This window comes from Rhinoderma darwinii, unplaced genomic scaffold, assembly GCF_050947455.1.
Source record: "Rhinoderma darwinii isolate aRhiDar2 unplaced genomic scaffold, aRhiDar2.hap1 Scaffold_4474, whole genome shotgun sequence".
Taxonomy (NCBI): Eukaryota; Metazoa; Chordata; class Amphibia; order Anura; family Rhinodermatidae; genus Rhinoderma; species Rhinoderma darwinii.
Window position 1 is genome coordinate 1 of NW_027463917.1, and position 72089 is coordinate 72089.

The window sequence follows — 72089 nt, forward strand, 5'->3', positions numbered from 1 at the left end:
GATACAAGGAATCGTGTTTTTCCGATAACAGCAGCACAGTATACAGCAGTCTGCTCCGGCCAATAGACGTTCAATGTTTTTGATCTTATTGTAATTTTTTCTCTGATATATTTTCAGCCTGTCCGTTCCTCTCTTTCCTGTGATCATATATTCACTGTTCTGCTTATATCCGCTCGGTATGAATATATATAATTATAGTTACATTGACATGACATTCTTAAACATCGCTGTTGTCTTAATGCAGCAACACATGCCCTGGTTTATAATCCAGCACCATTAGGCTATGTTCACACGGGGTATTTTGCCGAGTTTTTTGACGCGGAAACCGCATCGCAAATCTCGGCAGAAACGGCCCGAGAACGCCTCCCATTGATTTCAATGGGAGGCGTCGGCGTCTTTTTCCCGCGAGTAGTAAAACTGCCTCGCGGGAAAAAGAAGCGACATGCCCTATCTTCGGGCGCTTCCGCCTCCGACCTCCCATTGACTTCAATGGGAGGCAGGAGAAAGCGTATATCTCGCTGTTTTATGCCCGCGGCGCTCAATGGCCGCGGGCGAAAAACGGCGCGATAATTGCCGCGAAAATCGGCGTGCAGGGAGAAGAATATCTGCCTCAAAGTTCCAAACGGAATTTTGAGGCAGATATTCCTCCCCCAAAATACTCCGTGTGAACATAGCCTTATACTCCACTTACCCGATACTGCGATACATGTCCTCCGGGATCTCCGGTATTACTCGAGTGCTATAGAGTTCATTTGCGTTCAGTACGTTGCTGCTGTGTTGCACTGTGTTCCACCTGTATGGACCGGATACAAACCTCGGAATGGCACTTCTCTCGTTTATGATAAGCCATGAATAAGGACACAAGCGATGACCGAAACGCGTTGGCATAATCCATTATTGCTAACCACCCTGCATTTGGAATTTTTAAGAAGTCTTGAAATAAAATTGGAACTTTGTTTCCTTTTAAATTACCTGGCGCTGGATCAGTTTCTCCTCCGTTCTTCGCTATTGCTACCGGTGCTGTCACGAGGATCCGAGCGCAGCTTGTACTGAAGACCTGCTGTTGGTGAGCTGGAGGATTTCTTCCACATTTTCTGATAGTGATCCTGTTCTACTTCTCATAGTTTGGAGTGATATAGTGACTCTCTGTTGGGTCTCAGTGACTAATATCCCTGGAGGTCTATAGTAAAGAAGGGTTAATATTAACCCCTCCACGACTGCCATACGGCTATATAAGTTCTAACTGCCAATGCCCCGTGCAGCTGCCACGTATATAAACATTGACAGCCTTGAACAGGGTGCAATGAGTGAACTACTGCACTCTCATGTCTGCCGGCCCACCCCCCCCCCCCTCAGTCTAAATAGTGCTCCACCCAAACCTCCTGTAGATTGCATAAAACTCCCTGCAGATAATAGCGCTACCCGTCCAGCTGTGTGGCCGGGGATTCCCCTCCTAGAGGGAGCCCCCGACGTCTCTCCATCCCCGCTGTAAATAGTGCCCCCTTCGTAGCCCCCTTCGTAGTTAGCAACTGTACATCGCTCTGTGCCGGGGATTCTGCATCTAGAGATTGCCCCTGACGTCTCTATCCATATATGGATAGTGACATCAGGGGCCCTCTCTAGAAGCGGAATCCCGGGCGTACACTCTGGCCGGGGATTCCGCTACTGGAGTAGCCCCTGGCGTCACTATCCATATATGGACAGTGACGTCAGAGGCTAAGCCTGGAGTGAAATCTCTGGCCACAGCATTGCCGACGTTGAGGCAGGGGATTCCGCTTTAGAGTGAGCCCCTAACGTCACTATCCATATATGGACAGACAAATTGGAAGCCCCCTCTAGAAGCGGGATCCCCGGCCAGATGGATTCCGCTCCTACAGGGAGCTACAGTGGGGCTATTTACAGGAAGGGCGTGCTGATACATACTGGGGAAGTGGCGCTATCTGCAGGGGGTGACGCTATTTGCAGCGGGTGGCACTGTCTACAGAGGGGATGTTGCCATCTACAGGGGGTTGGTGCTATCTACGGGGAGTGGCGCTATCTACAGGGGGGATGGTACAATCTCAGGGGGGTGAGCGCTATCTTGATGGGGTGCCGCTATCTTGAGGGGGATGGTGCTATCTACAGGGGGTGGCGTTATCTGCAGGGGGTAACACGATCTACAGCGGGTGTGGTGCTGTATACAGTGGGGTGCTATATACAGGGGCTTTGGCACTATTTACATGGGCACTGTGGCATTATATGGGCAATACCTGTAGGGGACACAGTGGCGCTATCTACATGGGCACTGTGTGGCACTATGTGGGCACTATCTCAGTGGGCACTGGCACAATCTACAGTGGGCAATGTGGCACTATCTACATGGGCACTATAGTGTTTTCAGGTGGCTGCGACAAAAAACCCCTGACGAATAAAATTCATCCATTTTTTGAACGACCATGAAAAACGGTCAGACGGCCGGGAATTGGATTCAAATTTTGAGACACATCGATGCAAAACAGCCATGAAAAACTGACCGCTGATCCGTAGTCTTATAGCCCTCTTATCCGCTCACAGCGATCCAGTGTGTGTGCGTGTGTGTGTGTGTGTGTGTGTGTGTGTGTGTGTGTGTTATATATATTAAAAAAATTACAAAAAAAGTGGGTTTTTTTCAAATTTTTTGTGATTTATCTGCTCATAATAAAAATTAGAAACATGGATTTAATGAAACAATCTAGAAGATGAAAGCCTCATAAGTCTTGTAAAATGCAAAGCACAAATAGTTGTGATAATCTAAGCGCTTGCAAAGAGCTTATCGGTTAATGTCGTGAAAACCGGAAATGGAAAATGTGACCTGGACACAAGGGTATAAATGACCCCCTGGTCATGAAAGGGTCAATATCATTATTATAGAAAAGTAAAAGCTTTAATTCCATCTAAATAGATCCAAAATTCTCTATAGCAGTGAGAGGCTGTTTATCTGTTACAGAGCTCCGAATCCCCTGCACTGACAAAGACAATGCATGATAAAACTCTGCTGTCTGCAGTCACCACTAGAGGGAGCTCACTATATACAGATATATACAGCTCCCATAGAGTTACATGATAATATTCTGCTGCCTGCAGCCACCACTAGGGGGAGCTCACTACATACAGATATATACAGCTCCCATAGAGTTACATGATAACATTCTGCTGCCTGCAGCCACCACTAGAGGGAGCTCACACCATACAGATATATACAGCTCCCATAGAGTTACATGATAACATTCTGCTGCCACCACTAGAGGGAGCTCACACCATACAGATATATACAGCTCCCATAGAGTTACATGATACCATTCTGCTGCCTGCAGCCAAAACCAGAGGGAGCTCACTACATACAGATATATACAGCTCCCATAGAGTTACATGAGAAGATTCTACTGCCAGCAGTCACCACTAGAGGGAGCGCACTACATACAGATATATACAGCTCCCATAGAGTTACATGGTTAGATTCTGCTTCCTGCAGCCACCACTAGAGAGATCTCACTACAAACAGATAAATACAGCTCCCATAGAGTTAAATAATTAGATTCTGCTTCCTGCAACCACCACTAGAGGTAGCACACTACATACAGATATATACAGCTCCCATAGAGTTACATTATGAACATTTTGCTGCCTGCAAATACAGCTCCCATAGTTACATGATAACATTCTGCTGCCTGCAGCCAACACTAGAGGGAGCTCACTACATACAGATATACAGCTCCCATAGAGTTACATGATAATATTCTGCTGCCCACAGTCACCACTAGTGGGAGCCCAATACATACAGATAAATACTGCTCCCATAGAGTTACATGATAACATTCTGCTGCCTGCAGCCGCCACTAGTGGGAGCTCACTGCAGACGGGTATATAGTGTATAGCTTCCATAGAACAGAATGACCCGTTTCTATTCTTTGCAGTCTGCCCTGAGTAGTGGTAGGAAGATTTTTTTTTACTAGATATTTGCACCTGAATTGCTGAGAGTTGGTCCTTTGGGTACTAGGACTCCAGTCCTCGGTGCGCCCCTGTGGGTTTTTTAATAGTAGCACAGTGACAATGGATATCGCTACAATGGCGATGTCAAAGCCCAGAAAAGATATTAATTGCATGAGAGAATTACAATTTCCTTCGTTTTCTTTTGTCACCGTTGACGTCTTCCTCGCTCTTTCTGGTCAGCAATGCATTTCATGTCGTTTCCTATAGATGGGGCTTCCACCTGTCCTTCCTGGTAATTCGACACTACATCCTGCGTATCCCACCTGTTCTGACGTGTCCCGGTCATGAGATGATCACACAGCTGCCGGTCTTGTTACAATTGTCTGAGTTCTCTCTTGTAACGAGCCCTGCAGCTGTGTGAGAATCACATGACCAGAGCTGACCCTCGGCTTCGGGACAGTTCACCTGTATTTACAGTACGTCTCCTGTCCCATCTGTAGGTGATGAGATTCCACATGAATGAAGCCCCCCTGGAGTGGTGACCCGGAGACGCCCCAGATGGTGGGGTCCCGCTGCTCTCCCCTCACTCGCCTCGTTTTCTGCGGGGGCAGTTCTATCACTCGTTATTATTCATTGCTGTATATTATGTTATTTTTATGTCACTGAGTGTTCAGTAAAGTTCCTCCCCCCTGGAACCCACAGCTTTATGGTTTGGGAAAGCCGCCTGTTTGTTGAGCCCTTGGAAATGTTTAGGGTGGCAGTCTGGACTCTGCAGCGAGGAGAGGCTGATACTGGTCCTGGACCCTTACGGGGCTTTCTGGCTCCGAGGGTTAGGGAATGTCGTCGGCGCTTTCACTTCTCAAATTTGTCTTTGGTGTTAATCACACCGGCCTGATTTGTTGGTGCCGCTCTATATATGGGAAATTAGTACTTAGGACACGGGCATGAAGGTGTTACCTGACTATAGCGGTTTAATGCACTCGCTTGTGCTGCTTTTAGTGCCATAAAGAATTCCCCCCCCCCCCCCCCCGGGTCCAAATGGAAATTCTACAAAGTCACTGATCATAGGGGTATTCTAATCGAGCAGAGCAGCAGTGTAAAGCATAAGGGCAACACATCTTTCTGTGCCACTGATAAGGCAGAATCCAATAGACGATCATCTTCGGGATCACTAAGGACCTTGTCTCATACCCCGACATCAGTGCCCGTCCGGACGTAGCTGAGCACAAACCTTCATAGTCCCGTCCTAGTGGAGTCTCCCAGAAGAGTGGAGGGTGTAACAGTCTGGACAGGAGGAGCCAACGTCCTATTAACGTGCACATACATGTAAGTGAGGGGTGGGACACCATTGTTTGTAGCCTGGAAGTTACAGAAGTTGGGGGGACCAGCATTAGTCCCGGATGATTGTGGGACAGGCACGGGTCCAGCAGGAGGACATGTTGTCGCGGTAGTCCTGGGCGTATGGTAAATGTTTTCCTCCGGTGTCACCACAGTCCCTGGTGAGTAGTGGGTTGTTTCTGGGGTCTTCCCCTTATTGATTTCTCACCTCCAGTCTAATCATTGCCGTGTTACTTGCAGGGACGATGGTAACAGGAGATGTAGAGATCTATACTGTCCTGAACCGCACCGTGTTACTCCAGGTCCCACAATGCCAAGCGTCCGACTCCGACACCGTGGAATGGGAGGAGCAGAAAGGCAAAGGTTTCATCCGGCTCGCAAAATGGACAGGAAAACCAACGTACAACGACTGCAACTGTACGCTCTACCAGAACGGGTCCCTGTCCCTCAAGGGACCAAAGAAAGAGACGTCCAAATACCAAGTGAAAATCTACGCGAGTGACGGGAAATCTAAGTGCACCAAGACAGTGACCGTGATTGTGGAGGGTACGTGATCCCGCCATTTATACATATAACATGGGCATTTCATGTGTACCCCAAAAAACTAATGGAGTGGGGTAACACTGTACAGTGGGGTGTATAATGCGGGTGAGATGGTCACTGTACAGTGGGGTGTATATGGGGCGTGGGGTCATTGTACAGTGGGGTGGTGGGGTCACTGTACAGTGGGGTGTATATGGGGTGTGGGGTCATTGTACAGTGGGGTGTATATTGGGGTGGTGGGGTCACTGTACAGTGGGGTGTATATTGTGGTGGGGGTCACTGTACAGTGGGGTGTATAATGGCTGGGGTCACTGTACAGTGGGTTGTATATTGTGGTGGGGGTCACTGTACAGTGGGGTGTATAATGTGGGTGGGGTCACTGTACGGTGGGGTGTATATTTGGTGGCTGTCACTGTACAGTGGGGTGTATATTGTGGTGGGGATCACTGTACAGTGGGGTGTATATTGGGGTGGGGGTCACTGTACAGTGGGGTGTATATTGGGATGGGGTCACTGTACAGTGGGGTGTATATTGGGATGGGGTCACTGTACAGTGGGGTGTATATTGGGTGGGAGTCACTGTACAGTGGGGTGTATATTGTGGTGGGGATCACTGTACAGTGGGGTGTATAATGTGGGGTGGGGTCACTGTACGGTGGGGTGTATATTGGGTGGCTGTCACTGTACAGTGGGGTGTATATTGGGTGGCTGTCACTGTACAGTGGGGTGTATATTGTGGTGGGGATCACTGTACAGTGGGGTGTATAATGTGGGGTGGGGTCACTGTACGGTGGGGTGTATATTGGGTGGCTGTCACTGTACAGTGGGGTGTATATTGGGTGGGGTCACTGTACAGTGGGGTGTATATTGGCTGGGGTCACTGTACAGTAGGGTGTATATTGTGGTGGGGATCACTGTACAGTGGGGTGTATATTGGGGTGGGGGTCACTGTACAGTGGGGTGTATATTGGGATGGGGTCACTGTACAGTGGGGTGTATATTGGGATGGGGTCACTGTACAGTGGGGTGTATATTGGGGTGGGGATCACTGTACAGTGGGGTGTATATTGTGGTGGGGATCACTGTACAGTGGGGTGTATATTGGGGTGGGGATCACTGTACAGTGGGGTGTATAATGTGGGGTGGGGGTCACTGTACGGTGGGGTGTATATTGGGGTGGGGTCACTGTACAGTGCGGTGTATAATGTGGGTGTTGTGGTCACTGTACAGTGGGGTGTATAATGTGGGGTGGGGTCACTGTACAGTGGGGTGTATATTGGGATGGGGTCACTGTACAGTGGGGTGTATATTGGCTGGGGTCACTGTACAGTGGGTGTATATTGGGGTGGGGTCACTGTACAGTGGGGTGTATAATGTGGGGTGGGGGTCACTGTACAGTGGGGTGTATAATGTGGGATGTTTTTCTGGGGGGCACATATTATTGGTGGCGGTATCTTTTCCCACAATGCTGCATTCTTCTGTGTTGTAGGACTGGTGGACCAGCCGGTCGTCAACTATATCTGCTCCAATAAACACGTTACCATAGGGTGCTCCACCTTGGCGAGGAACTTCTCAGATTTAACCCTGTCCTGGAGCAGCAAATCCAAAACGACACGTGAAAGATCAATAATGGAAAATATTAAAGAGCGAAAGGCTGAAGTCAGATGCGTCGCCCGGAACCGAGTCAGCCAAAGTTCCACAACCTTGGCGGTCAGTTGCGGTATGTGGCCCTCACCGCTTCATGACATGACCCGTGTGGGCATTATAGACGTGTTTTCCGGGAGGTCACGTCACACGCCAAATATGAAGTCAACTCAAGCGCTCGGTGTGAATGTGCAATAAACGATATTATTCAGAGCAGGGAAATACTTACGAGACTTGTAGCGTTTGGGCCACAAAGGGGTAACATGTACCAATGGAATGCGTTGTGTGTGCCACACGTCACCCTCTTTTTCCACAGCGCCAACGCCATGTTATCCATTGACCAGCGGCAATAGAGTTTGACAAAGGCCGAATATAGTGGCCCAAACGTTACAAGTCTCTCAAGTATTTCCCTGCTCCGAATAATATTGTTTATTGCACATTCACACCGAGCGCTTGAGTTTACTTCACAGAATTGACAGGATGGGAACCCGACCTACAGCACCCAGACTAGTCCCAGACTAGTCCCAAACAGCACCCAGACAACTTCCAGACAAGTCCCAAACAAGTCCCAAACAAGTCCCAGACAAGTCCCAGACAACGCCCAGACAAATCCCAGACGCCCAGACAACACAGAGACAGCGCCCAGACAGCGTCCAGACAGCGCCCAGACAAGTCCCAGACAACACCGAGACAGCGCCCAGACAGCGCCCAGACAAGTCCCAGACAACACCGAGACAGCGCCCAGATGGCGCCCAGACAGCGCCCAGACAAATCCCAGACGCCCAGACAACACCGAGACAGCGCCCAGACAGCGCCCAGACAGGTCCCAGACAACACCGAGACAGCGCCCAGACAGCACCCAGACAAGTCCCAGACAACGCCCAGACAACGCCCAGACAACACAGAGACAGCGCCCAGACAGCACCCAGACAACGCCCAGACAGCACCCAGACAACGCCCAGACAGCACCCAGACAGCACCCAGACAGCACCCAGACAGCACCCAGACAAGTCCCACAATACTCCAGACAACTCCCAGAATATAGAGAAAAAGAAAAGCAAAACCTGGTAAAAAGGCACTCGGCTCAGTAAAGTCACAATTCAATTATCAAAAGTTTATTAATATATATTTAAAATGATGCAATCTTGCACAAAAACCTACAAACAGACATCACAAACCCGGCCGGGTAATGAATGGCAAAGAAATCAGATTTAAGAAAAATTCTCATTTAGCATGGCTATATAACAAATAGTATCAAGTAATAAGTTACTTCAATACAGGCCACACAAGTGGATGAATCAGATACAATGTAGTGAGTGGAGGCAACGTACTAACCAAGGTAATTTACAAATGACATAACATCCATGGATATAAGCAATCCTGCTGATCAGATAGCAGTATACAGATGGGCTTATTAGCAAAGATATACATGCAATGAACCCATAGAGCACATGAATATATGCAAGAGTATATACTTACCTCCCTAACTCCCAGAATACTCCAGACAAGTCCCAGACGAGTGCCACACATATTCCCACTCCATATAATAACAAAGGCTTACAAACACTACAACTTAACGCTTATTAGCCACTCAGTTCATGAAAAAATTCTGTGGCCTACAACTTCCACTAGAGGGAGCTCACTACATACAGATATATACAGCTCCCATAGAGTTATATAATAACATTCTCCTGCCTGCAGCCACCATTAGGGGGAGCTCACCACATACAGATATATACAGCTCCTATAGAGTTACACGATAACATTCTGCTGCCTGCAGTCACCACTAGAGGGAGCTCACTACATACAGATATATACAGCTCCCATAGAGTTATATAATAACATTCTCCTGCCTGCAGCCACCATTAGGGGGAGCTCACCACATACAGATATATACAGCTCCTATAGAGTTACACGATAACATTCTGCTGCCTACAGTCACCACTAGAGGAAGCTCACTACATACAGATATATACAGCTCCCATAGAGTTATATAATAACATTCTCCTGCCTGCAGCCACCATTAGGGGGAGCTCACCACATACAGATATATACAGCTCCTATAGAGTTACACGATAACATTCTGCTGCCTGCAGTCACCACTAGAGGGAGCTCACTACATACAGATATATACAGCTCCCATAGAGTTATATAATAACATTCTCCTGCCTGCAGCCACCATTAGGGGGAGCTCACCACATACAGATATATACAGCTCCTATAGAGTTACACGATAACATTCTGCTGCCTACAGTCACCACTAGAGGAAGCTCACTACATACAGATATATACAGCTCCCATAGAGTTATATAATAACATTCTCCTGCCTGCAGCCACCATTAGGGGGAGCTCACCACATACAGATATATACAGCTCCTATAGAGTTACACGATAACATTCTGCTGCCTGCAGCCACCACTAGATGGAGCTCACTACATACAGATATATACAGCTCCCATACAGTTACATGATAAGATTCTACTGCTTGCAGTCACCACTAGAGGGAGATCACTACATACAGATATATACAGCTCCCATAGAGTTACATGGTAACATTCTGCTGCCTGCAGCCACCACTAGGAGGAGCTCACTACATACAGATATATACAGCTCCCATACAGTTACATGATAACATTCTGCTGCCTGCAGCCACCACTAGATGGAGCTCACTACATACAGATATATACAGCTCCCATAGAGTTACATGATAAGATTATACTGCCTGCAGTCACCACTAGGGGGAGCTCACTACATACAGATATATACAGCTCCCATAGAGTTACATAATAACATTCTGCTGCTTGCAGTCACCACTAGGGGGAGCTCATTACATACAGATATATACAGCTCCCATAGAGTTACATGATAACATTCTGCTGCCTGCAGCCACCACTAGGGGGAGCTCACTACATACAGATATATACAGCTCAGATAGTCATATGATAATGTTCTCCTGCCTGCAGCCACCACTAGGGGGAGCTCTCTACATACAGATATATACAGCTCCCATAGAGATACATGATAATATTCTGTTGCCTACAGCCACCACTAGGGGGAGCTCACTACATACAGATATATACAGCTCAGATAGTCATATGATAACATTCTCCTGCCTGCAGCCACCACTAGGGAGAGCTCACTACATACAAATATATACAGCTCAGATAGTTATATGATAACGTTCTCCTGCCTGCAGCCACCACTAGGGGGAGCTCACTACATACAAATATATACAGCTCCCATAGAGTTACATGATGACATTCTCCTGCCTGCAGCCACCACTAGGGGGAGCTTACTACATACAGATATATACAGCTCCCATAGAGTTACATGATAACGTTCTGCTGCCTGCAGCCACCACTAGGAGGAGCTCATTACATACAGATATATACAGCTCCCATAGAATTACATGATAACATTCTGCTGCCTGCAGCTACCACTAGGTGGAGCTCACTACATACAGATATATACAGCTCCCATAGTTACACGATAATATTCTGCTGCCTGCAGTCACCACTAGAGGGAGCTCACTACATACAGATATATACAGCTCCCATAGAGTTACATGATAACGTTCTGCTGCCTGCAGCCACCACTAGGAGGAGCTCATTACATATAGATATATACAGCTCCCATAGAATTACATGATGACATTCTGCTGCCTGCAACTACCACTAGGCGGAGCTCACTACATACAGATATATACAGCTCCCATAGAGTTACATGATAACATTCTGCTGCCTGCAGCCACCACTAGAGGAAGCTCAGTACATATAGTTGTATACAGCTCTCATAGAGATACATGATTACATTCTGCTGTCTGCAGTCACCTCTAGGGGGAGCTCACTACATACAGATATATACAGCTCCCATAGAGTTACATGATAACATTCTACTTCCTGCAGTCACCAGTAGAGGGAGCTCACTACATACAGATATATACAGCTCCCATAGAGTTATATAATAACATTCTCCTGCCTGCAGCCACCATTAGGGGGAGCTCACCACATACAGATATATACAGCTCCTATAGAGTTACACAATAACATTCTGCTGCCTGCAGTCACCACTAGAGGGAGCTCACTATATACAGATATATACAGCTCCCATAGAGTTATATAATAACATTCTCCTGCCTGCAGCCACCATTAGGGGGAGCTCACCACATACAGATATATACAGCTCCCATAGAGTTACATGGTAACATTCTGCTGCCTGCAGTCACCACTAGGGGGAGCACACTACATACAGATATATACAGCTCCCATACAGTTACATGATAACATTCTGCTGCCTGCAGCCACCACTAGATGGAGCTCACTACATACAGATATATACAGCTCACATACAGTTACATGATAAGATTCTACTGCTTGCAGTCACCACTAGAGGGAGATCACTACATACAGATATATACAGCTCCCATAGAGTTACATGGTAACATTCTGCTGCTAGCAGTCACCACTAGGGGGAGCTCATTACATACAGATATATACAGCTCCCATAGAGTTACATGATAACATTCTGCTGCCTGCAGCCACCACTAGGGGGAGCTCACTACATACAGATATATACAGCTCAGATAGTCATATGATAATGTTCTCCTGCCTGCAGCCACCACTAGGGGGAGCTCTCTACATACAGATATATACAGCTCCCATAGAGATACATGATAATATTCTGTTGCCTACAGCCACCACTAGGGGGAGCTCACTACATACAGATATATACAGCTCAGATAGTCATATGATAACGTTCTCCTGCCTGCAGCCACCACTAGGGAGAGCTCACTACATACAAATATATACAGCTCAGATAGTTATATGATAACGTTCTCCTGCCTGCAGCCACCACTAGGGGGAGCTCACTACATACAAATATATACAGCTCCCATAGAGTTACATGATGACATTCTCCTGCCTGCAGCCACCACTAGGGGGAGCTTACTACATACAGATATATACAGCTCCCATAGAGTTACATGATAACGTTCTGCTGCCTGCAGCCACCACTAGGAGGAGCTCATTACATACAGATATATACAGCTCCCATAGAATTACATGATAACATTCTGCTGTCTGCAGCTACCACTAGGTGGAGCTCACTACATACAGATATATACAGCTCCCATAGTTACACGATAATATTCTGCTGCCTGCAGTCACCACTAGAGGGAGCTCACTACATACAGATATATACAGCTCCCATAGAGTTACATGATAACGTTCTGCTGCCTGCAGCCACCACTAGGAGGAGCTCATTACATATAGATATATACAGCTCCCATAGAATTACATGATGACATTCTGCTGCCTGCAACTACCACTAGGCGGAGCTCACTACATACAGATATATACAGCTCCCATAGAGTTACATGATAACATTCTGCTGCCTGCAGCCACCACTAGAGGAAGCTCAGTACATATAGTTGTATACAGCTCTCATAGAGATACATGATTACATTCTGCTGTCTGCAGTCACCTCTAGGGGGAGCTCACTACATACAGATATATACAGCTCCCATAGAGTTACATGATAACATTCTACATCCTGCAGTCACCAGTAGAGGGAGCTCACTACATACAGATATATACAGCTCCCATAGAGTTACATGATGACATTCTGAAGCCTGCAGTCACCACTAGGGGGAGCTCACTACATACAGATATATACAGCTCCCATAGAGTTACATGATGACATTCTGAAGCCTGCAGTCACCACTAGGGGGAGCTCACTACATACAGATACATACAGCTACTATAGATTACATAATAACATTCTGAAGCCTGCATTCACCACTAGGGGAGCTCACTACATACAAATATATATCGCTATTATTGGTCTGATTTAGAGATGAATAAACCCAGATGCAGTGAGCTCCCACTAGTGGCAGCTGTGGGCAAATGCTATGACTGCAGCAGGTTAGAGTTGGACCCCGCACCACGGGCCCTATAGCAGTTGCTTGGCCTTTCTCTATGACAAGTATAGAAGTGTCATCAGCGTTCTGAGGTGGAGCTCTGCCTGGAGTAGACTATTTCGAGACTTTTTGGTGCACTTAGTTATTTGTCTTCAGCTCTTGCACATCCTTACCTAAGTTATTTTCTCTCTAGAGTGGGACATCTTTCTGATCATAAGTGTCGCAGGCGGAGCGGTCGCGTTCATCATTTTCATTGCACTGGTCTTTTACTCTGTGAAGTACAAGCCTTGGAGAAGCCACAGCAGAACTGGTAAGTGCCCCCCCACCCCACCACCCACCTAATGGCTCTGATTGTGCAAATCAATGATTTTACTGCAGTCAGAAAGTAAGGATGGTGATTTCAGCTGCTGATATTCAGATAGTGCGCCCTCTAGTGGCTACATGATTATATGTTCAGAATATAGAGGTGGATGACGGGATAATTATATGCCCTGTGATCATGTGACCGTATTTTGTATTCCGTACAGAGGAAGATGTGGAGATAAACCGACTCCAACCCAGCACACTGCAGCTCCAACTGCCAGAACCTCCGGGGCAGGCCAATACTGGTTCCCTGGTCGGCGGCTGCCAGGACGACTTCACAGAACAGAAGCCTCCGACCCCTCACATGCAGGAACCACAAGAATCATCTCCAGCGGGGAAAAAGAGGAAGAAGCCAAAGTGTCGACGGCCCCCCCCACTGGCCCCAGGAGAAACTGCTCCAATGTCTTTGTCAACAACGGCCCCTCAACAGACCAGACCCAGCTTACCCGGAAATCACCCCAGCAAACAAGCCCCGAGACCGCAACCACGTACCAAGTCCAAGCCGCCGCGACAAAACCGCAAAAGATTAAATGAACGGGTCAGTGACTGAATGAAGGGTAATTTGGTTCTGCCAGGGGGTGCACACAGGAGGGACCCCCGCTTATCCCGACCTCAGCGGAGCTGCAGTGGGCATGCAGTGTAAGGTTTGGAGAGAGAGGAGGCTGGCACTGCCCCAATGCAGGAAAGACACAGACTCCGTATGAAAGTTGTGTAGCTTAACACACGTGGAAATGCAGCGGTCAAAATGTTGCCGGCGGGGAGCTCATCGGTGGAAAACAGCACGTATGTGTAACGTGATAGAAGAAAGTAGAAATACGAGGCACTCACCGCAGTGGCAATAATAAGGTCTATTGAGGTAGATCTCGGTCTGTGATGATGTGGAGGATGCCCACGACCGTTTCACGCTACAAGCGCTTTGTCAAGGCTCGTGCGTCACTTCCTCATTGCTCCTTTTATAACCCGCTCCATAAGAGATGACATGATACATTAACAGAAAATAATGAAACAAAAAGATCCACAGAGGTAAATAGAAAGACACTAGAACATGACAATCTACAGTCAGTACAATATTTAGTCAAAAAATGGAAACCACATTCAAGTTAAAAAGGAGCGGAGATGTTGCGGTCATTCAGACTCAGCGGTCCCAGCGCCTCCGTTTTTAATATAATTTCAGCCTCCTTTCTTAGTAGGGTGCCGTGCCCGTCTCCCCCCGACGGGGCCAATTTGATTTGAGTTATTCCTGCAAAACGCAGTCCCCGGTAACTATTACCACGGCACTCGTTCATCTGCTGCATAAATCTCGGGCAGCCCTTCCCTGTGTCTGGAGATCGGACATGTTCGCCGAAGCGCTTTTGCATCTGGCGAATTGTTTTGCCTCTGTAGAACCTCTGACAAGGGCAGAAGATCACATAGAGCACAAACTGCGATTTACAAGTGATCATCTCATCCACATAGAACGTGCAGCCCCCTAGTTTAACCCCTTAAAGACGCAGCCTAGTTTGGGCCTTAAGGCTCAGAGCCCATTTTTCAAATCTGACATATTTCACTTTATGTGGTAATAACGTCGGAATGCTTAAACCTATCCAAGCGATTCTGAGATAGTTGTCTCGTGACACATTGGGCTTTATGTTAGTGGTAAAATTTGGACTATATATTCAGTGTTTATTGGTGAAAATGTGCAAAATTTAGGGAAAATTTATAAAAAATAGAATTTTTCAGAATTTAAATGCATCTGCTTGTAAAACAGACGGTTATACCACCCACAATAGTTACTAGTTCACATTTCCCATATGTCTACTTTTGATTGGCATCGTTTTTTGAACATTATTTTATTTTTCTTGGACGTTACAAGGCTTAGAACATAAACAGCAATTTCTCATATTTTTAAGAAAATTTCAAAAGCCTTTTTTTTAAGGTACCTCTTGAGTTCTGAAGTGGCTTTGAGGGGCCTATGTATTAGAAACCCCCATAAAACACCCCATTTTATAAACTAGACCCCTCAAAGTATTCAAAACAGCAGTTATAACGTTTTTTAACCCTTCAGGCATTTCACAGGAATTAAAGCAATGTGGAGGTGAAATTTGCAAATTTCATTTTTCTTGCTGAATTTCAATTTTATTCAATTTTTTTTTCTGTAACACAGAAGGTTTTATCAGAGAAATACTACTAAATATGTATTGTCCAGATTCTGCAGTTTTTAGAAATGTCCCACATGTGGCCCTACTGCGCTCGTGGACTAAAACACAAGCCCTAGAAGCAAAGAAGCACCTAGTGCATTTTGAGTCCTCTTTTTTATTAGAATATATTTTAGGCAGCATGCCAGGTTTGCAGAGCCCCAGAGGTATCAAAACAATGGAAACCCACCAGAAGTGACCCCATTTTGGAAACTACTCCCCTCAAGGAATTCATTTATGTTTTTTGTTAGCATTTTGACCGCACAGTTTTTTCACAGCACCTATTTTAATTGGGCTGTGACATTAAAAAAATGACATTTTTTCCAATAAGATGTAATTTATGATCAAAATTTCCTATTTTCACAGGGAACAAAATACCCCATTTTGTTGCCCAATTTGTCCTGAGTGCGGCAATGCCCCATTTGTGGCGATAAACTGCCGTTTGGGCCCATGGGAGGCCTCAGAAGGAAAGGAGCGCTGTGTGTTTGTTGGAGTACAGATTTTGCTGGATTGGTTTTCGGGTGCCATGTCACATTTGCAGAGTCCCAGAGGTATCAAAGCAATGGAAACCCACCAGAAGTGACCCCATTTTGGAAACTACACCCTTCAAACAATTCATTTATGGGTAATGTGACTATTTAGACCCCACAGTTTCTTCACAGAACTTATTTGAATTGGGCTGGGAATTTAAAAAAAAATAATTTTTTCCAATAATATGTAGTTTTAGCTCAAAATTTGTTATTTTTACAAGAAATAAAATACTCCATTTTGTTGCCCAATTTGTCCTGAGTGCGGCAAAACCCCATTTGTGGCAATAAACTGCCGTTTGGGCCCATGGGAGGGCTCAGAAGGAAAGGAGCGCTATTTGTTCTTTGGAGTCCAGATTTTGCTGGATTGGTTTTCGGGTGCCATGTCGCATTTGCAGAGCCCCAGAGGTATGAAAGCAATGGAAACCCACCAGAAGTGACCCCATTTTGGAAACTACACCCCTCAAGGAATTCATTTATTGGGGTTGTGACCATTTTGACCCCACAGTTTTTTCACAGAACTTATTTGAATTGGGCTGGGAATTAAAACAAAATTATTTTTTCCAATAATATGTCGTTTTGGCTGAAAATTTCTTATTTTCACAAGGAATAAAATACCCCATTCTGTTGCACAATTTGTCCTGAGTGCCGCAATACCCCATTTGTGGTGATAAACTGACGTTTGGGCCCATGGGAGGGCTCAGAAGGAAAGGACCACCATTTGGCCTACTGGGGATTTTCTGGTGCTAAGTCATGTGTGCAGAAGCCCCAGTACAGTTGAAACCCGCAAGAAGTGACCCCGTTTTAAACACTACACCCTTAAGGCATTCATCTAGAGGTGTAGTGAGCATTTTGACCGGAGACATACACCCCATAAACTGTAATGTGGGTTCTCTCGGGTACGGCAATACCCTACATGTGGCTGTTATCAGCTGCCTGGACACACAGCAGGGCTCAGAGGGGAAAGACGAGGGGAGATAAGCTGTGTGGAGGGCATCAGGGTAAGTAAAACTCGGGTATATTAAAAATCATGGGATGTCTGATACATTTTGAAGCTCTCTTTCATACAGAGCCTTAGTTTTTCGGGACACGCGTCACATTGATATATTGTGTCCTTCCTTATACCCCTCTTTTAGCAGACTTTGCACCTCTTTTGACTTTTTCCCTTCTTGCCAGTTTGGGGAACTTCTCCTGGAAAGTGTTGCCGCCCTGGTACGATGCGTGTGGGCTCGCTTCCAGAAGTACTGGGTGCCCCCCCTTCTTGGTCCCTAAATATTAGGTTCTTGATAATCACCTCTTGAAATTCCAGGAAAGTTCCCGTCTGGCCTGCACATCGATCTAGCACGTACGCATTGTACAATGCCATCTGTATGATGTGCCCGGCCAGCTTCTTATACCACACCGCATGGCGCTGCAGGACTTCAGGGCTTGATCTGACACGTCCATCCCTCCCATGTACCTATTGTAGTCCAGGATGCAGTCTGGTTTGGGGGTCTCTGTACTGGTACCTCGTACAGGTACATGGGTACTGGTGTGGCATCTCCCTGGTCTTGTACGTGACACACAATATGTTGCTGCTGGATTGTGCCCTGCTCTCACCCCTTCTGAGTGTTTGCCCTGCAGTGTCTTAGGGATGCCTCTCAGGTTTCTTCTAGCAGTGCCGCATGCCGCAGGACTTCTGGCAGCGAGGCAGTTGAAGAGTGGGACGCTGGTATAAAAATTATCCAGGTAGAGGTGGTGACCCTGGTCCAGCAGTGGCTGCACCAAATCCCACACAATTTTTGCATTAACTCCCAGTAAGGGGGGGCATTCTGGGGGCTGAGCACTGGTGTCCTTCCCTTCATATATCCTAAACCTGTAGGTATACCCTGATGCCCTCTCGCAGCTTATACATCTTCACGCCATACCTTGCCCTCTTACCCGGCAGGTACTCGCGGAATTGAAGCCTCCCTTTAAAATGTACCAGGGACTCCTCAATAGAAATACACTTCTCGGGGGTGAATGCTGGGAAAACCGGGCACTGGAACGGTCTAATAGGGGTCTCCGTTTATACAAACGGTCAAAACTGGGGTCATCTCGGGGTGGGCACGGCTCATTATCAGTATAATGTAAGAAGCGAAGTATTGCCTCATTTATTTATTTTTTTAGGTTCCAGTTCAGTTCTGAAGTTGCTTTGAGGGGCCCATATATTAGACACCCCCATCAAACACCCCATTTTAGAAACTAGACCCCTCAAAGTATTCACAACAGCATTTAGAAAGTTTATGAACCCTTTAGGTGTTTCACAGAAATTTAGAGCAAAGTAGAGGTGAAATTGACATATTTCTTTTTTTTTGTCAGAAAATCCTTTTTATTCCATTTTTTTTATAACAGAAAAGGATTTATCAGAGAAACGCAACTTAATACTTATTGTCCAGATTCTGCAGTTTTAGTAAATATCCCACATGTGGCCCTCGGGCGGTAATGACTGAAGCGCCGGCCTCCGAAGCAAAGGAGCACCCAGTGGATTTTGAGGCCTCTTTATTATCAGGCACCATGTCCGGTTTGAAGAGGTCTTGTGGTGCCAAAACATTGGGAACCCCCCAAAATGGAAACTAGACCCCTTGAGGAATCCATTGTAGTTTTCTTGGGGTGCACGCGGCTTTTTGATCAGTTTTTATTCTATTTTTAGGTGGCGTGGCGACTAATAAACAACAATTCTACTATTGGTTTTTTATTCTTTTTTTTACAGCGTTCACCGTGCGCTATAAATGACTTATTCGCTTTAATCTGCGGGGCGATACGATTACGGCGATACCAGATGTTTATAGTTATTACAGCGTCACCGTGCGCTATAAATGACTTATTCACTTTATTCTGCGCGGCGATACGATTACGGCGATACCAGATGTTTATAGTTATTACAGGTCACCGTGCGCTATAAATGACTTATTCACTTTATTCTGCGCGGCGATACGATTATGGCGATACCAGATGTTTATAGTTATTACAGGTCACCGTGCGCTATAAATGACACATTCACTTTATTCTGCGCGGCGATACGATTACGGCGATATCAGATGTTTATAGTTATTACAGGTCACCGTGCGCTATAAATGACACATTCACGTTATTCTGCGCGGCGATACGATTACGGCGATATCAGATGTTTATAGTTATTACAGGTCTCCGTGCGCTATAAATGACACATTCACGTTATTCTGCGCGGCGATACGATTACGGCGATACCAGATGTTTATAGTTATTACAGGTCACCGTGCGCTATAAATGACATATTCTCTTTATTCTGCGGCGATACGATTACGGTGATACCAGATGTTTATAGTTATTACAGGTCACCGTGCGCTATAAATGACATATTCACGTTATTCTGCGGGGCGATACGATCACGGCGATACCAGATGTTTATAGTTATTACAGGTCACCGTGCGCTATAAATGACATATTCACGTTATTCCGCGGGGTGATACGATTACGGTGATACCAGATGTTTATAGTTATTACAGGTCACCGTGCGCTATAAATGACATATTCACGTTATTCCGCGGGGCGATACGATTACGGTGATACCAGATGTTTATAGTTATTACAGCGTCTCCGTGCGCTATAAATGACACATTCACGTTATTCTGCGGGGCGATACGATTATGGCGATACCAGATGTTTATAGTTATTACAGGTCACCGTGCGCTATAAATGACACATTCACGTTATTCTGCGGGGCGATACGATTACGGCGATACCAGATGTTTATAGTTATTACAGGTCACCGTGCGCTATAAATGTCATATTCACGTTATTCTGCGGGGCGATACGATTACGGCGATACCAGATGTTTATAGTTATTACAGGTCACCGTGCGCTATAAATGTCATATTCACGTTATTCTGCGGGGCGATACGATTACGGCGATACCAGATGTTTATAGTTATTACAGGTCACCGTGCGCTATAAATGACACATTCACGTTATTCTGCGGGGCGATACGATTACGGCGATACCAGATGTTTATAGTTTCTGCAGCGTTCACCGTGCGCTATAAATGACACATTCACTTTATTCTGCGGGGCGATACGATTACGGCGATACCAGATGTTTATAGTTTTTTTTATGTCTTATGGCGTTTGCACAATAAAATACGTTTTGTAAACAATCATTCACTTTTTGTGTTGCCTTATTCTAAGAGCCAGAACGGTTTTATTTTTCAATCAATAAAGCCGTGCGAGGACTTATTTTTTGCGTAACGAACTGTAGTTTCCATCAGGACCATTTTTAGGGACATGCGACTTTTTGATCTCTTTTTATTCCATTTTTTGGGAGGTGAAGTGACCAAACAATTGTGATTGTGGTACGGTTTATTACTATTTTCCTTTACGGCGTTCACCGTGCGGGATAAATAATGAAATAATTTTGTAGTTCAGGCCGTTACGGACGCGGCGATACCAATTATGTATAGTTTATGTGTTTGTTTATATATTTTTATTAATAATAAAGGACTGATAAGGGAAAAAAAAGTGGGACTTTTACTTTTAAATCTTTTATTTTCTTATTTTTACACAACTTTTTTTAACTTTTTTTTACTTTAGTACTTTGTCCCACTAGGGGACATGAGGGCAGGAGGCCCTGATCGCTATTCTAATACACTGCACTACATGCGTAGTGCAGTGTATTAGAACTGTCAGCTACTCACTGACAGCAAGCATAGTGGGTCCTGACGTTGTCAGGACCCACTAGGCTTCCGTCTATGGCATAGCCGGACGCCATTGTTTGGTGTCCGGTTGCCATAGTCACCATCGCCGGCCACTATCGTGTAGCAGGCCGGCGATGGCAGCTTAACCCCAAAAAGCCGTGATCACTATTGAACACGGCTTTTCAGGGGTTAATCAGCGGGGACACAGGCTCCTGTACGAGACAGCCGCTGTCACAGCTCCTGTATGTGTCGGGAGGACGGACGAAACGGCCGTTACTCCCGTGACGTACTATTCCGTCATGGAGCGCGAACAGGGCGGCTTTCCATGACGTAATAGTACGTCACTGAGCGTTAAGGGGTTAAGGTGCCTCGTGCGTAGAAGAAGATACAAAACCTACATTGACCGCATCTATAGTTGCCCTTAGGTAGAGAAGCCGTCAACCAATCCCCTGTCTCAGCACAGGAAGAGAATCTCCCTCTACAAGGACATCCCCCAAATTCTGACATCAACGAAAAGAAATAATTGGGCGTCTGGTTGAGACATCTGTAATCAGAGGATCATTCCCGACCAGATGCCAATTATTGGAAATGGTAGAACGTATTGGATCGCTCGTCCGGCTGAAAGCAAAAGACGACACGATTCGTTTGTTGTCCTTATCGGAGATATTATTCTTACATTTGGACTTCAATAACGATGGTCCCCATTTTTCTGAATATATTTGTGAGGCGCTTCAGTTTGTTCTTAATCAGAACTCTTTCCAGTTTGATGGACACGGCACCGTGAGATCGCCGGCACGGCTATGGGGGCCCCCGGGGGCTCCTACCTTTGTGAATCTTTTTCTGGCTGAATTGGAACGGGCATTCATTTACAATATATCGAACCCCTTTGTACTTACAAATCTTTTTGCGCAATATCGATGACACTTATCGTCTGGCCGGGGACACAGAATGCATTCTTACAGTTCACTGAATATCTTAATAAAAACACCATGAATATGAATTTCACTTATACATTTGGAGATCAGGTGATAGAATTCTTGGACGTACATGTGAGTGTGAATGAGGGTCAATTACGAACAAAGGGATATAGAAAACCCACTGCCACAAATTCAATGTTACGGTTTGATGGCGACCACCCTGGTCACATGATGCGTTCCCTCCCGTAGGCACAAGTTTTGAGATTGAGGAGAATAAACAATCAGGAACTTAGTCAGAGATTAGTCAGACGGGGAAGTCCTTCAAATTTCATTGCAAAATCATTTGCTCGCGCTAAAGGCCAAACTCAACGATCGCTATTGAAGTCCAAATGTAAGAGTAATATCTCTGATAACGACAGCAAACGATTCGTGTCGTCTTTTGCTTTCAGCCGGACGAGCGATCCAATACGTTCTACTATTTCCAATAATTGGCATCTGGTCGGGAATGATCCTCTGATTACAGATGTCTCAACCAGACGCCCAATTATTTCTTTTCGTTGATGTCAGAATTTGGGGGATGTCCTTGTAGAGGGAGATTCTCTTCCTGTGCTGAGACAGGGGATTGGTTGACGGCATCTCTACCTAAGGGCAACTATAGATGCGGTCAATGTAGAATTTGTATCTTCTACGCACAAGGCACCTTAAACTAGGGGGCTGCACGTTCTATGTGGATGAGATGATCACTTGTAAATCGCAGTTTGTGCTCTATGTGATCTTCTGCCCTTGTCAGAGGTTCTACAGAGGCAAAACAATTCGCCAGATGCAAAAGCGCTTCGGCGAACATGTCCGATCTCCAGACACAGGGAAGGGCTGCCCGAGATTTATGCAGCAGATGAGCGAGTGCCGTGGTAATAGTTACCGGGGACTGTGTTTTGCAGGAATAACTCAAATCAAATTGGCCCCGTCGGGGGGAGACGGGCACGGCACCCTACTAAGAAAGGAGGCTGAAATGATATTAAAAACGGAGGTGCTGGGACCGCTGAGTCTGAATGACCGCAACATCTCCGCTCCTTTTTAACTTGAATGTGGTTTCCATTTTTTGACTAAATATTGTACTGACTGTAGATTGTCATGTTCTAGTGTCTTTCTATTTACCTCTGTGGCTCTTTTTGTTTCATTATTTTCTGTTAATGTATCATGTCATCTCTTATGGAGCGGGTTATAAAAGGAGCAATGAGGAAGTGACGCACGAGCCTTGACAAAGCGCTTGTAGCATGAAACGGTCGTGGGCATCCTCCACATCATCACTGACCGAGATCTACCTCAATCTCTACTGCGGTGAGTCCCTCGTATTTCCGATGTCTTCTATCAGTGGGCGTGCAGTGCTGCCCCATCCCCCTAAAATCAAAAACTTCCCGTAGTTAGACAAGGGATTCTATCCGTCTGGGTCGTACTTGTATTTATTTGTAGGAAAGATGGGTAACATCTAATACTGCCGCCATTACCGCTCCCACAGGGGTTCTCACCCAGCTTTCCCAGACTCCTGAATGTCAGACATGACTGGGACTTGTTCTGGTCCCGGTGACAGAGTAATGGCGGCCGTTAGTGGTTGTCACTCTGTCCCCGTGTAGCTGAACGTTATCCGTTATCCGGACTGAGATCTGCAGGATTTGGTCTGGGGGAAGGTTCCCCAATACTTGTTCTCATTGTATCTCCTTGTCTTGCAGGACATCTAGTGGTCACCTGGGGAACTACATCTCTGATCCGAACAGCTGTGCTTCGTGCAGGTGCTGCGCCCATGGTCTGCGTGTAACGATGAATATAGGGGATCTGTATATACCTGCTGTGTATTATAATGAGGTTATTAAAGCGCTCCGCTATTATTTATCCCAGGTTCTGTGTCTCTCACTCGTCTCAGCTGTGCTATAGAGTTCACCGAGGGGCCGGAGGGGCCCCTCTACCACTTAAGAGGCCAGCAGTGCAAATGGAGGGGAGAACATGAAGCTCCCGGGCCCCAGTGCAAACTCTGTGCCAGCCCCTCCCCCATCATGTGCCATTTATAATACTGGTGTCTTCTTATGTAGCAGAGGGGCCCCTCAGGCAGCAAGGCCCGGGTGTTACTGCTACCTCTCCACCCCCCCCCCCCATGGCTACACCCCTGTGTGCGGGGCTGAGGACAGAGCAGGGCACTATTATAACCCCCTCATAGAACGCCTATCGTTCCCCGGAATCCTCAGGGGAGGGGCTACTGCCGATTTTGTATTGGGCCCCCAGGGGCTTTAAGCTCCGCCTCTTAATCTTATGAACTGGGGGTTCACTTGGAGCTGCTTAGCAGAAATCTCCCTGGGGCGGGCGACCGTTCCTCCGCTGTTTCACTTAAAGGGCCGGTGTCCCGTCTTCTGTAAATAACGTGTCATCTTCGAGTAATGAAAAGTTCTGTAACTTTCTAATAGACTTTGTCTTTTAATTCTACACCATTTTCAAAATCTCTGCTTGCTGTGAGTGGGAAGATTCCTGTTAATATCTAGAGGCTGAAGTGCCATTGTGACCTAATTCTGCGCACAGCTGAAGGTTTGCTACAATGCAATCCTTTGTCAGAAAAATACGTCCCTCTGATGTGTCACTTGTTACAATGTATCAGTGCAGGTGAAATGTATCAGTCTGGAGTGCAGGCTGTAAATATCACAAAGGATTGTCTAGACTGGATACAACTGTAACAAACCCTCAGCTGTTTGAAGTAATTGGTCACAACGCAATTTTCCAGCTTCTGTTCGTAAATATTAATGTTCCCATTCACTGACAGAAAGCAGAGATCTTGAAAATGATGAGGGATTGAATCACAAGGGAAAGTTGCAGAAGCGTTCCATATTCTGTGATTGACTTCCCGGAGAGCGGTTCTGGTTCTGTGGTTCGGCTCCAGCCGGTGAGATCCTCACGCCTTATATTCGCAGTTGTGGATGGCGTCGGCGCCAGACAGTAACACGTCCGCCTTTACATCTGCGCCATTTTCCTGCATCACGTGGCGGAGGTTTTGTTACTGCTGTGTCTTAGTATGTGATTCTTCTGAGGGTATTGGCTCCGATAAATCCCAGGGCCCGGCCGTCCCCTGAGGCGTTTATGGCGCTGTTGTCCTCTTATGCCCCTCCCCCTATAATTACATCACCGGCTGCGCCATTTATAGCAACATTATCAGTCATTCATGTGGAGAAAATGGGAAGATCCTGCGATGTTCACAATACAAGCTGCAAATGATTCACCCCAAGTACTTCTCTAGACCCCACCTATGCTGCAGCGAATCCCACATCAGGCCACAGCTTACGTTACATCTGTTCCTGGGAAAGCTGGGTGACCATCAGTGTTCAGTCTTCATCAGGGGTGGTCACTCAGCTCTCCCTAGTCCTGAGTGGCGGCTCTGCGGAGTTCTGATATGAGAGCGGGAGAAGACTGTGGATCACACGCAGGAGGACGAGGGGCAGAAAAACATTTTGTAATTTATATAAATAAAGTTGAGGATATGAAATGAGATCATCACCTGCCCCCCCGTACCCATATCATGCCCCCCGTGCCCATCAACTGCCCCCCCGTACCCATAACGTTCCCCCCTGTGCCCATCACCTGCCCCCCGTACCCATAACCTTCCCCCCTGTGCCCATCACCTCCCCGTTGTCCATCATCTGCCCCCCCCCCGTGCCCATAACCTCCCCCCTTGTCCATCAACTCCCCCCGTGACCATCACCTGCCCCCTGTGCCCATCACATCCCCCCCTTGTCCATCACCTCCCCCCCGTGCACATCAACTCCCCCCGTGCCCATCACCTGCCCCCTGTGCCCATCACCTCCCCCCGTGCCCATCAACTCCCCCCCGTGTCCATCACCTCCCCCCATGCCCATCACCTGCCCTCCCCGTGCCCATCACCCCCCCCCACGTGCCCATCACCTTCCCTCCCCGTGCCCATCACCCCCCCCCCCCCCCGTGCCCATCACCTGCCCTGGTGTGTAACATCTAGCAGATCAGAGAAGGGAAAAAGAGTCAGAGACAAGCGGCATCCCATCACCAGCTTATCATCTCTCTATGTTGCCACTCAAGCACCCCTCACAGCACTAAGCCAAAATGGCGTCCATGACAATGCTGTATAATAGGAAGCACGGGGGAGGGGGCACTAGATTCTGCCGGCCGGGGGCACCTGGTCTTTCTATGCCAATGTCAGGGCAGCTTATGATTCAAGAAGATACAGGGCAGCTTCTCCCTCAGGGGATCAGAGAGGACAGAGCTTTGGGGGTTCACATCTTAGCCCAGATCAGAAACCGGTTTACGGTATTAGAGAAGCCGAGAAGGTGACACAGAGGACGGAGATTAGAGTCAGATACAACAGGAAAAGGGAAGGAATCCTCGTAAACCGGGCAAGGCTTTATTATAGCAGATATTACCTCCGTGTCCGGCCATAAAAAAGGAAAATTCCTGAAATATTCCAGTTATTGACCATCGGAGCACACACAATATGCTGACATTTCCAAGGTCACCAGAGTCATCTCAATATCATTAGAGGGGGGTCACCAGAGTCATCTCATTATCATTAGAGGGGTCAGCAGAGTCATCTCATTATCATTAGAGGATGGGGTCAGCAGAGTCATCTCAATATCATTAGAGGAGGGTCAGCAGAGTCATCTCATTATCATTAGAGGAGGGTCAGCAGAGTCATCTCATTATCATTAGAGGGGGTCAGCAGAGTCATCTCAATATCATTAGAGGGGGCAGCAGAGTCATCACATTATCATTAGAGGATGGGGTCAGCTATCATCTCATTATCATTAGAGGGGGTCACCAGAGTCATCTCAATATCATTAAAGGGGGTCACCAGAGTAATCTCATTATCATTAGAGGATGGGGTCAGCTATCATCTCATTATCATTAGAGGGTGGGGTAGGCAGTCATCTCATTATTGTTATAAGGCGGGGTCAACAGTCATCTCATCATTTGAGGGTGGGTCAGAAGTTATCTCATTATCATTAGAGAGAAGAGTCAGCAGAGTCATCTCGTTATCATTAGAGGCCGGGTCAGAAGAGTCATCATATCATTAGAGGGAAGGGTCAGCAGAGTCATCTCATTATCATTAGGGGCCGGAGTCAGAAGAGTCATCATATCATTAGAGAGAAGAGTCAGCACAGTCATCTCATTATCATTAGAGGCCGGGTCAGAAGAGTCATCATATCATTAGAGAGCAAGGTCAGCAGAGTCATCTCGTTATCATTAGAGGCCGGGTCAGAAGAGTCATCATATCATTAGAGAGAAGTCAGCAGAGTCATCTCATTTACAGTAGAGGGCAGGGTCAACCCTTATTGTACTAGATGTTAACATTAACCCCTTACTGCTGTTGACCAGCAAGGATGCGGTTATTACCCCTTCACCACACTAGAACACGCGGCATGCCTAAATTAACCACTTATCTGCTATTGACCACCAGGGGTGCATACGTTACCCCTTAACTACTCTAGACCGCAAGCCCTTTGACATTGACCTCTTCAATAGACTAGACCACAATGGTTGTTGGCATTGACTCCTTCAGTATCTAGATCACCAGTGAAGCTGGCGTTAACCCCTTAATTATCCTAGACTTCTAGGGATGTTGGTATTAACCCTTTCACTATCCTAGACGTCAGTGATATTAGATAAAAAAAAAGGTCTTTGCCTGAAACCGCTCCCGAGCTGGTATTTTTCGGTGGTAACCGGAGCCATGATGATAAGATGTCACCTCTGACTAGTCTGAGAACTGGTGGAAAGGTGCAAGGACGTAGGTGGCTCAACTCCACGTTGTTCGCTGCGGCCATTAGAGCGGTGTCTGGAGACCCCTAAATGTGGACAGACTCAAGGGTTGAACCCCCATTTCCCGAGCTTGGAGCAGATCTATTTGTCTGTTTTCTACGCCCAAAATGTGAGCAGCAAAAAACTCCAGATGTTCCTCAGGGCAAAGAGCAGACGACTCCTCACATTCCTGGTGGAGCTGGTGACTCTGGGTCCACCAAACCAGAAAATCTCCTCCCCGAGAAACGATGACCTGATGCCAACAGTGGCCCTCACACAACTGGTGCCCATAACCTGCCAAGGGTGCCAGATCCACCATGAACATACCATCCCCCGCTCACGACCGCAGAACTCCACCTCCAGGGAGCCCCCACCACTATACCACATTTTACTGACCCTGAAAACGACACCCCAAACTACACTGCTACCCCACCTCAATAACTTTATAACGTGCAGGAGAGCAGCTTCAGATATCAGCAGGACATTATATGGTTATTATAGGACAGGATGGCGGTCACAGGAACCTCAGCAGGAGGCCGGGACAGGAGATTATAACCAATCCCCTCATTGTCTTGAGATGATTACAGAATAATCACCCCCATTGTCCAATCATAAGAGCCATTGTCTGATATCAGTAGTGACGCCCGAATAATGAGGTCATATTATGTCTATGATGTCATCACTTCAAATCTGACTTCCTGACGCTCCAGGGACAAGACAACAGCTACGGAGGAAGGGTCTCGTAAATAATACATAATATTAGGGGCCTGATTCTCTGTATCACTTGTGATAGGATTAGATACACGGCTCAGCAGACAGTATCACACATGATAGGATTAGATACAGCAGACAGTATCACACATGATAGGATTAGATACACAGCTCAGCAGACAGTATCACACATGATAGGATTAGATACACAGCTCAGCAGACAGTATCACACTTGATAGTATTAGATACACAGCTCAGCAGACAGTATCACACATGATAGGATTAGATACAGTGGCTCAGCAGACAGTATCACACATGATAGGATTAGATACACAGCTCAGCAGACAGTATAACACATGATAGGATTAGATACACAGCTCAGCAGACAGTATCACACATGATAGATTAGATACACAGCTCAGCAGACAGTATCACACATGATAGGATTAGATACACAGCTCAGCAGACTGTATCACACATGATAGATTAGATACCCAGCTCAGCAGACAGTATTACACATGATAGGATTAGATACACAGCTCAGCAGACAGTATCACACATGATAGGATTAGATACACAGCTCTGCAGACAGTATCACACATGATCGGATTAGATACACAGCTCAGCAGACAGTATCACACATGGTAGGATTAGATACACAGCTCATCAGACAGTATCACACAGGATAGGATTAGATAGACAGCACAGCAGACAGTATCACACATGATAGGATTAGATACACAGCTCAGCAGACAGTATCACACATGATAGGATTAGATACACCGCTCAGCACACCGTATCACACATGATAGGATTAGATACACGGCTCAGCAGACAGTATCACACATGAAAGGATTAGATACACGGCTCAGCAGACAGTATCACACATGATAGGATTAGATACAGTGGTTCAGCAGACAGTATCACACATGATAGGATTAGATACATATCTCAGCAGACAGTATCACACATGATAGGATTAGATACACATCTCAGCAGACAGTATCACACATGATAGGATTAGATACACAGCTCAGCAGACAATATCACACATGATGGGATTAGATACAAGGCCCCAGACAGTATCATACATGATAAAATTAGATACACAGCTCTGTGTACAGCGCTACCAGTGTAGTCCAGTGTACAGCGCTACCAGTGTAGTCCAGTGTGCAGCGCTACCAGTGTAGTCCAGTGTGCAGCGCTACCAGTGTAGTCCAGTGTGCAGCGCTACCAGTGTACTCCAGTGTGCAGCGCTACCAGTGTACTCCAGTGTGCAGCGCTACCAGTGTACTCCAGTGTGCAGCGCTACCAGTGTACTCCAGTGTGCAGCGCTACCAGTGTACTCCAGTGTACAGCGCTACCAGTGTACTCCAGTGTACAGCGCTACCAGTGTACTCCAGTGTACAGCGCTACCAGTGTAGTCCAGTGTACAGCGCTACCAGTGTAGTCCAGTGTACAGCGCTACCAGTGTAGTCCAGTGTGCAGCGCTACCAGTGTAGTCCAGTGTGCAGCGCTACCAGTGTAGTCCAGTGTGCAGCGCTACCAGTGTAGTCCAGTGTACAGCGCTACCAGTGTTCTCCAGTGTACAGCGCTACCAGTGTACTCCAGTGTACAGCGCTACCAGTGTAGTCCAGTGTGCAGCGCTACCAGTGTACAGCGCTACCAGTGTACTCCAGTATACAGCGCTACCAGTGTACAGCGCTAGCAGTGTAGTACAGTGTGCAGCGCTACCAGTGTACTCCAGTGTACAGCGCTACCAGTGTACTCCAGTGTACAGCGCTACCAGTGTAGTCCAGTGTGCAGCGCTACCAGTGTTCTCCAGTGTGCAGCGCTACCAGTGTTCTCCAGTGTGCAGCGCTACCAGTGTACTCCAGTGTACAGCGCTACCAGTGTACTCCAGTGTGCAGCGCTACCAGTGTTCTCCAGTGTGCAGCGCTACCAGTGTTCTCCAGTGTGCAGCGCTACCAGTGTACTCCAGTGTGCAGCGCTACCAGTGTACTCCAGTGTGCAGCGCTACCAGTGTACTCCAGTGTGCAGCGCTACCAGTGTAGTCCAGTGTACAGCGCTACCAGTGTAGTCCAGTGTACAGCGCTACCAGTGTAGTCCAGTGTACAGCGCTACCAGTGTAGTCCAGTGTACAGCGCTACCAGTGTAGTCCAGTGTACAGCGCTACCAGTGTAGTCCAGTGTACAGCGCTACCAGTGTAGTCCAGTGTACAGCGCTACCAGTGTAGTCCAGTGTGCAGCGCTACCAGTGTAGTCCAGTGTGCAGCGCTACCAGTGTACTCCAGTGTACAGCGCTACCAGTGTTCTCCAGTGTACAGCGCTACCAGTGTACTCCAGTGTACAGCGCTACCAGTGTAGTCCAATGTGCAGCGCTACCAGTGTACTCCAGTATACAGCGCTACCAGTGTACAGCGCTAGCAGTGTAGTACAGTGTGCAGCGCTACCAGTGTACTCCAGTGTACAGCGCTACCAGTGTACTCCAGTGTACAGCGCTACCAGTGTAGTCCAGTGTGCAGCGCTACCAGTGTACTCCAGTGTACAGCGCTACCAGTGTACTCCAGTGTGCAGCGCTACCAGTGTTCTCCATTGTGCAGCGCTACCAGTGTTCTCCAGTGTGCAGCGCTACCAGTGTACTCCAGTGTACAGCGCTACCAGTGTACTCCAGTGTACAGCGCTACCAGTGTTCTCCAGTGTGCAGCGCTACCAGTGTTCTCCAGTGTGCAGCGCTACCAGTGTTCTCCAGTGTGCAGCGCTACCAGTGTTCTCCAGTGTGCAGCGCTACCAGTGTTCTCCAGTGTGCAGCGCTACCAGTGTACTCCAGTGTGCAGCGCTACCAGTGTACTCCAGTGTGCAGCGCTACCAGTGTACTCCAGTGTGCAGCACTACCAGTGTTCTCCAGTGTGCAGCGCTACCAGTGTACTCCAGTGTGCAGCGCTACCAGTGTACTCCACCCTCCAGGCTGTAACTTCCTGATTAAATCTCAGAGAACAGACATTGCATTGAATGACAGGGACCAGACCCCCCCCCCCCCTCATCTACACCAGGAGCCGTCCCTAATCCCATCACTAACACATCACCGAATATAAGGAGCCCAAACACTGGACACACATGAAAACCAAGGAGACACCATGTACCTCATACCTCAGAGCACCATACAGCAATGTCTGCTCACAGCTACACTGCTCTTATATACAGGTGAGTCCATATCTACACTTCCCTTATATACAGGTGACTCTCATATCGACACTGCACCCCACATCTACACTGCTCTTATATACAGGTGTGTCCACATCTACACTGCTCTTATATACAGGTGAGTCCACATCTACACTGCACCCCACATCTACACTGCTCTTATATACAGGTGAGTCCATATCTACACTTCCCTTATATACAGGTGAGTCCATATCTACAATGCTCTTATATACAGGTGACCCTCATATCTACACTGCACCCCACATCTACACTGCTCTTATATACAGGTGACCCTCATATCTACACTGCACCCCACATCTACACTGCTCTTATATACAGGTGAGTCCGCATCTACACTGCACCCCACATCTACACTGCTCTTATATACAGGTGAGTCCGCATCTACACTGCACCCCACATCTACACTGCCCTTATATACAGGTGACCCCATATTTACACTGCACCCCACATCTACACTGCTCTTATATACAGGTGAGCCCATATCCACACTGCACCCCACATCTACACTGCTCTTATATACAGGTGACCCCCCCCCCCCATATATACACTGCACCCCACATCTACACTGCTCCTATATACAGGTGTGTCCACATCTACACTGCACCCCACATCTACACTGCTCTTATATACAGGTGACCCCCCTCCATATCTACACTGCACCCCACATCTACACTGCTCTTATATACAGGTGACCCCATATTTACACTGCACCCCACATCTACACTGCTCTTATATACAGGTGACCCCCCTCCATATCTACACTGCACCCCACATCTACACTGCTCCTATATACAGGTGTGTATAAAAACTACACTGCACCCCACATCTACACTGCCCTTATATACAGGTGACCCCCCCCCCATATCTACACTGCACCCCACATCTATACTGCTCTTATACAGCATCTGATAATCCGGGACATTTGATAATCCAGGTTGTCCAATAATCCGGGATGTTTGATAATCCGGGACGTTTGATAATCCGGGACGTTTGATAATCCGGGACGTTTGATAATCCGGGACGTTTGATAATCCGGGACGTTTGATAATCCGGGTAGTTTGATAATCCGGGACGTCTGATAATCCGGGACGTCTGATGATCCGGGACGTCTGATAATCCGGGATGTCTGGTCATCCGCGATTTGTTTTCAGCAAAGAATTGTAACATGATATAGACGAGCGGAGAAGTAATCAGGAGGTTCCTCGGCCGCAGATTCTGAGGTAACTTTGTCATTGGGGTTCCGGATCCCCCTTACACGTGACGTTGGGATTCCGGTTCCCCCTTACACGTGACGTTGGGGTTCCGGTTCCCCCTTACACGTGACGTTGGGGTTCCGGATCCACCTTACACGAGACGTTGGGGTTCCGGATCCCCCTTACACGTAACGTTGGGGTTCCGGATCCCCCTTACACGTGGCATTGGGGTTCCGGATCCCTCTTACACGTGACTTTGCGGTTCCGGATCCCCCTTACACGTGACGTTGGGGTTCCGGATCCCCCTTACACGTGACGTTGGGGTTCCGGATCCCCCTTACACGTGACGTTGGGGTTCCAGTTCCCCCTTACACGTGACGTTGGGGTTCCGGATCCCTCTTACACGTGACTTTGGGGTTCCGGATCCCCCTTACACGTGACGTTGGGGTTCCGGATCCCCCTTACACGTGACGTTGGGGTTCCGGATCCCCCTTACACGTGACGTTGGGGTTCCGGTTCCCCCTTACACGTGACGTTGGGGTTCCGGATCCACCTTACACGAGATGTTGGGGTTCCGGATCCCCCTTACACGTAACGTTGGGGTTCCGGATCCCCCTTACACGTGGCATTGGGGTTCCGGATCCCTCTTACACGTGACTTTGGGGTTCCGGATCCCCCTTACACGTGACGTTGGGGTTCCGGATCCCCCTTACACGTGACGTTGGGGTTCCGGATCCCCCTTACACGTGACGTTGGGGTTCCGGTTCCCCCTTACACGTGACGTTGGGGTTCCGGTTCCCCCTTACACGTGACGTTGGGGTTCCGGATCCCCCTTACACGTGACTTTGGGGTTCCAGATCCCCCTTACACGTGACGTTGGGGTTCCGGATCCCCCTTACACGTGACGTTGGGGTTCCGGATCCCCCTTACACGTGACGTTGCAGCTAAAACTGCATCAATAATCACAGCAAAACAGGCGCAGTTTTATGGCGAGTTGCTGAGTTTTCTAAACGGTTTCTGCTTGAGCCTTTTTTTTTTACAGATGAAACTTGTACAATAAATGTGTTTCCCCTGCAAATAATGCACAAAAACCGTATCGAAAACCGCTGCAATTCGCGGTAAATGTGCATTTTTCAGATTTTTTTATGCGGTTTTAACCGCAGCTCAACCGCATGGTGTGATCTGACCCCAAGGTGGAGATCACACATTGCAGATTTGTAGCAGATTTTGTTGCGGATCTAATGCAGATCTCCCCCTTCTGCATTGCAAAAGGTAAAATCCGCGATGAAAATCTGCGACAAATCCGTGACGTGTGAATTTAGCCGAATAGACTTTTCTTTAACTGTCCAATAATCCAGAATATTTGATAATCCGGCATCTGTCAGGTTATATTGCTGCCGGATTACAGGAATTCTCCAGCATCTGTGCTATGACATGTTGGGTCTGTAGATGGCGCTCTATTTCTGTACGTTCTCAGTATCAGGGCTCTAGACTCCTCTGTCTTCACCTGTTATCTGCCCCTTGTAACGCTGCTGTCTTCCTCCAGGTGTCACTCTATTTCTGTACGTTCTCAGTATCAGAGCTCTGGACTCCTCTGTCTTCACCTGTTATCTGCCCCTTGTAACGCTGCTGTCTGCCTCCAGGTGGCGCTCTATTTCTGCATGTTCTCAGTATCAGAGCTCTGGACTCCTGTCTTCACCTGTTATCTGCCCCTTGTAACGCTGCTGTCTTCCTCCAGGTGGCGCTCTATTTCTGTACGTTCTCAGTATCAGAGCTCTGGACTCCTCTGACTTCACCTGTTATCTGCCCCTTGTAACGCTGCTGTCTGCCTCCAGGTGGCGCTCTATTTCTGTATGTTCTCTGTATCAGAGCTCTGGACTCCTCTGTCTTCACCTGTTATCTGCCCCTTGTAATGCTGCTGTCTGCCTCCAGGTGGCGCTCTATTTCTGTATGTTCTCAGTATCAGAGCTCTGGACTCCTCTGTCTTCACCTGTTATCTGCCCCTTGTAACGCTGCTGTCTTCCTCCAGGTGGCGCTCTATTTCTGCATGTTCTCAGTATCAGAGCTCTGGACTCCTCTGACTTCACCTGTTATCTGCCCCTTGTAACGCTGCTGTCTTCCTCCAGGTGGCGCTCTATTTCTGTACGTTCTCAGTATCAGAGCTCTAGACTCCTCTGTCTTCACCTATTATCTGCCCCTTGTAACGCTGCTGTCTGCCTCCAGGTGGCGCTCTATTTCTGCACGTTCTCAGTATCAGAGCTCTGGACTCCTCTGTCTTCACCTGTTATCTGCCCCTTGTAACGCTGCTGTCTGCCTCCAGGTGGCGCTCTATTTCTGCATGTTCTCAGTATCAGAGCTCTGGACTCCTCTGACTTCACCTGTTATCTGCCCCTTGTAACGCTGCTGTCTTCCTCCAGGTGGCGCTCTATTTCTGTACGTTCTCAGTATCAGAGCTCTAGGCTCCTCTGTCTTCACCTGTTATCTGCCCCTTGTAACGCTACTGTCTGCCTCCAGGTGGCGCTCTATTTCTGTACGTTCTCAGTATCAGAGCTCTGGACTCCTCTGTCTTCACCTGTTATCTGCCCCTTGTAACGCTGTTGTCTGCCTCCAGGTGGCGCTCTATTTCTGCACGTTCTCAGTATCAGAGCTCTGGACTCCTCTGTCTTCACCTGTTATCTGCCCCTTGTAACGCTGCTGTCTTCCTCCAGGTGTCGCTCTATTTCTGTACGTTCTCAGTATCAGAGCTCTGGACTCCTCTGACTTCACCTGTTATCTGCCGCTTGTAACGCTGCTGTCTGCCTCCAGGTGGCGCTCTATTTCTGTATGTTCTCAGTATCAGAGCTCTGGACTCCTCTGTCTTCACCTGTTATCTGCCTCTTGTAACGCTGCTGTCTTCCTCCAGGTGGCGCTCTATTTCTGCACGTTCTCAGTATCAGAGCTCTGGACTCCTCTGTCTTCACCTGTTATCTTCCCCTTGTAACGCTGCTGTCTGCCTCCAGGTGGCGCTCTATTTCTGTATGTTCTCTGTATCAGAGCTCTGGACTCCTCTGTCTTCACCTGTTATCTGCCCCTTGTAACGCTGCTGTCTTCCTCCAGGTGACGCTCTATTTCTGTACGTTCTCAGTATCAGAGCTCTGGACTCCTGTCTTCACCCGTTATCTGCCCCTTGTAATGCTGCTGTCTGCCTCCAGGTGGCGCTCTATTTCTGCACGTTCTCAGTATCAGAGCTCTGGACTCCTCTGTCTTCACCTGTTATCTGCCCCTCGTAACGCTGCTGTCTTCCTCCAGGTGGCGCTCTATTTCTGTACGTTCTCAGTATCAGAGCTCTAGACTCCTCTGTCTTCACCTGTTATCTGCCCCATGTAACGCTGCTGTCTTCCTCCAGATGGCGCTCTATTTCTGTATGTTCTCAGTATCAGAGCTCTGGACTCCTCTGTCTTCACCTGTTATCTGCCCCTTGTAACGCTGCTGTCTGCCTCCAGGTGGCGATCTATTTCTGCACGTTCTCAGTATCAGAGCTCTGGACTCCTCTGTCTTCACCTGTTATCTGCCCCTTGTAACGCTGCTGTCTGCCTCCAGGTGGCGATCTATTTCTGCACGTTCTCAGTATCAGAGCTCTGGACTCCTCTGTCTTCACCTGTTATCTGCCCCTTGTAACGCTGCTGTCTGCCTCCAGGTGGCGCTCTATTTCTGTATGTTCTCAGTATCAGAGCTCTAGACTCCACTGTCTTCACCTGTTATCTGCCCCTTGTAACGCTGCTGTCTTCCTCCAGGTGGCGCTCTATTTCTGTACGTTCTCAGTATCAGAGCTCTAGACTCCTCTGTCTTCACCTGTTATCTGCCCCATGTAACGCTGCTGTCTTCCTCCAGATGGCGCTCTATTTCTGTATGTTCTCAGTATCAGAGCTCTGGACTCCTCTGTCTTCACCTGTTATCTGCCCCTTGTAACGCTGCTGTCTTCCTCCAGGTGTCACTCTATTTCTGTACGTTCTCAGTATCAGAGCTCTGGACTCCTCTGTCTTCACTTGTTATCTGCCCCTTGTAACGCTGTTGTCTGCCTCCAGGTGGCGCTCTATTTCTGCACGTTCTCAGTATCAGAGCTCTGGACTCCTCTGTCTTCACCTGTTATCTGCCCCTTGTAACGCTGCTGTCTTCCTGAAGGTGTCACTATATTTCTGTACGTTCTCAGTATCAGAGCTCTGGACTCCTCTGACTTCACCTGTTATCTGCCGCTTGTAACGCTGCTGTCTGCCTCCAGGTGGCGATCTATTTCTGCACGTTCTCAGTATCAGAGCTCTGGACTCCTCTGTCTTCACCTGTTATCTGCCCCTTGTAACGCTGCTGTCTTCCTCCAGGTGGCGCTCTATTTCTGCACGTTCTCAGTATCAGAGCTCTGGACTCCTCTGTCTTCACCTGTTATCTGCCCCTTGTAACGCTGCTGTCTTCCTCCAGGTGTCACTCTATTTCTGTACGTTCTCAGTATCAGAGCTCTGGACTCCTCTGACTTCACCTGTTATCTGCCGCTTGTAACGCTGCTGTCTGCCTCCAGGTGGCGCTCTATTTCTGTATGTTCTCAGTATCAGAGCTCTGGACTCCACTGTCTTCACCTGTTATCTGCCCCTTGTAACGCTACTGTCTGCCTCCAGGTGGCGCTCTATTTCTGTACGTTCTCAGTATCAGAGCTCTGGACTCCTCTGTCTTCACCTGTTATCTGCCCCTTGTAACGCTGTTGTCTGCCTCCAGGTGGCGCTCTATTTCTGCACGTTCTCAGTATCAGAGCTCTGGACTCCTCTGTCTTCACCTGTTATCTGCCCCTTGTAACGCTGCTGTCTTCCTCCAGGTGTCGCTCTATTTCTGTACGTTCTCAGTATCAGAGCTCTGGACTCCTCTGACTTCACCTGTTATCTGCCGCTTGTAACGCTGCTGTCTGCCTCCAGGTGGCGCTCTATTTCTGTATGTTCTCAGTATCAGAGCTCTGGACTCCTCTGTCTTCACCTGTTATCTGCCTCTTGTAACGCTGCTGTCTTCCTCCAGGTGGCGCTCTATTTCTGCACGTTCTCAGTATCAGAGCTCTGGACTCCTCTGTCTTCACCTGTTATCTTCCCCTTGTAACGCTGCTGTCTGCCTCCAGGTGGCGCTCTATTTCTGTATATTCTCTGTATCAGAGCTCTGGACTCCTCTGTCTTCACCTGTTATCTGCCCCTTGTAACGCTGCTGTCTTCCTCCAGGTGACGCTCTATTTCTGTACGTTCTCAGTATCAGAGCTCTGGACTCCTGTCTTCACCCGTTATCTGCCCCTTGTAATGCTGCTGTCTGCCTCCAGGTGGCGCTCTATTTCTGCACGTTCTCAGTATCAGAGCTCTGGACTCCTCTGTCTTCACCTGTTATCTGCCCCTCGTAACGCTGCTGTCTTCCTCCAGGTGGCGCTCTATTTCTGTACGTTCTCAGTATCAGAGCTCTAGACTCCTCTGTCTTCACCTGTTATCTGCCCCATGTAACGCTGCTGTCTTCCTCCAGATGGCGCTCTATTTCTGTATGTTCTCAGTATCAGAGCTCTGGACTCCTCTGTCTTCACCTGTTATCTGCCCCTTGTAACGCTGCTGTCTGCCTCCAGGTGGCGATCTATTTCTGCACGTTCTCAGTATCAGAGCTCTGGACTCCTCTGTCTTCACCTGTTATCTGCCCCTTGTAACGCTGCTGTCTGCCTCCAGGTGGCGATCTATTTCTGCACGTTCTCAGTATCAGAGCTCTGGACTCCTCTGTCTTCACCTGTTATCTGCCCCTTGTAACGCTGCTGTCTGCCTCCAGGTGGCGCTCTATTTCTGTATGTTCTCAGTATCAGAGCTCTAGACTCCACTGTCTTCACCTGTTATCTGCCCCTTGTAACGCTGCTGTCTTCCTCCAGGTGGCGCTCTATTTCTGTACGTTCTCAGTATCAGAGCTCTAGACTCCTCTGTCTTCACCTGTTATCTGCCCCATGTAACGCTGCTGTCTTCCTCCAGATGGCGCTCTATTTCTGTATGTTCTCAGTATCAGAGCTCTGGACTCCTCTGTCTTCACCTGTTATCTGCCCCTTGTAACGCTGCTGTCTTCCTCCAGGTGTCACTCTATTTCTGTACGTTCTCAGTATCAGAGCTCTGGACTCCTCTGTCTTCACTTGTTATCTGCCCCTTGTAACGCTGTTGTCTGCCTCCAGGTGGCGCTCTATTTCTGCACGTTCTCAGTATCAGAGCTCTGGACTCCTCTGTCTTCACCTGTTATCTGCCCCTTGTAACGCTGCTGTCTTCCTGAAGGTGTCACTATATTTCTGTACGTTCTCAGTATCAGAGCTCTGGACTCCTCTGACTTCACCTGTTATCTGCCGCTTGTAACGCTGCTGTCTGCCTCCAGGTGGCGATCTATTTCTGCACGTTCTCAGTATCAGAGCTCTGGACTCCTCTGTCTTCACCTGTTATCTGCCCCTTGTAACGCTGCTGTCTTCCTCCAGGTGGCGCTCTATTTCTGCACGTTCTCAGTATCAGAGCTCTGGACTCCTCTGTCTTCACCTGTTATCTGCCCCTTGTAACGCTGCTGTCTTCCTCCAGGTGTCACTCTATTTCTGTACGTTCTCAGTATCAGAGCTCTGGACTCCTCTGACTTCACCTGTTATCTGCCGCTTGTAACGCTGCTGTCTGCCTCCAGGTGGCGCTCTATTTCTGTATGTTCTCAGTATCAGAGCTCTGGACTCCACTGTCTTCACCTGTTATCTGCCCCTTGTAACGCTGCTGTCTGCCTCCAGGTGGCGATCTATTTCTGCACGTTCTCAGTATCAGAGCTCTGGACTCCTCTGTCTTCACCTGTTATCTGCCCCTTGTAACGCTGCTGTCTGCCTCCAGGTGGCGCTCTATTTCTGTATGTTCTCAGTATCAGAGCTCTGGACTCCTCTGTCTTCACCTGTTATCTGCCCCTTGTAACGCTGCTGTCTGCCTCCAGGTGGCGCTCTATTTCTGTATGTTCTCAGTATCAGAGCTCTGGACTCCTCTGTCTTCACCTGTTATCTGCCTCTTGTAACGCTGCTGTCTTCCTCCAGGTGGCGCTCTATTTCTGTATGTTCTCAGTATCAGAGCTCTAGACTCCACTGTCTTCACCTGTTATCTGCCCCTTGTAACGCTGCTGTCTGCCTCCAGGTGGCGCTCTATTTCTGTACATTCTCAGTATCAGAGCTCTGGACTCCTCTGTCTTCACCCGTTATCTGCCCCTTGTAACGCTGCTGTCTGCCTCCAGGTGGCGCTCTATTTCTGTATGTTCTCTGTATCAGAGCTCTGGACTCCTCTGTCTTCACCTGTTATCTGCCCCTTGTAACGCTGCTGTCTTCCTCCAGGTGGCGCTCTATTTCTGTACGTTCTCAGTATCAGAGCTCTGGACTCCTCTGACTTCACCTGTTATCTGCCCCTTGTAACGCTGCTGTCTTCCTCCAGGTGGCGCTCTATTTCTGCACGTTCTCAGTATCAGAGCTCTGGACTCCTCTGTCTTCACCTGTTATCTGCCCCTTGTAACGCTGCCGTCTGCCTCCAGGTGGCACTCTATTTCTGTATGTTCTCAGTATCAGAGCTCTGGACTCCTCTGTCTTCCCCTGTTATCTGCCCCTCGTAACGCTGCTGTCTTCCCCCAGGTGGCGCTCTCCAGCTGCAGGTGCATGTTCCTCAGGGCCCCTTGTTCCGGATGGAGGGTTCAGCAGTCGCCCTCTGGTGTAATGCCAGTGGGTACCCGGTGGGAGGCTTCGAGTGGTCCGTGTTACCGGCACATTCTCCCAGACAGAGGTTGCAGATTGTCAGCTCTGTGGACCACGACTTCTCCTATGCAGTATATAGAGGGCGGGTGACCGTCAGGGGGGAGATTTACCTGGAAAAGGTGAGCGAAAACTCCACAAGACTCCACCTCACCCGGCTCCAGGCGCAGGACGCGGGCGACTATGAGTGCTACGCCCCAAACACACAGTACAGCTACTATGGAAGTCACAGCGCCAGCGTCAGGCTCACAGGTAATTATATACCGCACCCCAATAATCCAAAGAACATTGCCTATATAGCCCCCAGAAAACTCCACTTATTACTTATAACCCCGCCCATTACACTATATAACCCCTTCTACTATGCCATATAATCCCGCCAAATACTATATAACCCCTCCTAGTATGCCATATAACCCCACTCATTATACTATATAACCCTGCCCATTATTCTATATAACCCCTCCTACTATGGCATACAACCCCACCCATTTCACTATATAACCCCTCCTACTATACCATGTAACCCCGCCCATTATGCTATATAACCCCTCCTACTATGCCATATAACCCCACCCATTACACTATATAACCCCTCCTACTATGCCATATAATCCCGCCCATTATACTATATAACCCCTCCTACTATGCCATATAACCCCGCCCATTACACAAAATAACCCCTCCAACTATGCCATATAACCCCGCCCATTACACTAAATAACCCCTCCTACTATGTCATATAACCCCTCCTACTATGCCATATAACCCCGCCCATTACACTAAATAACCCCTCCTACTATGCCATATAACCCCGCCCATTATACTATATAACCCCTCCTACTATGCCATATAACCCCGCCCATTATACGATATAACCCCTCCTACTATGCCATATAACCCCCACCCATTACACTATATAACCCCTTACTATGCCATATGACCCCGCCCATTACACTATATAACCCCTCCTACTATGCCATATAACCCCGCCCATTACACTATATAACCCCTCTTACTATGCCATATGACCCCGCCCATTACACTATATAACCCCTCTTACTATGCCATATAACCCCACCCATTACACTATATAACCCCTCCTACTATGCCATATAACCCCGCCCATTATACTATATAACCATTCTTACTATGCCATATAACCCCACCCATTACACTATATAACCCCTCCTACTATGCCATATAACCCCGCCCATTATACTATATAACCCCTCATACTATGCCATATAATCCCGCCCATTATACTATATAACCCCTCATACTATGCCATATAATCCCGCCCATTATACTATATAACCCCTCTTACTATGCCATATAACCCCGCCCATTATTCTATATAACCCCTCCTACTATGCCATATAACGCCGCCCATTACACTATATAACCCCTCCTACTATGCCATATAACACCGCCCATTACACTATATAACCCTTCTTACTATGCCATATAATCCCGCCCATTATACTATATAACCCCTCCTACTATGCCATATAACCCCTCCTATGCCATATAGTTGCTCTCTCCCTTTTTCTCTCTCTCTCCTTATAACTCCATATAAGTCCTCCTATCAACCATATAACCCCACCTATTATGCTATATAACTCCTCCTACTTATATCCCCTCCCATTGCTGTATATATCCCTTCCCACTACTTCAAAGAAATCCCCCCAATACATCATACAGCTCCTCCCATTAGTCTATATAACCTCTACCACTACTCCATATATTTCTTCCCATAACAGCATATAGCCACTCCCACTAACCCATATAACCCCTCCCACTACACCATATAACCCCTCCCATTATATAAAGCTGATGACTTTTCTGCTGTCCTCAGTGATCCCGGATTCGCTGCTGGTGTCGTTACTGTCACCTGAGGAGCTGACGCTTCAAGAAGACGACTCTGTGACCCTGACCTGTGAGGTGCTCTCCGGTACACAGCCGCACACCCACATCTCCATCACCTGGTACCATAGCAGCATGGAGTCCACTCACCCCATCATCACCTTCTCCAAACACTCCGTCACATCCGTGGCAGCCGCCTTCGTAGTACGGCACCAGGCCGGTGAGGTGCGGCTGGAGAAGGTGTCAGCCACCTGGTACCAGTTCACACTGAGCGCCCTGCAGAGCGCAGATGACGGACACTATTACTGCCAGGCCACAGAGTGGATCCAGGATCCAGACAACAGCTGGTACCCCGTGAGCAGCAAGAAGAGCCGGGCCACCGCCATCCACGTCCACGGTGCAGGTAACCGATCATTGACAGTGATCGACAGTGATCAACAGTGATCGTCAGTGATCAAGGCGCAATCATCTCAACTGTGGCCATAGAGAGAGAAATGACACGCGATGTGGATAGAAACTCTAGAATCTTCTAACCCCTCAGTCTCATTCGAATTCCAAGAACCCTCCCAAAAATCAATTGCATATTAACCCTTCAATGTCGTAGCTTAGTAACCCCCCCCCCCCATGCTCCTGCCGTGGTGAGTTGATTACCCCCCCCCCCCTCTAGTGTTGTGTATGAGACCTCGTATTTTGTGGGATTAGTGGTAGTTTTTATAGGATTCATTTTGAGGTGCAGATATGTCGCGGTCTATAGTGAGGGTCACCGGGGGACATTGTACGGGGGCTGCACTTCACATTCTGCAGCTTCTCTCACAATCCTGGGGCGGGTGGTGCAGCGCGGGGGTCGGACACAGGGGCAGCAACTGGCGGAGGAGAAAGAGATCCTTATAACGCTGCGTTCACATCTGCGTGAGGTTTCCGCCATGTTTCACAGGGAGGCTCGCAGCGTTTTTCGTGATGTCAAAAGGCGGTAAACCTCGTCAGAACTCATTATAAGTCCATGGGATCCGTCAGACGCCACATGGATCCGTTGTACAGTGGATCCGGCGCGGTGTCATGACTTCTGTTAAAGATGTAACACCTTATTGGGGCCCGGGGAGGAGGAGGGGGAGGACCGGAGACTCCGTGGCGCACCCGCGGAGGAGGTGACAGCCGCACCGCAGGCAGTTTATGGTACATGACATTTTTTTCACTGCTATTTTATGAAGATCGGGGTAAAAACGCATCAAACATATGAAAAAATCTGTATGTGATGTACGAGCAGGACGGTGACCGGGGGTAATCCTCAAACCATGCACCGGGAGGATAAAGGGACAGGGACTAAAAGAGAATTGTGCTGGATCCAGGGGGGCACGGAGCATGAGCAGGGGGTCCCCTCATTCTGTATAGGATCGTTTGTAGGACCCTTTCACTAGTTATATTTCACCTGACATCAGCCGGAGATAATGGAAGAAGTATCAGCAGCTATTGATAAGCGGTGCCCCTGTACTCACACTGCTGTTCTCGGCAGAATATTGTCCCTCTCCTCCGGACAGTCGGGGGGGGGGTGTACTTATTTACATAAAACTGCAAATCCCCTTTGATGTTGACCATGTTATTCTATTGCAGATTTGATGTCAGCGATCCGCAGCTCCACCACAAAGACCACTCACCCCAGGGTGTTATATAGCCTTATGTTACAGCTCCCCCTAGTGGCCTGGGCAGCTTACTGATTTATCTATCCACCACCTGATAATGCCGGAATCCTACAGGTCAAATGTGGCCCCAAACTGATGGAACTGTCCTATGAGATACCCTAGAGGGGCCGCTGGATACAGTGACTGCACATTTTCCATTGGTCTTGTATGTGCAGGCACTGGACAGCAGGGGGCAGCACTACATTGTTATTTGTTTCTGTTGTTCTCGGCCTTCCGCACGCTCTATTATCCGTGTCCACACTGATGAATAAATACCCGTGTTCTCAGCCGTCTCTCCAATTAATAAGTTGTTGTAATAATTGACATATCGCCACCACAGGAGGCAGCACTGTGCCCAGAGCACCAGGGAACTGATGACCCAGCGCCATGAGCGCCCACTAGGGGCACCAGGACTCGGGAAACATTGTAGAGATCTATTCAGACCGTTTATTTATTCGCCAGTTTTAAGAGAGAAAGAAAGCGTCAGGGCCTTATACACGACGCAGAGTCAGGGCGTTATACACGACGCAGAGTCAGGGCCTCATACACGACGCAGAGTCAGGGCCTCATACACGGCGCAGAGTCAGGGCCTCATACACGACGCAGAGTCAGGGCCTCATACACGACGCAGCGTCAGGGCCTCATACACGACGCAGAGTCAGGGCCTCATACACGACGCAGAGTCAGGGCCTCATACACGACGCAGAGTCAGGGCCTCATACACGACGCAGCGTCAGGGCCTCATACACGACGCAGCGTCAGGGCCTCATATACGACGCAGAGTCAGGGCCTCATATACGACGCAGAGTCAGGGCCTCATATACGACGCAGCGTCAGGGCCTTATATACGACGCAGCGTCAGGGCCTTATATACGACGCAGCGCTCAATGTCCTGTCACATACAACATCCTGATGCTGCAGCTTCATCAGCACCTTGTATGAGCCGCGGCCGGCTAAGGGGCCTGAGGGGAGTAGTGGTGAGGAGAGGACTATATATTACTATTTTATTGTCTGTGGAGAAGAGGGGTGGTCTGATGAAGAGGGGAGGTCTGATAGAGAAGAGGGCTGCTCTGATGGAGAAGAGGGGAGGTCTGATGGAGAAGAGGGGAGGTCTGATGGAGAAGAGGGGAGGTCTGATGGAGAAGCGGGCTGGTCTGATGGAGAAGAGGGCTGGTCTGATGGAGAAGAGGGCTGGTCTGGAAGAGGGGAGGTCTGATGGAGAAGAGGGCTGGTCTGATGGAGAAGAGGGCTGGTCTGATGGAGAAGAGGGCTGGTCTGATGGAGAAGAGGGCTGGTCTGATGGAGAAGAGGGCTGGTCTGATGGAGAAGAGGGCTGGTCTGATGGAGAAGAGGGCTGGTCTGATGGAGAAGAGGGCTGGTCTGATGGAGAAGAGGGCTGGTCTGATGGAGAAGAGGGCTGGTCTGATGGAGAAGAGGGCTGGTCTGATGGAGAAGAGGGCTGGTCTGATGGAGAAGAGGGGAGGTCTGATGGAGAAGAGGGGAGGTCTGATGGAGAAGCGGGCTGGTCTGATGGAGAAGAGGGCTGGTCTGATGGAGAAGAGGGCTGGTCTGGAAGAGGGGAGGTCTGATGGAGAAGAGGGCTGGTCTGATGGAGAAGAGGGCTGGTCTGATGGAGAAGAGGGCTGGTCTGATGGAGAAGAGGGCTGGTCTGATGGAGAAGAGGGCTGGTCTGATGGAGAAGAGGGCTGGTCTGATGGAGAAGAGGGCTGGTCTGATGGAGAAGAGGGCTGGTCTGATGGAGAAGAGGGCTGGTCTGATGGAGAAGAGGGCTGGTCTGATGGAGAAGACGGCTGGTCTGATGGAGAAGACGGCTGGTCTGATGGAGAAGACGGCTGGTCTGATGGAGAAGACGGCTGGTCTGATGGAGAAGACGGCTGGTCTGATGGAGAAGACGGCTGGTCTGATGGAGAAGACGGCTGGTCTGATGGAGAAGACGGCTGGTCTGATGGAGAAGACGGCTGGTCTGATGGAGAAGACGGCTGGTCTGATGGAGAAGACGGCTGGTCTGATGGAGAAGACGGCTGGTCTGATGGAGAAGACGGCTGGTCTGATGGAGAAGACGGCTGGTCTGATGGAGAAGACGGCTGGTCTGATGGAGAAGACGGCTGGTCTGATGGAGAAGACGGCTGGTCTGATGGAGAAGACGGCTGGTCTGATGGAGAAGAGGGCTGGTCTGATGGAGAAGAGGGCTGGCCTGATGGAGAAGAGGGCTGGCCTGATGGAGAAGAGGGCTGGCCTGATGGAGAAGAGGGCTGGCCTGATGGAGAAGAGGGCTGGCCTGATGGAGAAGAGGGCTGGCCTGATGGAGAAGAGGGGAGGCCTGATGGAGAAGAGGGGAGGTCTGATGGAGAAGAGGGGAGGTCTGATGGAGAAGAGGGGAGGTCTGATGGAGAAGAGGGCTGGTCTGATGGAGAAGAGGGCTGGTCTGATGGAGAAGAGGGCTGGTCTGATGGAGAAGAGGGCTGGTCTGATGGAGAAGAGGGCTGGTCTGATGGAGAAGAGGGCTGGTCTGATGGAGAAGAGGGCTGGTCTGATGGAGAAGAGGGCTGGTCTGATGGAGAAGAGGGCTGGTCTGATGGAGAAGAGGGCTGGTCTGATGGAGAAGAGGGCTGGTCTGATGGAGAAGAGGGCTGGTCTGATGGAGAAGAGGGCTGGTCTGATGGAGAAGAGGGCTGGTCTGATGGAGAAGAGGGCTGGTCTGATGGAGAAGAGGGCTGGTCTGATGGAGAAGAGGGCTGGTCTGATGGAGAAGAGGGCTGGTCTGATGGAGAAGAGGGCTGGTCTGATGGAGAAGACGGCTGGTCTGATGGAGAAGACGGCTGGTCTGATGGAGAAGACGGCTGGTCTGATGGAGAAGACGGCTGGTCTGATGGAGAAGACGGCTGGTCTGATGGAGAAGACGGCTGGTCTGATGGAGAAGACGGCTGGTCTGATGGAGAAGACGGCTGGTCTGATGGAGAAGACGGCTGGTCTGATGGAGAAGACGGCTGGTCTGATGGAGAAGACGGCTGGTCTGATGGAGAAGACGGCTGGTCTGATGGAGAAGACGGCTGGTCTGATGGAGAAGACGGCTGGTCTGATGGAGAAGACGGCTGGTCTGATGGAGAAGACGGCTGGTCTGATGGAGAAGAGGGCTGGTCTGATGGAGAAGAGGGCTGGTCTGATGGAGAAGAGGGCTGGTCTGATGGAGAAGAGGGGAGGTCTGATGGAGAAGAGGGGAGGTCTGATGGAGAAGAGGGGAGGTCTGATGGAGAAGAGGGGAGGTCTGATGGAGAAGAGGGGAGGTCTGATGGAGAAGAGGGCTGGTCTGATGGAGAAGAGGGCTGGTCTGATGGAGAAGAGGGCTGGTCTGATGGAAAAGAGGGCTGGTCTGATGGAGAAGAGGGCTGGTCTGATGGAGAAGAGGGCTGGTCTGATGGAGAAGAGGGCTGGTCTGATGGAGAAGAGGGCTGGTCTGATGGAGAAGAGGGCTGGTCTGATGGAGAAGAGGGCTGGTCTGATGGAGAAGAGGGCTGGTCTGATGGAGAAGAGGGCTGGTCTGATGGAGAAGAGGGCTGGTCTGATGGAGAAGAGGGCTGGTCTGATGGAGAAGAGGGCTGGTCTGATGGAGAAGAGGGCTGGTCTGATGGAGAAGAGGGCTGGTCTGATGGAGAAGAGGGCTGGTCTGATGGAGAAGAGGGCTGGTCTGATGGAGAAGAGGGCTGGTCTGATGGAGAAGAGGGCTGGTCTGATGGAGAAGAGGGCTGGTCTGATGGAGAAGAGGGCTGGTCTGATGGAGAAGAGGGCTGGTCTGATGGAGAAGAGGGCTGGTCTGATGGAGAAGAGGGCTGGTCTGATGGAGAAGAGGGCTGGTCTGATGGAGAAGAGGGCTGGTCTGATGGAGAAGAGGGCTGGTCTGATGGAGAAGAGGGCTGGTCTGATGGAGAAGAGGGCTGGTCTGATGGAGAAGAGGGCTGGTCTGATGGAGAAGAGGGCTGGTCTGATGGAGAAGAGGGCTGGTCTGATGGAGAAGAGGGGAGGTCTGATGGAGAAGAGGGGAGGTCTGATGGAGAAGAGGGGAGGTCTGATGGAGAAGAGGGGAGGTCTGATGGAGAAGAGGGGTGGTCTGATGGAGAAGAGGGGTGGTCTGATGGAGAAGAGGGCTGGTCTGATGGAGAAGAGGGCTGGTCTGATGGAGAAGAGGGCTGGTCTGATGGAGAAGAGGGCTGGTCTGATGGAGAAGAGGGCTGGTCTGATGGAGAAGAGGGGAGGTCTGATGGAGAAGAGGGGAGGTCTGATGGAGAAGAGGGGAGGTCTGATGGAGAAGAGGGGAGGTCTCATGGAGAAGAGGGGAGGTCTGATGGAGAAGAGGGCTGGTCTGATGGAGAAGAGGGCTGGTCTGATGGAGAAGAGGGCTGGTCTGATGGAGAAGAGGGCTGGTCTGATGGAGAAGAGGGCTGGTCTGATGGAGAAGAGGGCTGGTCTGATGGAGAAGAGGGCTGGTCTGATGGAGAAGAGGGCTGGTCTGATGGAGAAGAGGGCTGGTCTGATGGAGAAGAGGGCTGGTCTGATGGAGAAGAGGGCTGGTCTGATGGAGAAGAGGGCTGGTCTGATGGAGAAGAGGGCTGGTCTGATGGAGAAGAGGGCTGGTCTGATGGAGAAGAGGGCTGGTCTGATGGAGAAGAGGGCTGGTCTGATGGAGAAGAGGGCTGGTCTGATGGAGAAGAGGGCTGGTCTGATGGAGAAGAGGGCTGGTCTGATGGAGAAGAGGGGAGGTCTGATGGAGAAGAGGGCTGGTCTGATGGAGAAGAGGGCTGGTCTGATGGAGAAGAGGGGAGGTCTGATGGAGAAGAGGGGAGGTCTGATGGAGAAGAGGGGAGGTCTGATGGAGAAGAGGGCTGGTCTGATGGAGAAGAGGGCTGGTCTGATGGAGAAGAGGGCTGGTCTGATGGAGAAGAGGGCTGGTCTGATGGAGAAGAGGGCTGGTCTGATGGAGAAGAGGGCTGGTCTGATGGAGAAGAGGGCTGGTCTGATGGAGAAGAGGGCTGGTCTGATGGAGAAGAGGGCTGGTCTGATGGAGAAGAGGGCTGGTCTGATGGAGAAGAGGGGAGGTCTGATGGAGAAGAGGGGAGGTCTGATGGAGAAGAGGGGAGGTCTGATGGAGAAGAGGTTCTGGTCTGATGGAGAAGAGGTTCTGGTCTGATGGAGAAGAGGGCTGGTCTGATGGAGAAGAGGGCTGGTCTGATGGAGAAGAGGGCTGGTCTGATGGAGAAGAGGGCTGGTCTGATGGAGAAGAGGGCTGGTCTGATGGAGAAGAGGGCTGGTCTGATGGAGAAGAGGGCTGGTCTGATGGAGAAGAGGGCTGGTCTGATGGAGAAGAGGGGAGGTCTGATGGAGAAGAGGGCTGGTCTGATGAAGAGGGCTGGTCTGATGGAGAAGAGGGGAGGTCTGATGGAGAAGAGGGGAGGTCTGATGGAGAAGAGGGGAGGTCTGATGGAGAAGAGGGGAGGTCTGATGGAGAAGAGGGCTGGTCTGATGGAGAAGAGGGCTGGTCTGATGGAGAAGAGGGCTGGTCTGATGGAGAAGAGGGCTGGTCTGATGGAGAAGAGGGCTGGTCTGATGGAGAAGAGGGCTGGTCTGATGGAGAAGAGGGCTGGTCTGATGGAGAAGAGGGCTGGTCTGATGGAGAAGAGGGCTGGTCTGATGGAGAAGAGGGCTGGTCTGATGGAGAAGAGGGCTGGTCTGATGGAGAAGAGGGCTGGTCTGATGGAGAAGAGGGCTGGTCTGATGGAGAAGAGGGCTGGTCTGATGGAGAAGAGGGCTGGTCTGATGGAGAAGAGGGCTGGTCTGATGGAGAAGAGGGCTGGTCTGATGGAGAAGAGGGCTGGTCTGATGGAGAAGAGGGCTGGTCTGATGGAGAAGAGGGCTGGTCTGATGGAGAAGAGGGCTGGTCTGATGGAGAAGAGGGGAGGTCTGATGGAGAAGAGGGGAGGTCTGATGGAGAAGGGGGAGGTCTGATGGAGAAGAGGGCTGGTCTGATGGAGAAGAGGGCTGGTCTGATGGAGAAGAGGGCTGGTCTGATGGAGAAGAGGGCTGGTCTGATGGAGAAGAGGGCTGGTCTGATGGAGAAGAGGGCTGGTCTGATGGAGAAGAGGGCTGGTCTGATGGAGAAGAGGGCTGGTCTGATGGAGAAGAGGGCTGGTCTGATGGAGAAGAGGGCTGGTCTGATGGAGAAGAGGGCTGGTCTGATGGAGAAGAGGGCTGGTCTGATGGAGAAGAGGGCTGGTCTGATGGAGAAGAGGGCTGGTCTGATGGAGAAGAGGGCTGGTCTGATGGAGAAGAGGGCTGGTCTGATGGAGAAGAGGGCTGGTCTGATGGAGAAGAGGGCTGGTCTGATGGAGAAGAGGGCTGGTCTGATGGAGAAGAGGGCTGGTCTGATGGAGAAGAGGGGAGGTCTGATGGAGAAGAGGGGAGGTCTGATGGAGAAGAGGGGAGGTCTGATGGAGAAGAGGGGAGGTCTGATGGAGAAGAGGGGAGGTCTGATGGAGAAGAGGGGAGGTCTGATGGAGAAGAGGGCTGGTCTGATGGAGAAGAGGGCTGGTCTGATGGAGAAGAGGGGAGGTCTGATGGAGAAGAGGGGAGGTCTGATGGAGAAGAGGGGAGGTCTGATGGAGAAGAGGGGAGGTCTGATGGAGAAGAGGGGAGGTCTGATGGAGAAGAGGGGTGGTCTGATGGAGAAGAGGGGTGGTCTGATGGAGAAGAGGGGAGGTCTGATGGAGAAGAGGGCTGGTCTGATGGAGAAGAGGGCTGGTCTGACGGAGAAGAGGGGAGGTCTGACGGAGAAGAGGGGAGGTCTGACGGAGAAGAGGGGAGGTCTGACGGAGAAGAGGGGAGGTCTGACGGAGAAGAGGGGAGGTCTGACGGAGAAGAGGGGAGGTCTGACGGAGAAGAGGGGAGGTCTGATGGAGAAGAGGGCTGGTCTGATGGAGAAGAGGGCTGGTCTGATGGAGAAGAGGGCTGGTCTGATGGAGAAGAGGGCTGGTCTGATGGAGAAGAGGGCTGGTCTGATGGAGAAGAGGGCTGGTCTGATGGAGAAGAGGGCTGGTCTGATGGAGAAGAGGGCTGGTCTGATGGAGAAGAGGGCTGGTCTGATGGAGAAGAGGGCTGGTCTGATGGAGAAGAGGGCTGGTCTGATGGAGAAGAGGGCTGGTCTGATGGAGAAGAGGGCTGGTCTGATGGAGAAGAGGGCTGGTCTGATGGAGAAGAGGGCTGGTCTGATGGAGAAGAGGGCTGGTCTGATGGAGAAGAGGGGAGGTCTGATGGAGAAGAGGGGAGGTCTGATGGAGAAGAGGGCTGGTCTGATGGAGAAGAAGGGTGGTCTGATGGAGAGGTTGTGCACTCCATGTCAAGAAGGGGCAGCGCAGCACAAGTAACAGAAGGCACACTAACTACTAGGATGTGACTTATGTGTTGCATTTAAGCAGGGGTGTACTCATTTTTGCAACCCTGGATTAGATCTAAGTTGCTTTATATCTTTCTTTTACACACAAATGACAAACATTTCCATGTTGCTATTAAGCAGATATTTAATATAAAATGTAATCAAATACAGCGTGATCTTATCATATACAGAGTGACCTCATAATACGCAGCGTTCGTCCCATACTCTGTATATGATATCACTCTATTTATGATGAGATCACAGAGTGACCTCATAATACGCAGCGTTCGTTCCATACTCTGTGATCTCATCATAAATAGAGTGATATCATATACAGTGTTATTTCATCTCATACAAAGTGATGTCATTCTAAATAACATGATCTTATCCTCTACCGAGTGACCTCATCAAATACAATGTGATATCAACATAATCAGAGTGATGTCATCATATACAGCGTGAACTCATTATTTTAGAGTGTAATCTCAGCATATACAGTGACCTCATAATTCACAGAGTTCGTCATATACTGTGATGTCATCATACAGAGGCATGTCATCATATACCATGTGATGTCATCATATACACAGTAAACTCATATTGTACAGAGTGATGTAGTTATATACACTGTGAGGTCAATCATATACAGAGTGACCTCACCATATACACAGTGATGACATCATATACAGTGTGATCTCATCATATACACCTTTGATGTCCCCCGCCACCAATAAGCTTGGGATAAAGCTACCTACAATATGAGAAGGGGTTGTCCAAACTAGGTGCCCCTAGAATAGTCTCTGTTCCCTATAGGCTCTCCACACATAGAAATCAAGATGAAGCCCCCTGCCTAGAAGCAGCCATGTGTTACAGTGCTGCCCCCTAGCTGTGAGGACAGGCTACATGCCAATGACCTGGTTCTATCACATCTTCCCCCAGATGTGACACGCTGCGGCTCGGATTATAAAGGAGCTCATCATCCAGTTCTGGAGAGGGGGGAGGAAGATCTTCATTCTTTCTCCTCCGGTATCACCAGGTAACACTAATCACTCTACATCCTCAGCCAGCAAATCCAGGGAGACGAGTTATATGATAGGGAAGATACGGACAGAGGTCTGAGCCCAAGAACATACACAAAAAGCAGGAGACACAGAAGAGAACCCACAGCTAGATGAAAATGCTCTGCTTCCGTGGTGGGGCAGGGGGCTGAGGAGGACAACCATAATCAGGGATGCCCTTCTCCTCAGAGCCCAAAACACACATATACCCTAGACACTATGCAGCGCCCATATAACAGTGTCATACAGCGCCCATATAACAGTGTCATACAGCGTCCATATAACAGTGTCATACAGCGTCCATATAACAGTGTCATACAGCATCCATATAAGGGTATGTGCACACACACTAATTACGTCCGTAATTTACGGACGTATTTCGGCCGCAAGTAGTGGACCGAACACAGTGCAGGGAGCCGGGCTCCAAGCATCATACTTATGTACGATGCTAGGAGTCCCTGCCTCTCCGTGGAACTACTGTCCTGTACTGAAAACATGATTACAGTACGGGACAGTTGTCCGGCAGCGAGGCAGGGACTCCTAGCGTCGTACATAACTATGATGCTAGGAGCCCGGCTCCCTGCACCGAGTTCGGTCCGGAACTTGCGGCCGAAATACGTCCGTAAATTACGGACGTAATTAGTGTGTGTGTGCACATACCCCAACAGTGTCATACAGCGTCCATATAACAGTGTCATACAGCGTCCATATAACAGTGTCATACAGCCCCCATATAACAGTGTCATACAGCGTCCATATAACAGTGTCATACAGCGTCCATATAACAGTGTCATACAGCGTCCATATAACGGTGCCATACAGCGTCCATATAACGGTGCCATACAGCGTCCATATAACGGTGCCATACAGCGTCCATATAACGGTGCCATACAGCGTCCATATAACGGTGCCATACAGCGTCCATATAACGGTGCCATACAGCGTCCATATAACGGTGCCATACAGCGTCCATATAACGGTGCCATACAGCGTCCATATAACGGTGCCATACAGCGTCCATATAACTGTGTCATACAGCGTCCATATAACTGTGTCATACAGCGCCCATATAACGGTGTCATACAGCGCCCATATAACGGTGTCATACAGCGTCCATATAACAGTGTCATACAGCGCCCATAAAACAGTGTCATACAGCGCCCATAAAACGGTGTCATACAGCGCCCATATAACGGTGTCATACAGCGCCCATATAACGGTGTCATACAGCGTCCATATAACAGTGTCATACAACGTCCACATAACAGTGTCATACAGCGTCCACATAACAGTGCCATACAGCGTCCACATAACAGTGTCATACAGCGTCCACATAACAGTGTCATACAGCGTCCACATAACAGTGTCATACAGCGTCCACATAACAGTGTCATACAGCGTCCACATAACAGTGTCATACAGCGTCCATATAACAGTGTCATACAGCGTCCATATAACAGTGTCATACAGCGCCCATATAACAGTGTCATACAGCGTCCACATAACAGTGTCATACAGCGTCCATATAACGGTGTCATACAGCGTCCACATAACGGTGTCATACAGCGTCCACATAACGGTGTCATACAGCGTCCATATAACAGTGCCATACAGCGTCCATATAACAGTGCCATACAGCGCCCATATAACAGTGCCATACAGCGCCCATATAACAGTGTCATACAGCGCCCATATAACAGTGTCATACAGCGTCCATATAACAGTGCCATACAGCATCCATATAACAGTGCCATACAGCGCCCATATAACAGTGTCATACAGCATCCATATAACAGTGTTATTCAGCCCCCATATAACAGTGCCATACAGCGTCCATATAACGGTGCCATACAGCGCCCATATAACGGTGTCATACAGCGTCCATATAACGGTGTCATACAGCGCCCATAAAACAGTGTCATACAGCGCCCATAAAACAGTGTCATACAGCGCCCATATAACAGTGTCATACAGCGCCCATATAACGGTGTCATACAGCGTCCATATAACGGTGTCATACAGCGTCCATATAACGGTGTCATACAGCGTCCATATAACGGTGTCATACAGCGTCCATATAACGGTGTCATACAGCGTCCATATAACGGTGTCATACAGCGTCCATATAACGGTGTCATACAGCGTCCATATAACGGTGTCATACAGCGTCCATATAACGGTGTCATACAGCGTCCATATAACGGTGTCATACAGCGTCCATATAACGGTGTCATACAGCGTCCATATAACGGTGTCATACAGCGTCCATATAACGGTGTCATACAGCGTCCATATAACGGTGTCATACAGCGTCCATATAACGGTGTCATGCAGCTTCCATATAGCAGTGTCATACAGCGTCCACATAGCAGTGTCATACAGCGTCCACATAGCAGTGCCATACAGCGTCCACATAACAGTGCCATACAGCGTCCACATAACAGTGCCATACAGCGTCCACATAACAGTGCCATACAGCGTCCACATAACAGTGCCATACAGCGTCCACATAACAGTGTCATACAGCCCCCATATAACAGTGTCATACACTACCCATATAACAGTGTCATACAGCGTCCATATAACAGTGTCATACAGCGTCCATATAACGGTGTCATACAGCGTCCATATAACGGTGTCATACAGCGTCCATATAACGGTGTCATACAGCGTCCATATAACGGTGTCATACAGCGTCCATATAACGGTGTCATACAGCGTCCATATAGCAGTGTCATACAGCGTCCATATAGCAGTGTCATACAGCGTCCATATAGCAGTGTCATACAGCGTCCATATAGCAGTGTCATACAGCGTCCACATAACAGTGCCATACAGCGTCCACATAACAGTGCCATACAGCGTCCACATAACAGTGCCATACAGCGTCCACATAACAGTGTCATACAGCCCCCATATAACAGTGTCATACACTACCCATATAACAGTGTCATACAGCGTCCATATAACAGTGTCATACAGCGTCCATATAACAGTGTCATACAGCTTCCATATAACAGTGCCATACAGCGCCCATATAACAGTGCCATACAGCGCCCATATAACAGTGTCATACACTACCCATATAACAGTGTCATACAGCGCATATATAACAGTGTCATACAGCGTCCATATAACAGTGCCATACAGCGCCCATATAACAGTGCCATACAGCGCCCATATAACAGTGCCATACAGCGCCCATATAACAGTGTCATACAGCGCCCATATAACAGTGTCATACAGCGTCCATATAACAGTGTCATACAGCGCCCATATAACAGTGTCATACAGCTTCCATATAACAGTGTCATACAGCGTCCATATAACAGTGTCATACAGCGTCCATATAACAGTGTCATACAGCGCCCATATAACAGTGTCATACAGCGTCCATATAACAGTGTCATACAGCGCCCATATAACAGTGTCATACAGCTTCCATATAACAGTGTCATACAGCGCCCATATAACAGTGTCATACAGCATCCATATAACAGTGTCATACAGCGTCCATATAACAGTGCCATACAGCGCCCATATAACAGTGCCATACAGCGCCCATATAACAGTGCCATACAGCGCCCATATAACGGTGTCATACAGCGTCCATATAACGGTGTCATACAGCGCCCATAAAACAGTGTCATACAGCGCCCATAAAACAGTGTCATACAGCGCCCATATAACGGTGTCATACAGCGTCCATATAACGGTGTCATACAGCGTCCATATAACGGTGTCATACAGCGTCCATATAACGGTGTCATACAGCGTCCATATAACGGTGTCATACAGCGTCCATATAACGGTGTCATACAGCGTCCATATAACGGTGTCATACAGCGTCCATATAACGGTGTCATACAGCGTCCATATAACGGTGTCATACAGCGTCCATATAACGGTGTCATACAGCGTCCATATAACGGTGTCATACAGCGTCCATATAACGGTGTCATACAGCGTCCATATAACGGTGTCATACAGCGTCCATATAACGGTGTCATACAGCGTCCATATAACGGTGTCATACAGCGTCCATATAACGGTGTCATACAGCGTCCATATAACGGTGTCATACAGCGTCCATATAACGGTGTCATACAGCGTCCATATAACGGTGTCATACAGCGTCCATATAACGGTGTCATACAGCGTCCATATAACGGTGTCATGCAGCGTCCATATAGCGGTGTCATACAGCGTCCATATAGCAGTGTCATACAGCGTCCATATAGCAGTGTCATACAGCGTCCACATAGCAGTGCCATACAGCGTCCACATAACAGTGCCATACAGCGTCCACATAACAGTGCCATACAGCGTCCACATAACAGTGCCATACAGCGTCCACATAACAGTGTCATACAGCCCCCATATAACAGTGTCATACACTACCCATATAACAGTGTCATACACTACCCATATAACAGTGTCATACAGCGTCCATATAACAGTGTCATACAGCGTCCATATAACAGTGTCATACAGCGTCCATATAACGGTGTCATACAGCGTCCATATAACGGTGTCATACAGCGTCCATATAACGGTGTCATACAGCGTCCATATAACGGTGTCATACAGCGTCCATATAGCAGTGTCATACAGCGTCCATATAGCAGTGTCATACAGCGTCCATATAGCAGTGTCATACAGCGTCCATATAGCAGTGCCATACAGCGTCCACATAACAGTGCCATACAGCGTCCACATAACAGTGCCATACAGCGTCCACATAACAGTGCCATACAGCGTCCACATAACAGTGTCATACAGCCCCCATATAACAGTGTCATACACTACCCATATAACAGTGTCATACAGCGTCCATATAACAGTGTCATACAGCGTCCATATAACAGTGTCATACAGCGTCCATATAACAGTGTCATACAGCGTCCATATAACAGTGTCATACAGCGTCCATATAACGGTGTCATACAGCGTCCATATAACGGTGTCATACAGCGTCCATATAGCAGTGTCATACAGCGTCCATATAGCAGTGTCATACAGCGTCCATATAGCAGTGTCATACAGCGTCCATATAGCAGTGTCATACAGCGTCCATATAGCAGTGCCATACAGCGTCCACATAACAGTGCCATACAGCGTCCACATAACAGTGCCATACAGCGTCCACATAACAGTGCCATACAGCGTCCACATAACAGTGCCATACAGCGTCCACATAACAGTGTCATACAGCCCCCATATAACAGTGTCATACACTACCCATATAACAGTGTCATACAGCGTCCATATAACAGTGTCATACAGCGTCCATATAACAGTGTCATACAGCGTCCATATAACAGTGTCATACAGCGTCCATATAACAGTGCCATACAGCGCCCATATAACAGTGCCATACAGCGCCCATATAACAGTGTCATACACTACCCATATAACAGTGTCATACAGCGCATATATAACAGTGTCATACAGCGTCCATATAACAGTGCCATACAGCGCCCATATAACAGTGCCATACAGCGCCCATATAACAGTGTCATACAGCGTCCATATAACAGTGTCATACAGCGCCCATATAACAGTGTCATACAGCGTCCATATAACAGTGTCATACAGCGCCCATATAACAGTGTCATACAGCTTCCATATAACAGTGTCATACAGCGTCCATATAACAGTGTCATACAGCGTCCATATAACAGTGTCATACAGTGTCATACAGCGTCCATATAACAGTGCCATACAGCGTCCATATAACAGTGCCATACAGCGCCCATATAACGGTGTCATACAGCGCCCATATAACAGTGTCATACAGCGTCCATATAACAGTGTCATACAGCGTCCATATAACAGTGTCATACAGCGTCCATATAACAGTGTCATACAGCGTCCATATAACAGGGTCATACAGCGTCCATATAACAGGGTCATACAGCGTCCATATAACAGTGTCATACAGCGTGCATATAACAGTGTCATACAGCCCCCATATAACAGTGTCATACAGCGTCCATATAACAGTGTCATACAGCGTCCATATAACAGTGTCATACAGCGTCCATATAACAGTGTCATACAGCGTCCATATAACAGTGTCATACAGCGTCCATATAACAGTGTCATACAGCGTCCATATAACAGTGTCATACAGCGTCCATATAACAGTGTCATACAGCGTCCATATAACAGTGTCATACAGCGTCCATATAACAGTGTCATACAGCGTCCATATAACAGTGTCATACAGCGTCCATATAACAGTGTCATACAGCGTCCATATAACAGTGTCATACAGCGTCCATATAACAGTGTCATACAGCGTCCATATAACAGTGTCATACAGCGTCCATATAACAGTGTCATACAGCGTCCATATAACAGTGTCATACAGCGTCCATATAACAGTGTCATACAGCGTCCATATAACAGTGTCATACAGCGTCCATATAACAGTGTCATACAGCGTCCATATAACAGTGTCATACAGCGTCCATATAACAGTGCCATACAGCGTCCATATAACAGTGTCATACAGCGTCCATATAACAGTGTCATACAGCGTCCATATAACAGTGTCATACAGCGTCCATATAACAGTGTCATACAGCGTCCATATAACAGTGTCATACAGCGTCCATATAACAGTGTCATACAGCGTCCATATAACAGTGTCATACAGCGTCCATATAACAGTGTCATACAGCGTCCATATAACAGTGCCATACAGCGTCCATATAACAGTGTCATACAGCGTCCATATAACAGGGTCATACAGCGTCCATATAACAGTGTCATACAGCATCCATATAGCAGTGTCATACAGCGTCCATATAACAGTGTCATACAGCGTCCATATAGCAGTGTCATACAGCGTCCATATAACAGTGTCATACACTACCCATATAACAGTGTCATACAGCGCCCATATAACAGTGTCATACAGCGTCCACATAACAGTGTCATACAGCGTCCACATAACAGTGTCATACAGCGTCCATATAACAGTGTCATACACTACCCATATAACAGTGTCATACAGCGCCCATATAACAGTGTCATACAGCGTCCATATAGCAGTGTCATACAGCGTCCATATAACAGTGTCATACAGCGTCCATATAGCAGTGTCATACAGCGTCCATATAACAGTGTCATACACTACCCATATAACAGTGTCATACAGCGCCCATATAACAGTGTCATACAGCGTCCACATAACAGTGTCATACAGCGTCCATATAACAGTGTCATACAGCGTCCATATAACAGTGTCATACAGCGTCCATATAACAGTGTCATACAGCGTCCATATAACAGTGTCCATATCATGTGTCGGGTGCTATACTTCGGGAGTCTCCACAGAGACGTGTTTTTCTGCTGGATGTTCTCAGGCTCCGGATATAATATTCTCCGCTGTCTCCGGGTTCACTCCGTGGCCGCTCTCCCCTCCATCTTTATATAACTTTACATCTATATTATATCTCCGTGATGCAGCTTCTCCGGAGTCCAATCACGGTCAGGGGAGCCGTTATCCCCCTCATTACCTCCTAATTGTGTCTGGTAATGGTAACGAGATATCAGGTATCACAGCAACACGGCCGCCCTCATTAATTCCCCCATTATCCAGCATTTCTATAGGATGTTCCCATATAATTACTAGTAATAGAACACGCGGAGCTACGGTAACTGCAATGTAGTCATCATCCCCATCATCTACCGCAAGAGGAAATATATACACTGTGTATCACACGTGATCGGATTAGATACACGGCTCAGCAGGCAGTATCACACATGATAGGATTAGATACAGCGGCTCTGCAGACAGTATCACACATGATAGGATTAGATACAGCGGCTCTGCAGACAGTATCACACATGATAGGATTAGATACAGGGATCAGCAGACAGTATCACACATGATAGGATTAGATACAGGGCTCAGCAGACAGTATCACACATGATAGGATTAGATACACAGCTCAGCAGACAGTATCACACATGATAGGATTAGATACACAGCTCAGCAGACAGTATCACACATTATAGGATTAGATACACAGCACAGCAGACAGTATCACACATGATAGGATTAGATACACAGCTCAGTAGACAGAATCACACATGATAGGATTAGATACACAGCTCAGCAGACAGTATCACACATGATAGGATTAGATACACAGCTCAGCAGACAGTATCACACATGATAGGATTAGATACACAGCTCAGCAGACAGTATCACAGAGGATAGGATTAGATATATAGCTCAGCAGATAGTATCACACATGATAGGATTAGATACACAGCTCAGCAGACAGTATCACACATGATAGGATTAGATACACAGCTCAGCAGACAGTATCACACATGATAGGATTAGATACACAGCTCAGCAGACAGTATCACACATTATAGGATTAGATACACAGCACAGCAGACAGTATCACAGAGGATAGGATTAGATACACAGCTCAGCAGACAGTATCACACATGATAGGATTAGATACACAGCACAGCAGACAGTATCACAGAGGATAGGATTAGATACACAGCTCAGCAGACAGTATCACACATTATAGGATTAGATACACAGCACAGCAGACAGTATCACAGAGGATAGGATTAGATACACAGCTCAGCAGACAGTATCACACATGATAGGATTAGATACACAGCACAGCAGACAGTATCACAGAGGATAGGATTAGATACACAGCTCAGCAGACAGTATCACACATGATAGGATTAGATAGAGCGGCTCTGCAGACAGTATCACACATGACAGGATTAGGTACAGGGCCTAGTAGACAGTATCACACATGATAGGATTAGATACATAGCTCAGCAGACAGTATCACACATGATAGGATTAGATACACAGCTCAGTAGACAGTATCACACATGATAGGATTAGATACAGGGCTCAGCAGATAGTGTCACACATGATAGGATTAGATACAGGGCTCAGCAGATAGTGTCACACATGATAGGATTAGATACACAGCTCAGCAGACAGTATCACACATGATAGGATTAGATACACAGCTCAGGAGCCATTGAAGGACATACCATATATGGGCAGACAGCCCAGTGTCCATTAAAGGACATACCATATATGGACAGACAGCCCAGGGTCCATTGAAGGACATACCATATATGGGCAGACAGCCCAGTGTCCATTAAAGGACATACCATATATGGACAGACAGCCCAGGGTCCATTGAAGGACCCCAGGGCTGTCTGATCATATTTCCTGTTGTTAGGGCATACGTCGGTATGTCCTAACAACTGCCTGTGTACTCTCTTATATAGATATATGCCAGGACATTAAAGGTTAATATAAAAAAGAAAGTAATGTTACATTTTAAAAAAACACACACATTTTTTACAATAAACATTAAAATAAGTCTCAATACATAAAATATTCACATATTCGGTATCGTCGCGACCGGAACAACAAATTTGCAGCGTCATTTATGTTTATGCCGTTATAAAATAAAAATAACGGAAACGGCTTTCTTTCACTTATTAATGTGAGGCGCGATGAATTGAGAACCTCCATGTGCCTCATAAATGGGGGGATAGAAGGAAAGTGTGTGGTCTATTAATAGAATATATAACTTAAAAATAAACAAATTGTAATAAAATTCCAATTAGTGCCACTGGGGGTGTGTGAGTGACCCCTGAACAGACACCCCCTTATGGGCAAAGAAAACAATGTAACATGTAATGTGTTACTGTGGACTGTAGACCGCAGTCCACACCAGAAACAGCACGTAGATGCTGAAACTGGAAGCCGCCTGGTAGGCAGCGCTGCCGGAGTAGGGTCCGGATAATGCAATCCCCCGCAGCGGCGCTCCACGAGTGATTAAGTAGAGCGGCAGTGCGGGGGATGCCGTCCGGAGTTCAGAGCCGGCACCCCGCTGTGCTGTGCCCGTAGGGCTTGATGCAAATCCCTGGTGCTATGCAGCCTACGTGACCGGAACTGCACCGGACAAGGCGATCGTCTGCTGCTAAGCTGGGGCGGCGATGCCGGAGAGACTGTCAGATGTAAGATACCGGAGGGATGAACCTCCAAGGTGAGGAAAGAGCGGAGCGCTGAATTATGCTGCACGGCTAGACTAAGGGCATGCCCACACGTGGCGTATTTCCTCCGCAACTGTCCGCTTCAATGCCGCACAGAATCTGCGTTGCAGATTCTGCGGCGGATCTGCCCAAAATGTGCAGTAAATTGATGCGGACTGGCTGCTGCGGACTGCGGTAAAAGTACTTCCCTTCTCTGTATCAGTGCAGGATAGAGAGAAGGGACAGCACTTTCCCTAGTGAAAGTAAAAGAAGTTCATACTTACCGGCCGTTGTCTTGGTGACGCGTCCCTCTTTCGGCATCCAGCCCGACCTCCCTGGATGACGCGGCAGTCCATGTGACCGCTGCAGCCTGTGATTGGCTGCAGCCTGTGATTGGCCTGTGATTGGCTGCAGCCTGGGATTGGCCTGTGATTGGCTGCAGCCTGTGATTGGCCTGTGATTGGCTGCAGCCTGTGATTGGCCTGTGATTGGCTGCAGCATGTGATTGGCCTGTGATTGGCTGCAGCCTGGGATTGGCCTGTGATTGGCTGCAGCCTGGGATTGGCCTGTGATTGGCTGCAGCCTGTGATTGGCCTGTGATTGGCTGCAGCCTGTGATTGGCCTGTGATTGGCTGCAGCATGTGATTGGCCTGTGATTGGCTGCAGCCTGTGATTGGACTGTGATTGGCTGCAGCATGTGATTGGCCTGTGATTGGCTGCAGCTTGTGATTGGACTGTGATTGGCTGCAGCCTGTGATTGGCCTGTGATTGGCTGTAGCCTGTGATTGGCCTGTGATTGGCTGCAGCCGTCACTTAGACTGAAACGTCATCCTGGGAAGCCGGACTGGAGACAGAAGCAGGGAGTTCTCGGTAAGTATGAACTTCTATTATTTTACAGGTTGATGTATATTGGGATCGGTAGTCACTGTCCAGGGGGTAGAAACAGTTACTGCCGATCGCTTAACTCTTTCAGCACCCTGGACAGTGACTATTTACAGACGTCTCCTAGCAACGCTCCCGTAATTCAGGGAGCCCCATTGACTTCCTCAGTCTGGCTGTAGACCTAGAAATACATAGGTCCAGCCAGAATGAAGAAATGTCATGTCAAAAAAGCAAGACGCATCCGCAGCCACATAACATGTGCATGACAGCTGCGGACTTCATTGCGGAATTTAGAATCTCCATTGAAGTCAATGGAGAAATTCCGCCATGAGTCCGCAACCAGTCCGCCACTGCTCCGCAACAGACAGAGCATGCTGCGGACACCAAATTCCGCACCGCAGCCTATGATCCGCAGCGGAACTGTCCGCAACTTGTAAACGAGCTGTGGAAGGCAATGGAGAAACGGCTCCGCTGCGGATTTCCAGAACAATTCCGCCACTTCTGGCCATGCCCTAAGCCCAGCGTGGCCTCGGAGCCTTGTATCCAGAACAGCTGATCGCAACTTGTAGCGAGAAACTACACACGACCAGACGGTTTTACATTGAAGTGGACTGAATAGATAATGTTTATAAAAGAAACAACCCGACGCCCGTTTCTTTCTTCTATATAATAACACCACTATATACACTATACACATGAATAACACCACTATATATATACTATACACATGAATAACACCACTATATATATACTATATACATGAATAACACCACTATATATACTATACACATGAATAACACCACTATATATACACTATACACATGAATAACACCACTATATATACTATACACATGAATAACACCACTATATATACTATACACATGAATAACACCACTATATATACTATACACATGAATAACACCCCTATATATACTATACACATGAATTACACCACTATATATACACTATACACATGAATAACACCACTATATACACTATACATGTTAGGGATCTGCCAGGTACTTCATCTAGCTATACTCCTGGGATTAATCAATCCACACCTGAGGCCAGACCTGCTCGACTGACACCATCTCCCACCAACCAGGGTGGCAGGCTCAGGAGTGGGAGAGCCTATCGCGGCCTGGTCTCTCGGAGTTAGCTCCGCCCCCTGCCCTTTATTACCTGCCCTGTTCTCTCCCTCAGTGCTTGTAATTCTTTTGGATTCCTGGCCCCACTGCTGCTTGCTCCAGCCTGCTTCTGCCGTGCTTCTGCCTTGCTGCAGTTCTGCTTGACCTGCTTGCCCTGGCTTGCCTCTGTCTCCGTGCCTGCTCGGGTGTACTCACTTCGTCCTGGTCCTGACTGTTCGTTCGCCGCCCCGTTTCCTCGTGGCGTTCCGTGGCTACTGCCCCTTCCCTTGCGTGTTCCCTGTTTGTCTTCCTGTGCACTTAGCCAGCGTAGGGACCGCCGCCCAGTTGTACCTCGTCGCCTAGGGCGGGTCGTTGCAAGTAGGCAGGGACAGGGCGGTGGGTAGATTAGGGCTCACTTTCCCTTCACCTCCTTCCTGCCACTACACAATTACAAGCCCTTACCTAGTCTACCATTTCTCCTACGCTGACGCTATCATGGACCCCCTTGAGACCCTGACCCAGCAGATGCAGGGCCTCTCCCTACAGGTCCAGGCCCTGGCCCAAAGGGTCAATCAGGGTGACGCTGCTTTAGTAGTACCCCTCACCTCACCTCTAGAACCCGACCTCAAGTTACCTGACCGGTTTTCAGGGGACCGTAAGACGTTTCTCTCCTTCCGGGAGAGTTGCAGACTGTATTTCCGCCTAAAGCCCCACTCCTCAGGTTCCGAGAACCAGCGGGTGGGTATCATCATATCCCGACTCCAGGAAGGGCCCCAAGAGTGGGCCTTCTCCTTGGCTCCTGACGCCCCTGAACTTTCCTCTGTTGATCGTTTTTTCTCTGCCCTCGGACTCATTTACGACGAGACTGACAGGACTGCTTTAGCCGAGAGTCAGCTGGTGACCTTACGTCAGGGTAGGAGACCGGTTGAGGAATACTGTTCTGATTTTAGGAAGTGGTGCGTAGCTTCTCAGTGGAACGATCCGGCCCTAAGGTGCCAGTTTAGGTTAGGATTATCTGACGCCCTGAAGGATCTGCTGGTTAGCTACCCCTCGCCTGACTCCCTTGACCAGGTTATGGCCCTAGCAGTACGACTTGACCGACGTCTCAGGGAACGTCAGCTAGAACGCTTCAGTGTGCTCCCCTCTGACTTTTCTGCGATTCCCCCCGAGGTCCCGTCTCCTCGCCCCTCCACGGAGGACTCGGAGGTACCTATGCAACTCGGGGCCTCCATGTCCCCTCGACAACGTAGAGAGTTTCGCAGAATGAATGGTCTCTGCTTCTACTGTGGGGACGACAAGCATCTACTGAACACCTGCCCCAGGCGCAAGAATAAGAAGCCGGAAAACTTCCGCGCCTAAGTGATCATCGGGGAGGTCACTTGGGCGCACAGGTATTTCCCGTTAATGTGAAACGCAATAAAATTTTGCTTCCCTTTCAGGTCTCGTTTGCTGGCCGGTCTGCCACGGGCAGTGCTTTCGTGGATTCTGGCTCATCTGCTAATATCATGTCTGTGGATTTTGCTATGTCTCTAAAGATGCCTTGTATTGATTTACCTTATCCCATCCCTGTAGTAGGAATCGACTCAACCCCCCTTGCTAATGGTTATTTTACTCAGCATACTCCTGTTTTTGAACTCCTGGTTGGCTCCATGCATTTGGAGCAGTGCTCTGTACTGGTGATGCAGGGATTATCGTCTGATCTGGTATTAGGTCTTCCCTGGTTGCAGTTGCATAATCCCACATTTGATTGGAATACTGGGGATCTCACCAAATGGGGTAATGAATGTCTTATGTCATGTCTTTCTGTTAACTCTATTTCTCCCCGGGAGGAGGTAAACACGCTTCCTGAGTTTGTTCAGGACTTCGCCGATGTGTTTTCTAAGGAGGCCTCCGAGGTGTTGCCCCCCCATAGAGATTACGATTGCGCTATCGATTTGGTGCCTGGTGCCAAGCTTCCTAAGGGTAGGATATTTAATCTTTCATGTCCTGAATGTGAAGCGATGAGGGTGTATATCCAAGAATGCCTGGCCAAGGGTTTCATTCGCCCCTCGACTTCTCCTGTAGGTGCTGGCTTCTTCTTCGTGGGGAAGAAGGATGGTGGTCTTAGGCCGTGCATTGATTATCGTAACCTGAATAAGGTCACCGTAAGGAACCAGTACCCACTTCCTTTGATTCCGGATCTTTTTAATCAGGTTCAGGGAGCCCAATGGTTTTCTAAGTTCGATCTACGGGGGGCATATAACCTTATCCGCATCAAAGAGGGGGATGAGTGGAAAACTGCGTTCAACACACCCGAGGGTCATTTCGAATACCTGGTCATGCCCTTTGGGTTGTGTAATGCCCCTGCTGTCTTCCAGAATTTTATTAATGAAATCCTGAGAGAGTACCTGGGTAATTTTCTTGTTGTGTACCTTGATGACATACTGGTGTTTTCCAAGGACTGGTCCTCCCACGTGGAGCATGTCAGGAAGGTGCTCCAGGTCCTTCGGGAGAATAATCTGTTTGCTAAGACTGAAAAATGTGTCTTTGGGGTACAGGAGATACCATTTTTAGGGCAAATCCTCACTCCTCATGAATTCCGCATGGACCCTGCCAAGGTTCAAACTGTGGCGGAATGGGTCCAACCTGCCTCCCTTAAGGCGTTACAGTGTTTTTTAGGGTTCGCCAACTATTACAGGAGATTTATTGCCAACTTCTCGGTCGTCGCTAAGCCTCTTACGGACCTTACCCGCAAGGGTGCCGATGTCCTCCATTGGCCCCCTGAGGCCGTCCAGGCCTTTGAGACTCTCAAGAAGTGCTTTATCTCGGCCCCCGTGCTGATTCAGCCCAACCAAGAGGAGCCATTTATTGTGGAGGTTGACGCTTCCGAGGTGGGAGTAGGGGCCGTCTTGTCCCAGGGTACCAGCTCCCTCACCCATCTCCGCCCCTGTGCTTACTTCTCTAGGAAGTTTTCGCCCACGGAGAGTAACTATGATATTGGTAACCGCGAACTTCTAGCCATTAAATGGGCTTTTGAGGAGTGGCGGCACTTCCTGGAGGGGGCCAGACACCAGGTAACGGTCCTTACGGATCACAAGAATCTGGTTTTCCTAGAATCTGCCCGGAGGCTTAATCCTAGACAAGCTCGGTGGGCACTATTCTTTACCAGATTTAATTTCTTGGTTACCTATAGGGCTGGGTCCAAGAATATTAAGGCTGACGCTCTGTCACGTAGTTTCATGGCCAATCCTCCTTCCGAGAAGGATCCCGCTTGTATTTTACCCCCTGGTATAATCGTCTCTGCCACGGATTCTGATTTAGCTTCTGATATCGCGGCTGATCAGGGTGCAGCTCCCGGGAACATCCCTGGGGACAAACTGTTTGTTCCCCTGCAATACCGGCTGAGGGTACTCAGGGAAAACCATGACTCCGCTCTATCTGGTCATCCTGGCATCTTGGGCACCAAACACCTCATTACCAGAAACTATTGGTGGCCTGGGTTGCCTAAAGATGTTAGGGCTTACGTCGCCGCTTGTGAGGTTTGCGCTAGGTCCAAAACCCCTAGGTCCCGACCTGCGGGCCTACTACGTTCCTTGCCCATTCCCCAGAGACCTTGGACCCATATCTCCATGGATTTTATCACCGATTTGCCTCCATCTCAGGGCAAGTCGGTGGTGTGGGTGGTAGTCGACCGCTTCAGCAAGATGTGCCACTTTGTGCCCCTTAAGAAGCTACCTAACGCCAAGACGTTAGCTTCTTTGTTTGTGAAACACATCCTGCGTCTCCATGGGGCCCCAGTCAATATCGTTTCTGACAGAGGGGTACAATTTGTTTCCTTATTTTGGAGAGCTTTTTGTAAAAAGTTGGAGATTGATCTGTCCTTCTCCTCCGCCTTCCATCCCGAAACTAATGGCCAAACGGAAAGGACCAACCAATCCCTGGAACAATATTTAAGGTGTTTCATCTCTGACTGTCAATTCGATTGGGTCTCATTCCTTCCCCTTGCTGAATTTTCCCTGAATAACCGGGTCAGTAACTCGTCAGGGGTCTCCCCGTTTTTCTGTAATTTCGGGTTTAACCCAAGGTTCTCCTCCGTCTCCCCTGGTTGTTCCAATAATCCTGAGGTAGAGGAGGTTCATCGGGAACTGTGCACTGTCTGGGCCCAGGTTCAGAAGAACCTAGAGGCGTCCCAGAGCGCACAAAAGATTCAGGCGGATAGTAGACGTTCTGCTAACCCCCGGTTTGTCGTCGGGGATTTGGTCTGGTTGTCGTCCAGGAACTTGCGCCTTAAGGTCCCGTCCAGGAAGTTTGCTCCCCGATTTATTGGACCTTATAAGATCATTGAAGTCCTCAACCCTGTATCCTTCCGTCTGGAGCTCCCCCCATCCTTTCGCATACATGACGTCTTCCATGCCTCCCTCCTTAAACGCTGCTCCCCGTCCTGGTCCCCCTCGAGGATACCTCCTGTTCCCGTTCTCACCCCTGAGGGGGTGGAATTCGAGGTGGCCAAGATTATGGACAGTAGGATGGTCCAGGGCTCCCTCCAGTACCTGGTCCATTGGAGAGGATACGGGCCGGAGGAGAGGACTTGGGTACCTGCCCGTGATGTTCACGCTGGGGTATTGATCAGGAGGTTCCACCTCCTCTTCCCCACTAAACCGGGTCCCCTTAGTAAGGGTCCGGTGGCCCCTCATAAAAGGGGGAGTACTGTTAGGGATCTGCCAGGTACTTCATCTAGCTATACTCCTGGGATTAATCAATCCACACCTGAGGCCAGACCTGCTCGACTGACACCATCTCCCACCAACCAGGGTGGCAGGCTCAGGAGTGGGAGAGCCTATCGCGGCCTGGTCTCTCGGAGTTAGCTCCGCCCCCTGCCCTTTATTACCTGCCCTGTTCTCTCCCTCAGTGCTTGTAATTCTTTTGGATTCCTGGCCCCACTGCTGCTTGCTCCAGCCTGCTTCTGCCGTGCTTCTGCCTTGCTGCAGTTCTGCTTGACCTGCTTGCCCTGGCTTGCCTCTGTCTCCGTGCCTGCTCGGGTGTACTCACTTCGTCCTGGTCCTGACTGTTCGTTCGCCGCCCCGTTTCCTCGTGGCGTTCCGTGGCTACTGCCCCTTCCCTTGCGTGTTCCCTGTTTGTCTTCCTGTGCACTTAGCCAGCGTAGGGACCGCCGCCCAGTTGTACCTCGTCGCCTAGGGCGGGTCGTTGCAAGTAGGCAGGGACAGGGCGGTGGGTAGATTAGGGCTCACTTTCCCTTCACCTCCTTCCTGCCACTACAATACACATGAATAACACCACTATATATACTATACACATGAATAACACCACTATATATACTATACACATGAATAACACCACTATATACACTATACACATGAATAACACCACTATATACACTATACACATGAATAACACCACTATATATACTATACACATGAATAACACCACTATATATACTATACACATGAATAACACCACTATATATACTATACACATGAGTAACACCACTATATACACTATACACATGAATAACACCACTATATATACTATACACATGAATAACACCACTATATACACTATACACATGAATAACACCACTATATATACTATACACATGAATAACACCACTATATATACTATACACATGAATAACACCACTATATATACTATACACATGAATAACACCACTATATACACTATACACATGAATAACACCACTATATATACTATACACATGAATAACACCACTATATATACACTATACACATGAATAACACCACTATATATACTATACACATGAATAACACCACTATATATACTATACACATGAATAACACCACTATATACACTATACACATGAATAACACCGCTATATATACTATACACATGAATAACACCACTATATATACTATACACATGAATAACACCGCTATATATACTATACACATGAATAACACCGCTATATATACTATACACATGAATAACACCACTATATACACTATACACATGAATAACACCACTATATATACTATACACATGAATAACACCACTATATATACTATACACATGAATAACACCACTATATATACTATACACATGAATAACACCACTATATATACTATACACATGAATAACACTACTATATATACTATACACATGAATAACACCACTATATATACTATACACATGAATAACACCGCTATATACACTATACACATGAATAACACCACTATATATACTATACACATGAATAACACCGCTATATATACTATACACATGAATAACACCGCTATATATACTATACACATGAATAACACCACTATATACACTATACACATGAATAACACCACTATATATACTATACACATGAATAACACCACTATATATACTATACACATGAATAACACCACTATATATACTATACACATGAATAACACCACTATATATACTATACACATGAATAACACCACTATATATACTATACACATGAATAACACCACTATATATACTATACACATGAATAACACCACTATATATACTATACACATGAATAACACCACTATATATACTATACACATGAATAACACCACTATATATACTATACACATGAATAACACCACTATATACACTATACACATGAATAACACCACTATATATACTATACACATGAATAACACCACTATATATACACTATACACATGAATAACACCACTATATATACTATACACATGAATAACACCACTATATATACTATACACATGAATAACACCACTATATATACTATACACATGAATAACACCACTATATACACTATACACATGAATAACACCACTATATACACTATACACATGAATAACACCACTATATACACTATACACATGAGTAACACCACTATATATACTATACACATGAATAACACCACTATATACACTATACACATGAATAACACCACTATATATACTATACACATGAATAACACCACTATATACACTATACACATGAATAACACCACTATATACACTATACACATGAATAACACCACTATATATACTATACACATGAATAACACCACTATATATACTATACACATGAATAACACCACTATATATACTATACACATGAATAACACCACTATATATACTATACACATGAATAACACCACTATATATACTATACACATGAATAACACTACTATATATACTATACACATGAATAACACCACTATATATACTATACACATGAATAACACCACTA

General features: G+C 48.2%; 2 protein-coding genes across 2 annotated transcripts; both read left to right on the plus strand.

The window, feature by feature from the left end:
• The first annotated feature begins 5531 nt into the window (after positions 1-5531).
• LOC142716137 (T-cell surface antigen CD2-like) lies at positions 5532-23926 on the plus strand. The gene is made up of 5 exons (XM_075848690.1): positions 5532-5832; positions 7319-7549; positions 13584-13700; positions 13918-14291; positions 23789-23926. The coding sequence occupies exons 1-5, from the start codon at positions 5532-5534 to the stop codon at positions 23795-23797; spliced, it is 1032 nt and encodes a 343-aa protein (XP_075704805.1). The 3' UTR covers positions 23798-23926.
• Positions 23927-31707: 7781 nt separating this feature from the next.
• Positions 31708-43066, plus strand: LOC142716134 (immunoglobulin superfamily member 3-like). Its single transcript, XM_075848689.1, has 3 exons — positions 31708-31774; positions 40640-41008; positions 42615-43066. The coding sequence occupies exons 1-3, from the start codon at positions 31708-31710 to the stop codon at positions 43064-43066; spliced, it is 888 nt and encodes a 295-aa protein (XP_075704804.1).
• The last annotated feature ends 29023 nt before the right edge of the window (positions 43067-72089 follow it).

Bases quoted from the DNA above. Each gene is read 5' to 3' on its own strand.
- LOC142716137 (XM_075848690.1), top strand. From the start codon at position 5,532: ATGGTAACAGGAGATGTAGAGATCTATACTGTCCTGAACCGCACCGTG. The intron at 5,833-7,318 runs GTACGTGATCCC...TCTGTGTTGTAG, and splicing joins AGTGACCGTGATTGTGGAGG to GACTGGTGGACCAGCCGGTC. The intron at 7,550-13,583 runs GTATGTGGCCCT...TTTTCTCTCTAG, and splicing joins AACCTTGGCGGTCAGTTGCG to AGTGGGACATCTTTCTGATC.
- LOC142716134 (XM_075848689.1), top strand. From the start codon at position 31,708: ATGTACCTCATACCTCAGAGCACCATACAGCAATGTCTGCTCACAGCT. The intron at 31,775-40,639 runs GTGAGTCCATAT...GTCTTCCCCCAG, and splicing joins TACACTGCTCTTATATACAG to GTGGCGCTCTCCAGCTGCAG. The intron at 41,009-42,614 runs GTAATTATATAC...TGCTGTCCTCAG, and splicing joins CGCCAGCGTCAGGCTCACAG to TGATCCCGGATTCGCTGCTG.